The following is a 57330-nucleotide window of genomic DNA, read 5'->3' on the forward strand; positions in this document are numbered from 1 at the left end:
GGAAGAGTATTAGAAAACAGTATTTAAAACCGTATTTGTTTCTGGATTAAATAGTGATGACTGTACCATATACTAAAAATATACTAATATCATTGAATTGTACACTTTGTATTGTGTGAATCTTATGGCATGTGAAGTATATCTTAATAAAGCTATTATTTTAAAAATATGTTAAAATGAATCATTCAATGAAAGCATTATGATATTTAAATATTTTTTAATTAAGCTTTGAATTGAAACTACCATTTCAGTGGGATATGAGAATCATTTATTAAACCAATTTGTGAAATATAAAACTTTAATATCAATTCAGACGTTTTAACTTGTGACTATTCTGATATCCCCCTTGACGTTTGCTTCTATCTTATTATTATTCATTTCCAGATTCAGGTTTTGCATTACTTTGAAGAGCATTTTATCATCTTTTTTATCTCCTGAAGCAGCCCTTTTGTTGAGAGCTTCTTCTGTTACAATAAAAAACTGTTCCGTTGGTTGAAGAATGCTTACTCCATAGCCTTTGTTGCTATAAATATGATTATTTGTCATCTTCAATTTGGGTGCTGGAAGAACCTATTAAATTATTTGAGGAAATTAGTTTTTCAATAATTTTATTTAAAAAATGAAGTAATGAACATATAAAAATTAGCTTAGACTTTATTCTTGGATTAACAGATTTTTTAAAGCAACCAAGACTCTCAATTTTGAACAAGTGTTAAGTGCTATTTTCATGACACCAACTAACGTAATATTAACTACAAAAATATTTAATAAGAATTTTTTTGGCCGGGCGCGGTGACTCATGCCTGTAATCCCAGCACTTAGGGAGGCTGAGGTGGGCGGATCACAAGGTCAGGAGTTCAATACCAACCTGGCCAAGATGGTGAAACCCCGTCTCTACTGAAAATACAAAAAATTAGCCGGGCGTGGTGGTGGGCGCCTGCAATCTCAGCTAATCAGGAGGCTGAGGCTGAGAATTGTTTGAACCCAAGAGGCGGAGGTTGCAGTAAGCCGAGATCACGCCACTGCACTCCAGCCTGGGCAACAGAGTGAGACTCTGTCTCAAAAAAAAAAAAAATTTTATTTTTGAGCAACCTCTGTTCACTGCAACCTCTGCCTCCTGGTTCAAGTGATTCTCCTGCCTTAGCCTCTCAAGTAGCTGGGACTACAGGTGCGTGCCACCACACCTGGCTAATTTTTGTATTTTCAGTAGAGACAGGGTTTCAATATTGTGGCCAGGCTGGTCTCGAGCTCCTGACCTCATGATCCATCCGCCTTGGCCTCCCAAAGTGCTGGAATTACATGTGTGAGCCACCGCACCCAGCCAATAAGAAAATATTAAATGAGCCAGGTGTGGTGGCTCACGCCCTGTAATCCCAGCTCTTAAGGAGGCAGAGGCAGAAAGATAGCTGGAGCCCAGGAGTTCAAGACCTGCCTGGGCAATATAGCAAGACCCCATTTTCCACAAAAAGAAAAAGAAAAAAAAATAAGTGTAAGAAAATATTAAATGAAGTTTTCAATTTACTTTTATCAGTTATTGATAAAAACAACTAATTCTGTATGGGGATACAACCCGTGGAGCTGACCTCTCATAACATAATAAACATGAAAATAAATAATTTCAAATAATATGTGATTTGGAGAAAATAAGGTAATGGGCTAGCATGACTGGGTGGGGAGAGGTTACAACTTGAGTGTTCTTTACATTAAAGCCTTCTTTGAAGAGGGACAATCACATTCAGATAGTAATAAGAAAGTCTATAGAAAGAGTGCTTCAGGTCAGGTGTGGTGGCTCACCCCTGTAATCCCAGCACTTTGGGAGGCAGAGGCGGGCAAATCACCTGAGGTCAGTAGTTCGAGACCAGCCTGACCAACATGGAGAAACCCCGTCTCTATTAAAAATACAAAATTAGCTGGGCGTGGTGGCACATGCCTGTAATCCCAGTTACATAGGAAGCTGAGGCAGGAAAATCGCTTGAACCTGGGAGGCAGACGTTGCGGTGAGCCGAGATCGCACCATTGCACTCCAGCCTGGGCAACAAGAGCGAAAATTCATCTCAAACAAATAAACAAACAAACAAACAAACAAAGAGTGCTTCAGGTGAAGGTAACAGCCAGAACAAAGTTAATAATTTCTGGGAGCACAAACAAAGCCAGTGTGGCTCGAATATAATGTATAAGAGGAAGATTGGAAGGAGATTATAAGTTGGAGAAAGCAGAGGCCAGATCTTATCAGATTTTATAAACCATGCTTATCAAATTTTAACGTTACGTATATATCATTTGGGAGCTTGTTAAAGACCACATTTTGTTCAACTGGTCTGGCATGAGGCTCAAAATTCTCCACTTCTAACAAACTACCAGGTGATACCAATGCTGCTGGTCCATGGCTCACCCTTTGAGTATCAGGAATATGATTCTTAAAGTGTGAGTTCAACCAGCAGTACCAGCATCACCTAGGAACTTACTAAAACAAATTCTCTGGCTTTACCCTAGACCTGCTGAATCAGAAAGCAGAGTGGACCTCTGCAAGAATGATTCTGATGCATGCTAACATTCAAGGACCACTGAAAAACTGAAAAATATTTAAGAACAGAAAAAATGTTTTAAGATAAATCAAAGATTTTAAAACTGCTCCCATTTACCATTTGTACCTTCTTTTCTCTTTTATTTTTTTTTTTTGAGACAGTCTCGATCTGTCGCCTAGGCTGCAGTGCAGTGGTGCGCTCAGGGCTCACTGCAACCGTCTGCCTCCCGAGTTCAAGTGATTCTCCTGCCTCAGCCTCCCGAATAGCTGGGACTACAGGCATGTGCCAACACGGATGGTTATTTTTTTTTGTATTTTTAGTAGAGATGGGATTTCACTATGTTAGCCAGGATAGTCTCGATCTCTTGACCTCGTGATCTGCCCGCCTCGGCCTCCCAAAGTGCTGGGATTACAGGCATGAGCCACCGTGCCTGGCCTTGTACCTTATTTTCAACCAATTATCTGACTTAGGGTCCAGAATCATACAGGGAGTGGGAGGCTACTAGTAATATATAATACAATTCCTGCCCTTAGATAATTTATAATCTATTTGAGGAGACAAAATGTACGTTCATAAAACAAAGGGTTAGAATGTTCTAGAAAAAACTTCATTAACATAAAAGTTCATTAACTACACAAGCCTAGAGAGGGACTTAGAAAGACAGGATTTATAGAAGCAGAAAGGATGGAAGACAATTCACCTAGAAACTATTGCTGTTAATGTTTTAATTGGTTAGCTTAAATCATTTAACACAACTTTGAAAGTAAGACTTCAAATGCTTCTTAATATATTATTATTCTTAATTTGCTTTACTTTGTAATTTGAAATAAAAAATGTATTACAGATCTGATCAAAGAAAACTCTAAAATGTCTTTAAGAGAAAAATCTATCCCATTTCTCATGTTCAGAGTTATTTGCAAAGAGTTTAAGTACAAATTATTAAATTAGGTAAGGCTAAACTTATTTCCCATCAGCCATTATTTAACCATATTTTATTACTTGTACTACCTTTTAAGACTAAAACTGGTATTTTATTACTTATAATTACTTACAATTCTCATAACAATGCTACATCAAGAAATAAGATAATACCTTCATATTAACTCCACCTAAGGTGCTTTTTGAACTGTCACTGGTTCTGAGGTTATTACAGTGATGAATTTCATTTCTTTCCAGAATGGCTGTGCTTCCAGGATACAGTTCAACACCAGCACCCTGTAAATTAAAAGCAAATAAAACTATCTACAAAGTAGATACACAAATCTCTCTCCAAAATCTTCTTTAGATTTGAAAATTGTAATTCTGTATTACCAATATAAACATTGAGTTACATGAAAATACATGATCATACATGCAACTGTTAATTGTAAAGATAATATTTAAAAATATTGAAAATTTAAATATGTTAGAGAATCATTAGACTTAGAAGGTTGAGGTCATATAATCCATTACCTTATTCTTCCACCCAAATGATTCTCTAGAAAGGAGTCCAAAACCTTTTAAAGCAATTGTTTCAATAGTTATGAAAATTTATATCTACTGTAAATCCCATGTAATGCCACTAAAGTATATTTCCTCATTTTAGTGGAAATTTAAAAAGTTCTTTAAAAAGGTGCTCTTATTTTTCTACTTCCTTTAATCCTTTTTCTCATTCAATACTCCAGTCCTTCAATGATCTTTGTGATTGTTATCTAAAGACTCAAGCTCTTAATTTTTAATTATTTATTTATTTATTGTTAAAGACAAGGTCTTTCTGTGTTGCCCAGGCTGGTCTCAAACTTGGGCTCAAGTGATCCTCCCGCCTCAGCTCCCAAAGTGCTGGGATTACAGGAGTGAGCCACTGTACTTGGCCTCAAGTTTTTTATGTCCTGATTATTAAGAAGCTGTCAGAACTAATCACATCATCTAACAGCAACATCTGATAACTTACATGTCTTATTTCTTTAAAGATAAACTATCAAATGATTGACTCGTGATTTATGTTATAGCCACTGTTTTCCAGATTTTAAAAAGTCCCACTTATAAAACAAAGCTAAATATTCTTTACTTTGGACCTAGCATTTCATTTTTCCTAAACGTACTATGACACTCTAGTACTCATTTTGTTGATGTCTACCAGTTACTAAGTTTAATTAGAATTCCACTAAAAGATGAAAAAATTGCTACCCTTTATTTGTATATTAAGATCACTCAAAGCTGTTATCTATAGTCATATAAAGCCATACTTTTTAAAGAATGAAATACCTGGGCACCAGTTATTTCACTGTCTGTAATTGTCAAAGTAGCCCCTGTAAGAACACACACTCCTGTTCCTTCACATTTTAATATGCAGTTTTCTAGAGTCATGTGACCAGACTCCACCACCACGATACCATCAACCGTCCCTTGTTGTATCAGAGATAGATGCATTAGTTTCACATTGTCAGCTTTGGACACCACAAAACTGTCACGAGAAGGTTCAGAAGTAATCATAATTTCCTCTCTCTTTCCAACTCCTGATTCATAGGGATAAAAATACATTAAATCAGTAATCTCCCATTTTGAGGCCTTTTAGTCATTCAACAATACTGCTGTTACTAAAGTTTTTCAGTGTGTGCATGTGTGTGTATGTGTGTGTGTGTGCATTTTTAGAGACGGGTCTCGCTATGTTGCCCAGGCTAGTCTCGAACTCCTGGGCTCAAGTGATCCTCCTGCCTCACCTCCTGAGTAAGTTGGGACTACAGGTGCATAGCACAGTGCCCAGCTTCACATATTTTTTAACAAATAATATAGTAGATACATAACTATAGTGTAATCTTTTTCTTTTTTGAGACAGTCTTGCTCTTTTGCCCAGGCTGGAGTGCAGTGGCTTGATCATGGCTCATTGCAACCTGGGCTCACGTGATTGTCCCACCTCAGCCTCCCAAGTAACTGGGACTACAGGTGTGTGCCACCACATCCAGCTAACTTTTGAATTTTTTTGTAGAGATGGGGTTTCACTATGTTGCCTAGGCTGGTCTCAAACTCCAGGGCTCTAGCAATCCACCTGCCTCAGCCTCCCAAAGTGCTGGGATGTCCTTCTTTTGTTTTTGCTGTTGTTGTTGGTTAGAAAATGAGAATACTCTTACTTCAAAGTCAAAAAGAGAGAAAGTTTCTAAATATGTTCAGGACCTAAAAGAAATTTAGTAAATTCTACTTTTCTACTTCTGTTTTGGTGAGTTAGCATGTGATATTGGCCTTTTTGAGAAAATGATGAGCATATTTTAATATAGCATTACATCTGGGTTTTCTTAGTAAAGTGATATGAAAAGCAGTAAAGATAGATAAGAAAAAAGTGGTTTTGGTAAAAAATATAAATGGAGCTAATAGAAAATATGATGAACATGTCTTAATTGTAAAAGGAATATAAAGGATTTTTGTAAAATATAAATTCTATTGTAATTTCTAATGATTCCATTAAGCATGTTTAGAATACACAATTTGTCCAGTATACATTGCTGTAAAAAAACTACAAATGATGCCCTGCTAACCCTTTATAATGATGTCATCTGTCAACAAAGCAAGATTTGCAGCTTGATATTCTCCTGGAAAAATTATTACTGTATCTCCACTATAACAATTATCCAAAGCCAAATCCAAATCATCGTGCTGTTGGAGAAGTGTGTCTGAAGATAAATCCTTTATCTAAAAAGAAATAAAACACTTGCACTTTCAATAATAGGTTAAACTTAAACATGTCATTTTAATCAGTTACTTACTGGACAAGTGCTTTTCCCAAAAGACTTATCATTTATTAAAGATTAGCAAGTATTAAATGCTCAAAGTATCAGTTCATTGATTAATGTTGAAATGAAATTTTTCTTTACAATCATTCATCATTTTATAACTATTAAACACTGGGTATTAACTATGTGCCATATTTTGAACTTTACATATTACCTCCTTAAGCCTTGCAACAGTTCCTTGACATATTATTATTATTATTTTGAGATGGAGTTTCACTCTGTCGCCTAGGCTGGAGGACAATGGTGCGATCTCGGCTCACTGCAACCCCTGCCTCCCGGGTTCAAGTGATTCTCCTGCCTCAGCCTCCTGAGTAGCTGGGATTACAGGCGCCTGTCACTGCATCTGGCTAACTTTTTGTATTTTTAGTAGAGATGGGGTTTCTCCACGTTGGCCAGGCTGCTCTTGAACTCCTGACCTCAGGTAATCTGCCCACCTCAGCCTCCTAAACTGCTGGGATTGCAGGCATGAGCCACCGCGCCCGGCGATGTAAGTATTATTATACCTGCTATAAGGTTAAGGAAATTGAAGCTTGGCAAGATTAAATGAATTGTCAAAATTAGTAGTGATGCCAAGCTTTAGATATAGTTCAATATGACACCAGATTTCATGCTCTTCCCTATGCATCATTTTGTTTTCTTTAACTCAAAATGACCCTCCAATTTTAGTAAATGAGCAAAATTCTTTTTTTTTTTTTTTTTGAGACGGAATTTCACTCTTGTCACCCAGGCTAGTGTGCAATGGCGCGATCTCAGCTCACTGCAACCTCTGCCTCCCAGGTTCAACCAATTCTCCCACTGCAGCCTCCCGAGTAGTTGGAGTTACAGGCGTCTGCCACCACACCTGGCTAATCTTTGTATTTTTAGTAGAGACAGGGTTTCGCCATGTTAGCCAGGCTGGTCTTGAACTCCTGACCTCAGGTGATCCACCTGCCTCGGCCTCCCAAAGTGCTGGGATTACAGGTGTGAGCCACCATGCCCAGCCTCCAAATAAACAAAATTATACATATCAAAGATTCTAAAATACACATTGGGAGTAGAAAAGAGGAGATAACTTCATTATTAGTGTCGTGAAGACTGAAGGGCTTTATTTATTTATTTTGAGACAGGGTCTCATTCTGTTGCCCAAGCTGGAGTGCAGTGGCACAATCATGGCTCATGCAGCCTAAACCTCCCAGGTTCAAGTGATCCTCCCACCTCAGCCTCCTGAGTAGCTGGGACTACAGGCATACATGGCCACGCCTGGGTAATTTTTGTATTTTTTGTGGAGGTGGGGTTTCGCTATATTGCCCAGGCTGGTCTCAAACTCCTGAGGTCAAGCGATCGCCCACCTCAGCCTCCCAAAGTGCTGGGATTACAGGTGTGAGCCACCATGCCCAGCAATGTGAAGGACTTTTAATAGAAAATAGAAATCCAGGCTGGGCACAGTGGCTCACACCTGTAATCCCAGCACTTTGGGAAGCCAAGGCAGGTGGATCACTGGAGGTCAGGAGTTCAAGACCAGCCTGACCAACATGGTGAAACCCCGTCTCTACTAAAAATACAAAAATTAGCCAGGCTTGGTGGCACATGCCTATAATCCTAGCTACTCGGGACGTTGAGGCAGGAGAAACACTTGAACCCACGAAGCGGAGTTTGCAGTAAGCAGAGATGGTGCCATTGCACTCCAGCCTGGGCAGCAAGAGTGAAACTGTCTCAAAAAAAAAAAAAAAAAAAAAAGTAAATAAATAAATAATAAATCCAAATATAAAATTTGGAAATATATTCTGAAAAAATGCCTATTATTCTTTGATTCCAATGAGAATGTCATTATCATGCACATATCTTTCTTCTTCTTACTATTATTTTTTTTAGATGGAGTCTTGCTCTGTCGCTCAGGCTGGAGTGCAGTGGCACAATCTTGGCTCACTGCAACCTCCCGGGTTCAAGTGATTCTCCTGCCTCAGCCTCCCGAGTAGCTGGGACTATAGATGTATGCCACCGCACCCGGCTAATTTTTGTATTTTTAGTAGAGACGAGGTTTCAGCATGTTGGCCAGGCCGGTCTCGAACTCCTGATCTCAAGTGATCCACTCACCTTGGTCTCCCAAAGTGCTGGGATTATGGGCGTGAGCCACCGCACCCAGCCTTTTTTTTTTATTATTATAAAAGTGGTACTTGTTATAAAAACATGGAAAAGAAAGCATAACAAAAGTTGAAAAATTAACTTGTAAATTCTTAAAGAAAACCTTCATTTATATAGATATTTCCTTCCAGTATATTTTCCATGCATATATTCATTTATTCATATGCTAATCAATGCTACCATAGATTGTATATACTTTTGAATTCTGATTTTATCATTATACTGTATCACCGTCCCCATGTCTTTAAATAATTTTTCAAAGACTACTTTTTTTTTAATGATTATAATTTCAACTTATTTTAGACACAGGGGTGCATGTGCAGGATTTACTATGTTCGTTTATTGCACCCAGGTATTGAGCATAGTACCCAATAGGTAGTTTTTCAACAGACATCCCCTCCCTTCTTCCTTCAGCACCAGTAGTTAGCAGTGTCTCTTGTTCTCATGTTTGTGTCCATGTGTGCTCAATGTTTAGCTCCTGCTTGTAAGTGACAACATGTAGTATTTGGTTTTCTGTTCCTGCATTAATTCACTTAGGATAATGGCCTCCAGGTGCATTCACGCCACTGCAAAGGACATTATTTCATTCTTCTTATGGCTGCATAGTATTCCATTCCACGGTGTATATGTACCACATTTTCATTATTCAATCCACCATCAATGGGCACCTTGGTTGATTCCCTGTCTTTGCTATTATGAATAGCACATCAAAGCCTAATTTTTAACAATTACATACTAATGTATCAAACAGATATATTACCACTTATGTTATGAATTTCTCACTCTTATTTAGATGGTTTATGAGTTTTCAACATTATGAAAATACTACAACAGATCTTTATATATATGTATCTAGTTATTTCTTTAGGAAACATTACTAGACGGGAAATTGCTGAATCAAAAGGTATAAACATTTTAAGACTCTTGGATATACTTTGCCAAATTCCTCTCCAGAAGAGCTTAATCAATTAAAACTTGGGTTAAGAATGCTCATTTTGTTATAAACAAAACAACATGGGATTTTTTTTAAATGTGTAAAATATTTGCCATTTTAATGGACAAAACTCTTCCCACCTCATTTTCATTTCCATTTATTTGATAAGTGAGAGTGAACACTTTTTTCAGATATATGTAAAGTTCCTATAAGCCTTACTAAATCAGCAACCCACAAATTCATTTGTGCAGGTATTACATACATTGGAGGCAGATAGCACAAGACTACCTCTGTAAATAAATAATTTGTAAGAACTCTGAAACCCTCCTCACTCATATTTTTTTTTTATTCACTGAAATAAGAAATACAGGAGAGAGAAAAAAGTATGATAGAGGAAGACAATGAGTTTAATTTTGGTGCCAATAAATTTGAAGTGCCAGTGGAGTCACTCGATAGAAGTATCCAGCAGACTATGGATATAAGGGTCTAGAATATAGGACCTGACTAGACATAAGGTCATAGATTTATTTACTTATATGATAATTTGAGCACAAGAATGGATGAAATTAGCTACAAGAATGTGTAAAGAGGGAAAGATAGCAACCTAGAACAGAACGCTGAGGAATATTTAACAAACTGGCAGAAACGCAAGATCTCACAAAGAATACTGAGAAGTAGGCAAAGAGGTAGTAAGAAAATCAGGAGACTAGGATGTGATGAAAGGAGGAAGTACAGTCGACCCTTGAACAACATGGGTTTGAACTGCATAGACCCATTTATACACAGATTTTTTTCAACCAAACATGGATCAAAATACAGCATTTGCAGTATGAAAATCTGAGTATATGGAGAGCAGACTTTGACGTTTTTGTATATGTGGGTTCTGCAGGGCTGACAGCACGACTTGAATACACACGGATTTGGATACATGCCAAGTGTCCTCGGACTAATCCCTGTGTATACCGAGGGACAAATGTAATTGGTAGTGTCAAATGCTGCTCAAAGATTAACAAGATGGTAATCTCTGAGTCGTACCTACTGCAATTGGCCAGAGGGAGATTCTACATTACCACAACAGCATTTTCAGTGATATTCTGGAGACAGAAGCCAGATCACAGTGAGTAGAGGAATAAATATGAAAGAAATAGAAATAAATGCAGATAAATATTTCAAGTAGTTTTTCTCTGCAAGGTAAGAAACAGAGATGTAGCGTTTAGGGTAGATATTGTTTTGCTATTTAAAACAGAACAGAATTGAACATAACTCACTGTATTCAGGAAGGAGAGAGTAGAGAGGAGAGGTTAAAGACACAAGGAAGAGATGACAGCACAGAAATGGTGAAGTAATGGCTCTTCCACTGAAGCAAACATAAGTTGGCAAAAACTATGGAATCAACTTTTGGGAGCTCTAGAACCTAAATCAAACATCACAACAAAGGAAATACTTAATGAAGTGGCTGCTAAAATTCAGTAAACAAGTGTTGTGGCATTGTTTTTGCTTACTCACCTACCATCCCCAATCCCCTGCTCTGCAGCAGCAATGGAAATGGCCACCAGGTGGTAGGGTGCAATACAGGCCTTGTTCTCAAAATACTATGGTTGTATATTCTGACCTATCTGGTAGTTCTCTGATGGACTGGCAAAGAGGATAATGTTTTTTTCACCCCTCAGGCTAGAGTGGCTTTCCCTTTGCCCCAAAGATGCCCAGTGCAAAGAACACAGAAAGAGACAAGCAAAATTCCTCAAAGGAGAGGCTGAGGAGAAAGATTTTTGGAGGAATAAGGGCTTGAAAGGAATCAGGGCTTCCCATACACTAAGAAATCAGTAGTGAAATGCACATGCACTGCAGGGCTAGACGTATGCTCAGAAGATATCTGAGAAGAACCTAGGCTTGCACCTTTGGCTGCTCTTTGGGCCTTGTGCAAACAGGAAGCAAAAGCTAATACAAAGTTTTAGGCAGCCTGGCTTAGCTTTGAAGGAGTGTCTCAGCTCAGAGACAATCTGCAAACACTGGGAGAGTTTTTGTTTTTGTTTTTTTCTATTTATTTATCAATTTTTTTATTTTTATTTTTTTTTGAGACAGAGTCTGGCTCTGTCACCCAGACTGGAGTGCAGTGGCACGATCTTGGCTCACTGCAACCTCTGCCTCCCGGGTTCAAGCGATTTTCCTGCCTCAGCCTCCCAAGTAGCTGTAATTACAGGTGTGCACCACTACGCCCAGCTAATTTCTGTATTTTTAGTAGAGGTGGGGTTTCACCATGTTAGCCAGGCTAGTCTCAAACTCGTGGCCTCAAGTGACCTGCCTGTCTCAGCCTCCTGAAGTGCTGGGATTACAGGTGTGAGCCACTGCACCTGACCTTGTTTTTTTCTTTTTAGCTGAGCCATTTAAGGAAATCTCTGTTAGATTACTCACTATCTACTGAGATAACAACGAAGACTTCAAGTGCCACACAAAAAAGAAATACAGCCTTCACAGAAGTAGTTTAGAAAAGTCATTAAACAAACATACAGCTGCAGTCTTCAACAACCGAAACAAACCCTGAGGAGGGGTAGAATCCAGTTTCCAGAGTTACCATATTATAATATCCAAAAAGTCCAGTTTTCACAAAAAAATTGCAAGGCATACAAAAAAATAAGATACTGTGGCTCATTCACAGGAAAAATAAATTAACAGAAACTATCCCAGAGGAACTTTGGACTTACTAGACAAAGACTTAAACTCAACCGTTTTAAATGTGCACAAAGAGCTAAAGGAAACAATCAAGAACTAGAAGCAACCAGGAGAACAATGTCTGAACAAATAAAGAATATCGATAAAAATATAAACAAAATAGAAATTCTGTAGTTGAAAAGTGTAATAGCTGAAGTGAAAAAATTCACTAGAGGGGTTCAACAGCAGATTTGAGCAAGCAGAAAAAATAATCAGCAATCTTGATGAAAGCACAATAGAAATTATCCAGCCTGAGGACCAGAAGGAAAAGAAGTATGGAAAAAAATGAACAGCATCAAAGGGACCTGTGGGATACCATGAAGCATATAAATATACTTACTAGGAAGTGTCAGAAGAAGAGGAAAGAGAGAAAAGGGTATGGTGTTACTTTGTATGTATATATGGGTTTTCATTCACAGCTCGTGACTCATAACTTCCATAGTCCTTATTACAGTTTTTTGTTATAATGTTGGGCGCTTTAGGCCTCAGGAGCAGGCCTCAGGAAACAGAATCTCTCTAACCTTCTCTTGCTCTCCTTTCACCTGCCCCAGGGCAGGACTCTAATATTCTTGTGCTTTTCTGATTGCAGGTCATAAGACCCTCATTCCAAACCAGGTTCCGCCAGGTATGGTGGCTCACGCCTGTAATCCCAGCTCTTAGGGAGGCAGAGGTGGGAGTATAGCTTGAGCCCAGGAGTTTGAGACCTGCTTGGGCAATATAGCAAGACCCTGTTATCCACAAAAAAGAAAAAAAAGAGACAAAATAAAAATAAATAAACTGGGTTCCACCCCATACCTAGAGGCCAATCACGTTTTAACACAGTTGTCCAAAGAAACCCAAGAGGACGGGGTTCAGAGAGCCTTCAGAAAGCTGACCGCATAACATTTCCTGGAGGATGACATACCTGGAGGAGGGCACGGGAGCTCTGTGCACCTTTCCCTGATACTTTCCCCTACACATCTTTTCATCTCTATCCTTTGTAATATCGATTTTTTTTTTTTTTTTTTTTTGAGACGGAGTCTTACTCTGTCACCCAGGCTGGAGTGTAGTGGTGCAATCTCGGCTCACTGCAACCTCTGCCTCCCGGGTTCAAGTGATTCTCCTGCCTCAGCCTCCCAAGTAGCTGAGATTACAGGTGTGCGCCACCACGCCCAGCTAAATTTTGTATATTTAGTAGAGATGGGTTTTTGCCATGTTGGCCAGGCTGGTCTCAAACTCCTGACCTCAAGTGATCTGCCTGCCTCAGTCTCCCAAAGTGCTGGGATTACAGGCGTGAGCCACTGTGCTTGACTGTAATATCCTTTATAATAAACTGGTAAACATAGGCCGGGCATGGTGGCTCACACCTGTAATCCCAGCACTTTGGGAGGCTGAGGCGGGCGGATCACAGGGTCAGGAGTTCAAGACCGGACTGACCAATATGGTGAAACCCCATCTCTACTAAAAATACAAAAATTAGCTGGGTGTAGTAGTGTGCTTCTGTTATCCCAGCTACTCAGAAGGCTGAGGCAGGAGAATTGCTTGAACCTGGGAGGTAGAGGTTACAGTGAGCCAAGATCATGCCACTGCATTTCCAGCCTGGGTGACATAGCGAGACTCCATTTCAAAAAATTAATTAATTAAGTAAGTAAATTAACTGGTAAACATAAATGTTTCTCTGAGTTCTGTGCACTGCTGTAGCAAATTAATTAAACCTAAAAAAATGGGAGTTGTGAGAACCCCAACTTAAAGCCAGTCAGTCAGAAGTTCTGGAGGCCTACACTTGTGACTGGTATCTGAGGGACAGGGGCAGTTTTGGAGGCTGAATCTCCAACCTGTAGAGTGTGACACTGTCTACTGGTAGATATGTTGAAATAGAATTGTAGCACACCCAGTTGGGGTCTGCTGGAGAACTGATTACTTGCTGGCAGGGAGAAAGCCCCACATATTTTGGGGTCACAGAAGTCTTCTGTGTTGATAATTCTTGTTTTGTTGTGAAAACAGAAGGAAAATATGGTTTGAGTGTTTTCCTAACAAAGGCAGAAAAAATATTTGAAAACATAACAGCTGAAAACATCCCAAATTTCATTAAAGACATGAATCTACATATCCAAGAAGTGTAATGGACTTTAAGTAGGATAAACACAAAGAAACACATATTAACATACATTACAATCAAACAATTAAAATCCAAAGATAGGCAGGGGTATGGGTGGCTCACACTTGTAATACCAGCACTTTGGGAGGCCAAGGCGGCAGATCACCTGAGGTCAGGAGTTCCAGACCAGCTTGGCCAACACGGCAAAACCCCCTCTCTACTAAAAATACAAAAATTAACCAGATGTGGTGCCACATGCCTATGATACCAACTACTGGGGAGGTTGAGGTAGGAGAATCACTTGAACCCGGGAGGCAGAGGTTGCAGTGAGCTGAGATCATGCCATTGCACTCCAGCCTGGGCAACAAGAGCAAAACTCCATCTCAAAAAATAATAATGATAAAAACAATCCAAAGATAAAGAGAGAATCTTAGAAGCAGCAAGAGGGAAGCAACACATTAAGTATAAGAGATCCTTAATAAGATTAAGGCTGATTTCTCATCAGAAACCATGGAAGCCAGAAAGCAGTGAGATTTTAAAGTGCTGAAAGATAAACAGCCAAAAATTCTACATCTAGAAAAACTATCTTTTCAAAATGAAGAAGAAATTGACGTTTCTAGATAAACAAAAGTTGGGCCTATCCTAAAAGAAATGCTAAAGGAGTCCTTCAGACTGAAATGAAATAAACAACAGAAGTAACTCAAAGCCATATAAAGAAATAAAAAATTCCGGTAAAGGTAAAATCAAGGGTAAATATAAAGGCAGTATTACTGTATTTTTGGTTTGTGACTCCTCTTTTTGTTTCCTATATAATCTAGGATACCAATGACTAAAACAATACTTACAAATCCATGCTAATGGGGAAACAAGGTATAAAGATGTAATTTGTAATAATAACAACATAAAGGGAGGGATGGAGCTGTATGCTATCAAAGCAAAGTTGGTATCAATTCAAACTCAATCATTATAAATGTAGGATGTGAATTATAATTCCCTTGATAATCACCAAGAATATAACTAAGAAATACACACAAAAGGAAATGTGGAGTAAATCAAAATGGTACACTAAAAAAAATTCTTAATAAAACACAAAAGAAGACGGTCCTGAAAGCACTGCATAACAAAAAAAAAAAGATATTACATGTAGGAAAAACAGTAGCCAATGGGATAAAGAAAAATAATCCAACTATATGATGTTATATGAGTCTCATTTCAGTCTGGGCATGGTGGCTCATGCCTGTAATCCCAGCACTTTGGGAGGCCGAGGTGGGTGGATTACCTGAGGTCAGGAATTCGAGACCAGCCTGGCCAACATGGCAAAACGCCATCTCTACTAAAAACACAATAATTAGCCAGGCAACGTGCCTGTGATCCTAGCTACATGGGAGGCTGAGGCAGGAGAATCACTTGAACCCAGGAGGCAGAGATTGCAATGAGATGAGATCGTGCCACTGCACTCCAGCCTAGGTGACAGAGCAAGACTCAGTTCCAAAAAAAAAGAAATCCATTTCACGTGCAATGACACCCATAGGCTCAAAGCAAAAAGATGGAGAAAAATCTACCAAGCAAACGGAAAACCAAAAAAAGCAGGGGTTACTATTTTAATTTCAGAGAAAATAGACTCTAAACCAAGAATGATTTTAAAAAGACAAAGAATGGCATTACATAATGATAAAGGGTTTGATTCAACAAGAAGACTTAACTAACTTAAATATATATATAATCCCAACACTGGAGCATCCAGATTCATAAAACAAGTTCTTAGAAATCTGTGAAGAGACTTAGAAGACCACACAATAATGGTGCAAGACTTCAACACCCCACTGACAGTATTAGACAGATAATTGAGGCAGAAAATTAAGAAAGATGTTTGAGACCTGAACTCGACACTTGACCAAATGGACCTAACAGACACCTACAGATCACCTGAGGTCAGATCATCTGAGGTCAGATCACCTGAGGTCAGGAGTTTGAGACCAGCCTGACCAACATGGTAAAACCCCATCTCTGCTAAAAATACAAAAAATTAGCCAGGCATGGTGGTGAACGCCTGTAATCCTAGCTACTCAGGAGGCAAAGACAGGAGAATCGCTTGAATCTGGAAGGTGGAGGTTGCAATGAGCCAAGATGACGCCACTGCACTCCAACCTGGGTGACAGAGGAAGACTCCATCAAAAAAAAAAAAAAAAAAAATCAATACTAAAGAAGACCTCTCAAAACCATACAATTGCTTGGAAATTAAGCAATCTGCTCCTGAATGACTTTTGGGTAAACACTGAAATTAATGCAGAAATCAAAAAATCAAAAAATTCTTTGAAACTAACGAGAACAAGGATATAACATACCAGAAACTCTGAGACACAGCTAAAATAGTGTTAATAGGAAATTTTAAGGCCCGGCACGGTGGCTCAAGCCTCTAATCCCAGCACTTTGGAAGGCCGAGGTGGGCGTATCACGAAGTCAGGAGATCGAGATCATCCTGGTGAACACGGTGAAACCCTGTCTCTACTAAAAATAGAAAAACTTAGCTGGACGTGGTGGCGGGCGCCTGTAGTTCCAGCTACTTGGGAGGCTGAGGTGGGAGAATGGCATGAACCCGGGAGGCAGAGCTTACGGTGAGCCAAGATCATGCCACTGCACTCCAGCCTGGGCAACAGAGCGAGACTCCGTCTCAAAAAAAAAAAAAAAGAGGAAAGTTTATTCTGCTAATCGCTCACATCAAAAGGTTAGAAAGATCTCAAACTGACAACCTAACATCACACCTGGAGGAACTAGAAAAATAAGAGTAAACCAATCCCAAAACTAGAAGAAGAAAAATAACCAAAATTAGAGTTGAACTGAATGAATCTGAGATGTGAAAAACCATACAAAAGATCAACAAAACCAAAAGTTGTTTTTTGAAAGAATAAATAAAATAGACTGCTAGTTAGACTGAGAGAATATTCAAATAAACACAACCAGAAACAACAAAAAGGACATTACTACTGACACTGCAGAAATACAAAAAAAAAACCCTCACAGACTATTACAAACATCTCTATGCACAAAAGCTAGAAAACCTAAAGGAAATGGATGAATTGCTGCAAACATACAATCTCCCAAGATTGGACCAGGAAGAAACTGAAACTCTAAACAGACTAATAATGAGTTCCAAAACTAAATTAGTAATAAAGAGCCTACCTACCAATCAGAAAAAGTTCTGAACGAGACAAATTTACAGCTGAATTCTACCAGACTTATAAGAGTTGCTACCAATCCTACTGAAACTATTCCAAAACATTGAGGAGGAAGGACTCCTCCCTAACTCATTATTTGAGGCCAGCATGATTCTGATACCAAAACCTGGCAGACGCATCAAAAAAAAAGTAAACTTCAAGCTGATATCCCTAATGAACACAGATGCAAAAATCCTCAACAGAACATTAACAAACTGAATCTAGTGGCACATCAATGTCCTAAGTGGCCATTAATCAAAAAGCTAATCCACCATGATAACGTTAGCTTTATTCCTGGTATGCAAGGTTGGTTTAACATACAAACATCAATAAATGTGATTCAGCACATAAACAGAACTAAAAACAAAAACCACATGATCATCTCAACAGATGCTCAAAAGGCTTTCTATAAAATTCAACATCTATTCATCTTAAAAACTCTCAACAAGCTAGGCACTGAAGGAATATACCTCAAGATAATAAGAGCCATCTATGACAAACCCACAGCCAACATCATACTGAATGGACACAAGCTGGAAGCATTCCTCTTGAAAAACAGCAAGACAACAATACCCACTCTTACCACTTCTATTCAACACAGTACTGGAAGTCCTAGCCAGAGCAATCAGGCAAAAGACAGAAATAAAAGGCATCCAAATAGGAAGAGGGGAAGTCAAATTATCTCTTTAGAGACTATATTATTTTATACCTAGAAAACCCCATAGCCTCTACCCAAAAGCTTCTAGATCTGATAAACAACTTTAGCAAAGTTTCAGGATACAAAAATCAATGTACAAAAATCCATAGCATTTCTATACACCAACAATGTCCAAACTGAAGAACCAAATCAAGAACACAATTCCATTCACAATAGCCACACACACACAAAATAAAATACCTAGTAAAACAGCTAACAAGGGAAGTGAAAAAGCTCTACAACAAGAATTGTAAAACTACAAAATGCTGTTGAAAGAAATAAGAGACAGCACAAACAAATGGAAAAACATTCCATGCTCAAGAATAAGAAGAACCAATACTGGATTTTTTTTTTTTTTTTTTTAAACGGGAGTCTCGCTCTGTGGCCCAGGCTGGAGTGCAGTGGCGCGATCTCGGCTTATGGCAAGCTCCGCCTCCCGGGTTCACGCCATTCTCCTGCCTCAGCCTCCCGAGTAGCTGGGACTACAGGCGCCCGCCACAACGCGAGGCTAATTTTTTTTGTATTTTTAGTAGAGACGGGGTTTCACCGTCATGTTCGCCAGGATGGTCTCGATCTCCTGACCTCGTCATCCTCCCGCCTCGGCCTTCCAAAGTGCTGGGATTACAGGCGTGAGCCACAGCGCCCGCCAAAAGAATAAATGTTGTTAAAATGACCATGCTGCCCAAAGCAATGTACAGATTCAGTGCTATTCCGATCCAACTAGGAAAGAAAGGAGAGAAAGAAAGGAAGGAAAGAAAGAAAAGAAAGAGTAAGAAAGAGAGAGAGAAAGGGAGGAAGGAAGGAAAGGCAGAGAGAAGGAAGGAAGGTAGGAAGGAAGGAAGGAAGGAAGGAAGGAAGGAAGGAAGGAAGGAAGGAAGGAAGGAAGGAAGGGGAGAGAGAAGGAAGGAAGAAAAGGGAGAGAGAGAGAAGGAAGGAAAAGAAAGAAAGAAAAAGAAAGAAAGAGGAGAAAGGGGAGGAAGGGAAGGAAAGAAAGGAAAGGAAGGAAAGAAGGGAAGAAAGAAAGAAGGAGGGGGAGGAAGAGGGATCACCTACGAAATAGTGAATAAAGTTAACAGCAATGACAGTGATCACGGATACAGGCAATGCTCCTAGTATCCCCTAAGTGGCAGTAAAGAGCACAAAAGGGAGTGAAAAAGTCTAAGGAATGGGGGGTAAAAATCTGCAAAGCATATATCTAATAAGAGTCTAATATTCAGAATATACAAAGAACTCTTATAGTCAATAACAAGAAGACAAACAACTCAATTACAAAATGGGTATATGAATTTAATAGACGTTTCTCCAAGGAAGATACGCAAATGACCAACAAGTCCATGGAAATATGTTTGACATCTTCAACATCATTAGTCATTAGATAAATGAAAATCAAAACTACAACGAAATACTTCGCACTCACTAGGATGACTGTAATTTTAAAAATAAAAGAGAAAAAATAAATAAAAAACAACAAAAAAAGATAAAAGTGTTGTTGAGGACTGGAGAAATTGGAACCCTAATACTTTGCAGATGACAATGTGAAATGTTTCAGCCCCTGTGAAAAACAGTCTGGCAATTCCTCATAAAGTTGCACCTATGACTCAGTAATTCTCGTCTTAGGTATATACCCTAAAGAATGGAAAACAGGTAGTCAGACAAACTCTTGTACACAGATGTTCACAGCCCCTTTTCCCCAATAGTCAAAAGGCAGAAACAACTCAGATATCCACCAACTGATGAATGTATAAGCAGATTGTTGTATATACATACAATAGTATATTATTCAGCCAGAAAAATGAATGAAGTACTGATAAATGCTACAATAAAAGCCAGACATAAAGGTTGGATATTTTATGATTCCATTTATATGAAATATCCAGAATCATAAATCTACAGAGATAGCAGATTGTTGATTGTCAGGAACTGGGGGAAAGGGGAAATGGAGGTATGGGGTTCTGGTTTTGGGTAACGAAAATGGTTGGGAACCAGACACATGTACATAGCATTGTAACTCTACTAAATGTCACTGAATGTCACTTTAAAACAGTTAACTTTGCTACATAAATTTCACCTCAAGTTTTTTCAGAAAGGAAAAAAGATACAAAAAAATAAAGAATAACTGAGAACACACTGTCTTTGAGGAGGCAGGTGGCAACAGAATCAGTAGTACAGATGGAAGAAAACTGATGAAATTCTTCTTTGTACTTCGCATATTTTCAGACATGGTTATCACCTTTTGTAGCACTACAGGAAAAATCTGGCAAAAATGATGGCTATATTATTGGGATATGAACTGCAAAATAGTAATAATAATATCAGTTGACATTTATTTATGTGCTAGACATTTTGCTAAAAGATTTATAAAAAATATTTCACTTAAGCCTAACACTTTATGGGACAGACTTACTCTCTTTCACAGATGAGGAAATAAAAGAAACGATGTAATTTGTTTAATCTCATAGAAATATTAAGAAGCAAAACTGTAAACCAAATCCAGGTTTTTATGATCTTAAAGTCTATGTTCTCCAACATCACACTATACTGTCTCCAGATTGAAAGAAGGAACAGTCTGTGATCAACAAGAGGGTAGAGGCCTATGATACACAATGGGGATACCACTGTTTCTCCTAGATCTAGGAGAATGACTGATGTTTAACTTTAGTTCAGAAACTGAAACGAGGTAAACATTTATTAAGCACTTACTATGTGCTGAGCATTATTCTGAGCATATTACAAATGTAAACACTTAATCTTTACAACAACTTATAAATATGAAACATAGGATTATTATCACAACTTTACATATGAGAAACTAAAGTATAGATGGGTTAAATAATTTGTTGAAAATCACCTAACTAAAGTGGCAAAACCAGGAATCCAGGCAATTTGGCTTTAATGCCCATGCTCTTAACTGGCACAGTATATCTATATTTTTTATCTCTCTCTTTTTAAAGCATTCTACAAGTAAGGAAATTGAGGCTTAGAGGTTATGCACTTTGCCTAAGATTACTTATTAAGTGGTCTCAGATAGGGCATTTGAACACTGGGTATCTGACTACAAAGTCCATGCCTTTCCACTGCACTGCTTATAAAGATCACCAACATAAGATGATGGGCATGAATAAACTGCGTCTAAGGGGTGGGTATAGAGCAAGAATTCTCAGTCAAGCATCTTCAAAGATGAGGAAATTGTTAAAGGTTGTATGTACAGCTATACTACTATCAAACTATAATATTTCATGAACCTCAAAAGTAAATCTAAAATCCAAGGTCTAAGTAAAGTGGAAGCTGATGATACCTTCTCCTCACAGTAGTCTCCCTCTCATTATTCTGGCCTCCAAAGTTCAGGTATAACTTCACAAACGAAAACAGGTGCAAAGCAATGAGAAAAAAAAAATCATAGAAATTCTGTCATATAAGAAAGTGAATAAAGCCAGGACCTATTAAAAAGTGAAAAGGAGAAGCAAAAATAAAAATAAAATAAAACTGAGGATAAAAGCAAGATTTATACCTTTTTAAAAAGATGTTTTAAAGGGTATTTATAAAGATGTTGGAGAATAATCAACATGATTGAATAATATGCTTCAATAAGTAATTAAAAGGAAAATTAAATTTTATTGAAAAGAATACAAATTGGTAGAATAGCAGACAAGACTGTCTAATATGCCAGCTTTATCTTTCATCACTCTCTTAGATGTTAACCACCAGCCTTGGTGGCCTTCTTTCAGTTCCTTTTATGTACTAATCTCTCTTGTCACATACACTAATTTATTGATTCACCAAAAATTGCTGGGCACCTACCATGTACTAAGCATCATGCTAGGTGACTGGATGAGTGGTAAATACTCTTTGCTCTCAAGAAGCTCACATACTAGTGAAAGAGACAGACATTCAATAGATAGCCACAAAAGTATTAAATGTAGTCATGATAAAGGAAAGTGCCAATAAGGAAAAATACCAGGTACTATAATTGTATACAGCATTCTAATGTATTATGAAAGGTTGAGAAGACCTTTTCCTGTGGAAATATTTAAATCAAGACCTGAAGGATGAACAGTGACTCAGCAGGCAGAGGAAACACAGCTTATCCCAGGATGTGGGGTGAGTGAAGGAAAAAAGTGAGTGTGTATGAAAGTGAGGAGAAATATGAGGAAGATAACTCCCAGAAAATTGTTATTAGCAGTCAAGTAGATGATGGTACCATTTATTGAAACAAAGAACTCCAGAATAAAAGCAAGTCAATGGGATAAGATTATGAAATTAATTGCAGACAATTAATTGATGTACTGGTGAGGCAATTAAGTGGTAATAAGCAATAGGCAGTTGGACACATAGGTTTGGAGCTTAGAGAACAAAACTTTGGGCTATGCAAATACATTCTGGAAAAGTACCTATATATATAAGTGAAGTTATGGGGGAAGATTAGCTAAATCACTTTGGGATAATAGAATGCATAAAAAAGACAAGTACCAAGCACTTAGAGGACATGAGAATAAAAGTAACTAGAGAGAATGAAAACCAGGAAAGTATACTAACATAAAACAAGGAGAGAGATTATTTCAATGAGAGAGCTTTGAAATGCTACTGAGAGGTCAAGTGAAATGAAAATATTTGTTCTTTGTCTTAGAACATTTGTTTGTTCTTGAGCTGGATAAATTTATATTTATCCTTCACAATTCAGCTGAGTTATTTCTTTTATCCAGCATTTCTAGACTCCTAATTCTGTCTTATGTACCCATCCTACATGTACTCTGTACATACCCTTATCATAGCATTTATCATTCTGTGTTATAATTATAACTGCTTATATACTTGTGTCCATATTTCCACCATGCTTGAAATTTTCAAATGTGTGAAGAAGGAAGACTGTGGGTCTGGATCAACATTTTATGTCCCCTAAATGCAGTCTTTCTCACGTTTATGTCTCATCTTCACCATAGCAACTAACATAGTACCTGACAACAAGTACTCAGTAAATAGTTGTCACCATTTATTTATTCAGTATCTATGATATGGCAATAACTGAGCTGGAGGTAGTTGAGAAAATAAGGCATTAATGATTAGACAAGGACTCCACCCTCAGGGAGCTTCTTTTCCGATTATACACAGCTAATACTTAAATAACAAATAAGAATAGTTTATTTCTTACCATTTCAGTAGTCATCACTTTTGCTACAATATGTGTTATAGTTTTTCCAAATTCTCTTTTTCCTTTCCTACGCCTCAGAATTCTTGGAAAGAAAGGTCCATGAACTCTATAGTTGAAAATATTTAGTTGTAATTAAATTAACATGAAAAAGACTGACCTTGTCCTTATTCAGTAAATAAAAACTTGGTACTAAGCATCTTTGAGAAATAGTTTTCATTAATTATAAGTTCCTTGAGGGAAATGAGCAACATGAGAGCAAGGTAATGATTCAGATCTTTTAGATAACTGCATGTTTCAATCCTTAAACTCTAAAATATTTTCATTTTAATTGACAGTGCCTGGAAATCTGCATGCAACCCACTACAACCATTGCCTCAGCTACCTCAACCTTCCAATACAGTAGAAAAATTTCCTGGTTGTACTTTCATAATCCATTGAGTTGTAGACTCACACAAAGATGGGTTATGCCTGTCACAGTGAGGCATCAAAATGTTAAAATGTTTTCGAATATGGCTAATTTTAGATATTATGCTCAATTAGCATATCATTTTTTTTCAAAGGATATTATCTGCATAAAATAGTTGGCTGTTGTCCCCCCAGCAGAACTATTCCAGCTTCTCTCTTAGTTGTTTTTATATTGTTTGCTATTCAGCACTTCTAATTAGTTCCTTCTCTTCTTCCTGCTTTTCTTTATGTTTCCTGTTTCCTGTCTCTATCATTTAAGTGTCTCCAACAGAAAGTCAGAGAAAAAGTTTTAGTATAACTGTTGGCTTTTATCATTACTGTCAGCCAAAAGGGACACTCTTTTTCCAATAGACATGGATTTACCAGTAATCTCTTTAGTATAATCTTTTGCATTCTCTGCAGCACTTTGATTGTTGCTTTGTTGCTTTATGCTAACAGGATGTGGCTTTAGTGTATGTATGTATATATATATTTTTTTCTTTCTTTTTTTTTTTTTTTTAACTAAAGACAGGGTCTTGCCCTGGAGTGCAGTGGTGCAATTATGGCTTACTGCAGCCTTGACCTCCTGGGCTCAAGCAATCCTCCCACCTCAGCTTCCCAAGTAGCTAGGACTACAGGTATGTGCAACCTTACCTGGCTTTTTTTTTTTTTTTTTTTTTTTTTTTAAGAGGCAGGGTCTCATTACATTGCCCAAGCTGGTCTTGAATTCCTGGCCTCAAGCAATCCTCCCACCTTGGCCTCCCCAAGTGCTAGGATTACAGGCATGAACCTGGCCAGTACAATATTTTTGAACTGTATCTCAGTTATTATATATTTTTGTAAAACTTATGATTTCAGGAAACTTTCTAATAATTTTCTATGTAAGTTATTAAAAACTGAATTTAAACATATTAGCAGTATCCTCCAAAAGTTTCATTAAACATTTCAAAATCAATACCAATCAACATTTTTATATCTATTTAAGCAAGTGGTCTTGATCTTGAGAAACAGGGAACCATTCATACATTTTTTTTTTTTTTTTTTTTTGCTATTTACCAGTTAATTAGCTGCTCCAAAAGTAAGGCATCCTAAACATTCAGGAAACCACAGTAGTTTATCATGCTATCCTAGTTTTAAAATCAAAGGTATAGATAGGTATTTTTTAATCAAATTTATTAAGGTATAATTTACATAAAAGGTATTCATTTTAAGTGAACTATTCCATGAGATTTCACAAATGCACATATGCTTTTAACTCAATCACAGTAATAAAGACATTAAAAATTTCCATCACACTGATAAGTGTCCTCATGCATCTTTGCAGTCCTGAGCAAACACTGGTCTGCTTTCTGTCATTATGTATTTCCCTTTCTTTGAATTTTTTTTTCAACCCAGAGGTCTTTTATTTTGTTTTTAATACCTATTATGCCATGAATTCATAGGGAATAGGTTCCAGCAGCTCAGGCTCCTTCCCACTGGTTCTCACAAAGTGTGCTTCTCTGGGTGGAGCAGGCTGGCTCTTCAGTTGAACCCAGGTACCTTTCTCTTTGGCTTCTTTCTTTTTCTGATCATTTTTCTTCACGTGTTTCAGGAAGCTATCTCGGCTCTTAGAGTGCTTAATGTGCTCAATACACACATTAATTCTCTTGGCAAGAATCTTGCCCTTAACTTGTTTGTTTACAGCAGTGCCAACAGCATGCTGGGTAACATTGTAGACTCTTCCAGTTTTGCCATGGTAACACTTGTGTGGCATTCCTTTTTGAACAGTACCCATTCCCTTGATGTCTACAATATCACCTTTCTTATAGATTCACATATACTTGGCCAAAGGAACAATTCCATGTTTTCTAAAAGGCCTAGAAAACATATATCGGGTGCCTCTCCCCTTTCCCTTTGTGTTCGTCATTTTGGCGAATTACTGGAAGATGGCGGTTCCACCTGAAAGGAAAACTGAATTTTTCTTAATATGCTTTATTTTTCAGAGCAGTTTCAGATTTTCAGCAAAGTTGAGCAAAAGGAAGAGAGTTCCTGTGTATCCCTTGTTCGCCCCCGCACACACAACCTGCCCCACTATCAATATCTGGCACCAGAGTGGTACACTCGTTACAAACAGTGAACCTATATTAACACATCATTGTCACCCAAAGTCCATAGTTTACATCAGAGTTGACTCTTGGTGTTGTCCATTATAGGAGTTTGGACAAATGTATAATGACATGTAGCCGCCATTATAGTATAATACAGAAGAGTTTCAATGCCCTAAGAATTCTCTATGCTCTGCCTCTCCATTAATACTTGGGAACCACTGATTTTTTTTTTTCTGCCTCCACAATTTTGTCTTTCCAGAATGTCATACAGTTGGAGTCATACAGTATGTAGCCTTTTCAGATTGGTTTCTTTCACTTAGTAATATGCATTTAAGTTTCTTCCATGTCTTGTCATGGCTTCACAGGTCTTTTCTTTTTAGTGCTGAATAACATTGCATTGTCTGGGTGTACCACAATTTATATATTCACCTGCTGAAGGACATTTTGGTTGCTTCCAAGTTTTGGCAATTATGAATAAAGCTGCTATAAACAACCATGTGCAGGTTTTTGTGTGAACGTAAGTTTCCAACTCATGTGGGTAATTATCAAGGAACATGATTGCTGGATCATATGATAAGAGCATCTTTAGTTTCGTAAGGAACTTCTAAACTGTCTTCCAAAGTGACTATACTATTTTGCATTCCCACCAGCAATAAGTGAGAATTCCTGTTGTTCCACACCTTTCTAGGAATTTTTAATGGAATTTTATTGTTTATTTATTTATTTATTTTTGAGTTGGAGTCTCGCTCTGTTGCCAAGGCTGGAGTGTGGTGGCACGATCTCAGCTCACTGCAACCTCTGCCTCCCGGGTTCAAACGATTCTCTTGCCTCAGCCTCCCAAGTAGCTGAGACAACAGACCTGCACCACCATGCCTTGCTAATTTTTGTATTTTTAGTAGAGATGGGGTTTTGCCATATTGGCCAGGCTGGTCTTGAACACTTGACCTCAGGTGATCTGCCCACTTCAGCCTCCCAAAGTGCTAGGATTACAGGCGTGAGCCATCATGCTTGGCCTCTCAATGGAATTTTAAAGTGGAATAATATACTATGCATTATTTTGTGTCTGCTTTTTTCACTCAACCTATTTTTGAGATCCATCCATGTTACTGTTATTGTGTGTGTTAGCAATTTACTTCTTTTTTTTTTTTTTTGAAACAGAGTCTTGTTCTGTCACCCAGGCTGGAGTGCAGTGGCATGATCTCAGCTCACTGCAACCTCTGCCTCCCAGGTTCGAGCAATTCTCCTGCCTCAGCCTCCTGAGTAGCTGGGATTACAGGCACACGCCACCACGCCTGGCTAATTTTTGTATTTTTAGTAGAGATGGAGTTTCACCATGTTGGTCAGGTTTGTCTCCACCTCCTGACTTTGTGATCTGCCCACCTCGGCCTCCCAAAGTGCTGGGATTACAGGCATGAGCCACCTCGCCCGGCCAGCAATTTACTTCTTTATATTGCTGGGTAGTATTTCATTATAGGATTTTCTATATACAAGACTGTGCCATCTGTGAATAGAGATAATTTTACTTCTTCCTCTCCATTCTGTATGCTTTTTATTTCTTTTTCTTGTCTAATTGCTCTGGCTAGAACCTCCAGTACAATTTGAATAAAAGTGGCAAGAGTAAATACCCTTATCATGCTCCTGACTGTAGGGGGAGAAAGATCTATTCTTTCACCATAAAAAATGATGACTCTAGCTGTGAGTTTTTCATAGACAGCCTTAAACAGGTTGAGGAAAATTCCTTCTATTCCAGGTTTTTTTTAGAGTGTTTATCATGACAGGGTGTTAATTTGTCAAATGATTTTTCTGTGTCTATTGAGATGACTCTGTGTCTTGTTTTTTCATTCTATTAATATTATGTATTATACTGATAGATTTTTCATATTTTAAAACAACATTGGATTCCTGGGATAAATCTCACCTTGGTCATAGTGTCTGATCTTTTTATATGTTGCCGGACTCCATTTGTTAGTATTTTGTTGAGGATTTTGTATCTAAATTCATTAGTGATATTCGTCTAGGTTTTCTTTTCTTGTGATGTCTTTGCTTTTGGATTCAGAGTAATATATTGTCTCACAGAATGAGTTGGGAAATTGTTACCTTTTATTTTCTGGAAGAGTTTTTGAAGAATTAGTGTTGATTCTTCTTTAAACGTGTGTCACAATTCACCAGTGAAGACATCTAGTCCTTGACTTTCCTTTGTGAATAGTTTTTTATTTGCTAATTCAATCTACTTAACTTGTTATAGAGCCAGTCAGAATTTATGTTTCTGCTTGAATCATTTTTGGTAGATTGTGTCTTACTAGGCATCTGCTCATTTATTCTAGGTTATCTAATTTGTTGGGTTGAGTTATTTATACTATTCCTTTGTAATACTTTTTATTTCAGTGTAGGTTTTTATGTGGATGTAAGTTTTCAAATTAATTGGGTAAATACCAAGTAGGACTGCAACTGCTGAGTCCTATGGTTAAACTATGTTTTGCTTTGTAAGAAACTGCCAAACAGTGCTCTAAAGAGGCAGTACCATTTTGCATTCTAACCAGCAAAGAATGAGAGTTCCTTTGCTCAACATTCTCAGTAGCAATTAATATTATCAGCTTTTTTTTTTTTTTATTTAGCCATTTCTAATAGGTATGTAATGGCATCTCACTGCTGTTTTAATTTGCAATTTACTAATGACAAACGAGGTTGAGCATCTCTTTATATGCTTTTTTGCTGTCTGTGTATCTTCTTCGGTAAGGTGTCTATTCAGATCTTTGCCGATTTTTAATTGGGTTGTTTGTTATGTTTGAGTTTTATGAGCTCTTTGTATATTTTAGATACAAGTCTATCAGACATATATTTTGCAAATATTTTCTCCTAATCTGTGGCTAGTTTTTTCATTCTTAATAGTGTATTTTTCAGAGCAGTTTTCAATTTTAACAAAGTCCAACTTATGACTTTTTTCTCTCACAGAATATACAGTATTGTTGTGGCATCTAAAAACCCACTGCCAAACACAAGAGTATCTATAATTTCCTACAAGTCTTACAGTTTTGAGTTTTATGTTTAGGTTTATGGACCACTTTGAGTTAATTTTTGTGAAAGGTCTGTATCTAGGTTCACGTTTTTGGATATAGATATTCAATTATTCCAGCACCATTTGTTGAAGAGAATATCCTTTCTCTATTACATTTCTTTCGCCCTTTGTTAAGTCAGTCTACTCTATGTGTGGATCCTATGGACTCTCTAATCTGGACTATATAAGGACTCTATTTATGGACTCTATTTCTTTCCACTGATCTATATGTCTCTTCCATTAATCTATTCTTTCACCTATACCATACTCTTTTGATTACTACAGCTTCATAGTAAGTCTTAAAATCGAGTAGTAGTAGTCCTTCAACTTTTTGGCTATTCTAGGTTTCCTGCCTTTCCACATGAGTTTTAGAAAGTTTGTCAATCTCTACAAAATATTTTGCTATGAATTTTACTGGGATTGCACTGGATCTACAGATGAAGTTGGGAAGAACTGACATTTTTTAAATATTGGGTTTTCCAATCCAAGAACATAAGATATCTCTCCATTTATTGTCATAAGTGTATTGTAGCTTTCTGCATTATAGGTCCTATATTTTGTTAGGTATATACCTAAGTATTTCACATGTTTGGTTCTATTGTCAATAATTTCTAAAATTTAAAATAAATTGTTCATTGCTGGTTTATAAAAAAGCAGTTGATTTTTGAATATTAACCTTGCTTCCTGTAAACTTGCTATAATCATTTATCGGTTTCAGGAGTTTTGTTCCTTTTTTATTCTTTGGGATTTTCTACATAGACAATTATGTCATCTGCAAATATAGTTTTATTTCTTCTTTTCCAGTCTTCAGACCTTTTGTTTCTTTTTCTCATCTTATTGCATTATTTAGAACTTCTAGTATGAAGGTGAATAGGAGTGGTAAGAAATTGTTAATCTTCCTGGAGAACCAAACCCTTTATCATCATGAAATGTCCCTTTTTATCCCTGATAATTGTCCTAGTTCTTAAAGCTGCTTCATCTGAAATTAACATAGCCACACCAGCTTTTTATTAATTAGCATGAGCATGAAATATCTTTCTCCATCCCTTTACTTTGAACATATCTGAATCTTTATAAAGTGGGTTTCTTACAGATCACATATAGTTGGGTATTGTTTTCTTAAATCCATTTTCATAATCTCTGCTTTTTTTAATTTAGATTATTTACATTTGAAGTTATTTTGACATAATTAACATTTACTATATTGTAGCTGGTTTCTATTAATACACAGGTTGCACCTGTCCTTTGTTTCCTTTATCCCTCCTTTTCTGCCTCTTCTAGTGTTTTGGTTGCTTTTTGGGTTTTTTGTTTTGTTTTGTCTTTTTGTTTTTGTTTTTTGAGACACAGTCTTATTCTGTCACCCAGGCTGGAGTGCAGTGGCACTCCAGCTCACTGCAACCTCCACCTCACAGGTTCAAATGATTTTCGTGCCTCAGCCTCCTGAGTAGCTGGGATTACAGGCATGCACCGCCACACCTGGCTAATTTTTGTATTTTTAGTAGAGGTGGGGTTTTGCCATGTTGGTCAGGGTGGTCTGGACTCCTGACCTCAGGTGATCCGCCCACCTTGGCCTCCTAAAATGCTGGATTACAGGTATGAGCCACCACACCCAGCCCTGCCTCTTCTAGCTTTAATTTAGCATTTTATTTTGTTCCATTGTGTCTACTCTCTTAAATCAATTATACTTCCTTTTTAAAAAAATAATAATAATAATAATATTTGCCCGAGAGATTGCAACATATATTCTTAACTAATTTATGTCCACTTTCAAATAACACTAAACTACTTCACATGTCATGAAGATATCATATAACAGAGTATTCCAATTCTATCCTCCCATCTTCTGTGATATTGTTTCATTTATTTCAGTAATCCATAAGCTTTAATTACCTAATGAATCATTACTACTATTATGTTAAATAGCTATCTTTTAGATCAATCAACAATAAGAAAAATAGAGGCTGGACACAGTGGCTCACACCCGTAATCTCAGCACTTTGGAGGTCGAGGTGGGAGGATCACTTGAGTCCAGGAGTTTGAAATCAGCCAGGGCAATATAGTGAGACCCTGTCTCCACAAAAAGAAAAATAAAAAAATTAGCCAGGCATGGTGGCACACACCTGTGATTCCAGCTACTCAGGAGACTGAAATGAGAAGATCACTTGAGCCTGGGAAGTCAAGGCTGCAGTGAGCCATGATCACGTCAATGCACTCAAGCCTGGGTGACAGGGCAAGACCCTGTCTCAGAAAAATAAATAAATAAAATAATAATACAATAATTTATTTTACCTTTATTCCTTTTCCCACATTGTTCCTTACTATATGCAGACATGAGTTTTTGTCATTTTTCTTCTCCCTGAAGAACTTCCTTTAACCTTTCTTGCAGAACAGGCCTACTAATGATAAACTCTCAGTTTTGTTTGTTTTGTTTTGTCTGAGCAAGTATTTCTTGCTCACATTTGAAAAATAATTTCACTAGGTACAAAATTCTAGTTTGGTGGTTCTTTCAACATTTTGAATATTTCTCTCCACTCTCATCTTATTTTCATAGTTCCTTCTGAGAAATTCTTGTTCACTATAGTAGGTAATGTGGGTTATTTCCTTTGGCTTCCTTCAATATATTTTTTCTTTATTTGTAGCTTTATGCAGTTTAAATATGATATGCCTAGGTGTTGATTCTTTGATATTTATCCTGTTTGGTGTTCTCTGAGCTTTGTGGATCTGTGGTTTTGTGTCTGTATTTAATTTTGGAAAATTCTCATCATTATTAATTCAAGTATTTCTTCTGATCCATTTGCTCTTTTTCTTCTTCTTCTGGTATTTCAGTTACAAATATGTTAACACCTTTTGAAACTGTCCCACAGTTCTTGAATGTTCTCTTCAGTTTCTTTCATTCTTTTTTCTTTGCATTTCAGTTTGGGAAGTTTCTATTTGACGAATCTTTAAACTCATTAATTCTTTCTTCCCACAATAATAGATCACATATCCCAGTTATTGATGAATTTTAAATTCTCTGACTGATGAATTCCAAAATCATACCTGAGTCTCTTTGTGATACTTGCTTTGTTTCTCTGAACTGGTTTTTTCTTGTCTTTTAGCATGCTTTATAATTTCTGTTGAAAGCCAAACATGACAAGTCAGGTAACAGAACAGGTTAAAAGGCCTTTAGTGTGAGGTTTTATATCAATCTGGCCAGGCTGTATTTAATGTGTACTATAGCTGTAAGTGTCAGAAGCAAATTCCTCTAGTTTCCTTGTTTTTGTCCCTCATCTTGTCTTTGTGCTTTTTCTTCTTCTTTTTCTTTTTTTTTTTTTTGTGACGGAGTTTCGCTCTTGTTGCCCAGGGTGCAGTTCAATGGTGAGATCTCGGCTCACCGCAACCTCCGCCTCCCAGGTTCAAGCAATTCTCCTGCCTCAGCCTCCCAAGTAACTGGGATTACAGGCATGCACCACCACGCCCGGCTAATTTTGTATTTTTAGTAGCGACGGGGTTTTCCATGTTGAGGCTGGTCTCAAATTCCTGACCTCAGGTGATCCTCCCACCTCGGCCTCCCAGTGCTGGGATTACAGGCGTGAGCCACCACACCAGGCCTGTGCTGCTGCTGCTTCTTTTATTTTTTTCTTTTAAGAGACAGGGTCAAACAACAACAACAACAACAAAAACAAAGAGACAGGGTCTTCCTCTGTTGCCCAGGCTGGAATGCAGTAGCATGATCAATGCTTACTGCAGCCTCAAACTCTTTGGCTCAAGTGATCCTCTTGCCTCAGCCTCCCAAGTAGTTGAGACTACAGGCACATGCCACCACATTTCTAGCTAAATTTAAAAAATCTGTTTGTTTATTGTAAAGATGGGACCTCAATATGCCGCCCAAGGCTGGTCTCAAACTCTTGGCCTCAAGTGATCCTCCTACCTTGTCCTCCCAAAGTGCTGGGATTACAGGTGTGAGCCACCATGTCCAGCCTGTCTTTATGCTTCTTTTAAAAACTGTTCTGTAGACAGACTCTGTCTATGTCTTGCTACTCTTTTAGCTATAATCCACTTATCTTATTTGGTTCACATATTATATATAGAGGAGGTCTACCTCTTCCTTTCTTATGCTTTGGCCAAAATCAAAAGAGTTAAAATGAAAGATAAGGAAGGAAATGGATTAAAATGAGTTCTTTTGGTCAAAAAAACAATGATTTTAGTGAATTCAGCTAATACAAACATAATTTTCCAATACTGATAGTTGTACCTTGTGCTTACCTCATAAATTAGACATCTAATTTTATACTTCACTTTAATCAGAACATATACCACAAAATAAGTGCTATGATAAAATAACCATGTAAATTTTGCTTCTATTTGAAATAGAGTAAATTATTACCGGAGGCGTAAATCTTCCCACATTTTCAATAATCCACAGAGCATGACTATCTCATAGTATTTTTTCCAGCATTCAACAGCCTCTGCTGCAGATGGATCTTCTTTAATATTGCTCTGATACTCAATGAGTTCGACACGTTTGTTTTTATATTTCTCCAAAGTTTTTTTAAAACGTTGTGCAATAGGACCAGGTATTGTTCCGTCCTGTATATCACACCACCTGAAAATTATCAACATAATTACAATGTTTATTTTTTCTAATGTGTGGCATAAGTTTATAAACTATACTTACAAATTAATTCTTTCTTCAATAAGTGCAGTATAATTCTCACAACTTTCTTCATCATCCCAGTCTCTCCAAAGAAAGTCATAAAAAAACCTACGATAAACCAAATTAAGATGACAATAATCAAAAAGAGCCACTACTGATTTAGAGCTAAACAGATATTCTGATGTCAGAATTCTCTACCTCAATCTTAATTCTTAAGCAAAATATTTTAAAATGACCTTTGAGTCAACTAAAATAAAAGGTAAAACTTTAAAAATTAGATGACTTGCATTCTATTTTAGGTTATGGTAAATGAGATAATGAGTGGGACTGTAAAATTCCGTTTCTAAATTTTATAGATTTTGGCTATCATTTGCTCAAAAAATAAATAATATGTAAGATACTACCAAATGTGTATGGGAGGAAAACATTAGAAAAACAAAAACATGCCAAAAAAATATTCCATATTTTGTTTGTGGATAGCTTCCCTCAAATTGTATCAACTTATAAGAAGTAATCATAATGTGAATGATGATATCTAGTATTTGTAATGCCTTTAAATTTGAGAAATGAATGCTAATAAATTTAAGATGCTTAAATATGAATAGAAGTTAATGTTACTTATTTCAAGAATTCTTTTGAATTTTATTTTTATAAAATTTAAGATTAAAAAATTGCAAACTTTTCATTACCCATATATAATGTTCTGCAAGAAAATGTTTTTACTAAAAATTACAAATACAATATGTTAATTTAAAATGGACAAATTTAATCCAGCAGTGAATGAAAATTAAATCAGTAAATGCTTATAAAGTGATTATATGAGCAAAACTTTCACATTAACTTTTGGATATGATAAATTTAACTTTCAAAAGTAAAGGCCCTAATACCTGACAACTTCCAAGGCCAAAGCAATATCATGTATATCAGTATCTTGTCCCTCAACAGGATACACTTCCAAAAGAGGCACACTGTGTTCCAGTTCCTCCAAAATTTCATCAACCAAATCTCTTGGAATATTTGCAATGTTGGAAGAAAAGGGCTCAGCAACAGAAACAGTAACTTTGAAACGAGATGATGAGTCTTGGTATGGTTCACAAGTTACCTAAGATAAATGTCATAAGAGATGTAGTTACAAATACCAGTAAACCACAGGATTTCTTTCTCATATATGAACTCATTATAAAGTTTCTTCTTTTAAGTTTATGACTTCTTCAACAATCAACATATAGAATTATAGATCAATATTAAATATACTATCAATAGTTTTTCAAACCCTACTTCTTAAACACATTTTTTGCAGTTTCATGAAAGGAATTCTGTATCTCCTACATTATTTGTTTCTAAGATTGAGTTGCCAGACTTTGAGATTTCATAAAACAGTGTGTATGTGTATATATATATATATGGCAGGGTCTTACTGTGTTGCTCAGGCTAGCGTGCAGTGGCTATTCACAGGTGTAATCATTGCACACTCATCCTCGAAGTCCTCAGCTCAAGCCATCCTCTTACCTCAGCCTCCTGAGGACCTGGGACTACAGGAACATGCCACTGTGCCCAGCTAATATTATCGAAAAATGTTTGAACCATTTTGCCATAAAAGCATGTTAAATATAATAAATCATAATTATAAGCTTCCAATGGGCATCTAGCACATAGTAAGCACTGAATAAAGTATCAAAATAATAAAAATGACAATGATAATAACAAAAAAACAAATAAAATACCAAACAAATAAAGAGGATGCTAAAAAAAAAAAAAAAAAAAAAAAAAAAAAAAAAAAAAAAAAAGCCCTGCTATCTGTATTACACCATTGGTGGAAGAATGGCTATTCAAACATTTAAAAAAAAAAAAAAAAAGCAGAAAGGACATAAAGAGTAAAATTCTTTTTTTTTTTTTCAAAATTGAGATTTTATTGGTCGAGGATCAGTACAGACATTTCAATTTGTACACAATTCTTAACATACCTAATGAAAATCTAAAAAGCCACTTATTGTAATTCTTTTTAAAAGTTATTCCAGTGACTTTCCAGCTTAAAATTTGGAAGCAAATTTTCCTTAAGAGGCTATCAAGTACCAGTATCTTCACATGTTGGTCAGCTGTTACATACGGGCCACCAGTTCACAACTGAATAGCACCTACACTACATATTCAAATTTGTAGACTTTCACAGCACAGTAACAAAGTTATTAGGAAAACAGGACTAACAACCAAAGATGCTAGAGAGTGCACACAATTCTGACAGGGAGAGCCATGATCAAAGAGTGGTTTTCTTTAGGAAAAAATTCTACTAAACAACATGGGACTAGAAATAATTAAAAATGTTGAAGACAATAAATGCAGGACTGACTCCATATTGCCATTTAATATACTTCGTATTATAGGATATAAAAACTAACCTCCCACCTATGGAATGTTAAGCTGACACACGAGACAGTCAAAGTCTCCCATAATTCAATATCCCACACTACTTTCCGGTTGTACCAAAAAATAAACAACAAGTAAATGATTCCACCTCTTAAAAAAAAGCATTTACACTTAAAAAGTGGGATGAGGTGGGAATCCCTCCTTCTTAAAAATGTTTCTAGAGCTACTAAAAAATTGGCATTTACAAAATAGTTGATAAAAATATGCCTCTGGATTGCACAAGAAGGGAGACAGGGACCACTGGTAAGACATGTGTATGGTATTAATCAGACTTGGGCTTCTTTCTCTCCTGCTTCATGAGAGGCTGGACTCTCCTCAGTTTTCGTTTCCCCGTTTTCTGCAGGTAAATCTTCTTTAGTTTCTTGGTTAGCCACTTCGGCCTGTTTCCCTTTGCTCCCCTTTTCCATTTTGATTGCACGTTTTTTTTTTTGGTTTTTTTTTTTTTTTTTGAGACGGAGTCTCGCTGTGTCGCCCAGGCTGGAGTGCAGTGGCCGGATCTCAGCTCACTGCAAGCTCTGCCTCCCGGGTTTTTACGCCATTCTCCTGCCTCAGCCTCCCGAGTAGCCGGGACTACAGGCGCCCGCCACCTCGCCCGGCTAGTTTTTTGTATTTTTTAGTAGAGACGGGGTTTCACCGTGTTAGCCAGGATGGTCTCGAACTCTTGACCTCGTGATCCGCCCGTCTCGGCCTCCCAAAGTGCTGGGATTACAGGCTTGAGCCACCGCGCCCGGCCTTGATTGCACGTTTTTGTCTGAAGATTTATCCTTCGCTGCTGCCTTTTCGGCTTCACTTCCACTTTTGCAGGAGGTTTAGCAGACAACCGCGCCGATCTCCTCTTGGGCTCTTCTTTGGCGGCCCCTTCGGCGGAGCTGACCATCCTCTTGGGCATCCTGGCGGCAGGGAGGGCGCGTGCCGGGTGCCTGCGGGCTGCGGGGCGCCCAGAGCCTTCGCGAAACTGGGCTGCCTGGCCGCTGCCACTCCTCCTGCCTCCCGAGCTGCTGAGAGCCACCAAGAGTAAAATTCTTAAGTTGATTTAGCTTCATGAACAACATGCTATATTGTTTATTCATCTTATTTCACCATAGTATGGTGATACTTCCCTGTACTTGTCTGAAAATCAGTGCTTCAGAACCAAAGTTGATAGTTTTTAAAAAATTTAATAAATTATATATTAATACAAATTTCAAAATGTTGGCACAAAATTAGTGTTAACACAAATACTTCCAAAATCTGTTCTGAAAATTTTCAAGTACAGCCAATGAAATTCTCTATTTTTTGGTAGAGTTATGTCAAAAAAATATTTTAAGTATCAGCAAGTGTTACCTCATCAGGACCTAAAACAATAATCATTTAAATACAGGAAATATTTTCAAATCACTAACCAAACTTTGAAATACAAAGTTTATAATTAATTAAATATAAATTCTATTCTTCAAAGCAGTTATTGGACAGAAGAAAACTTAGAAAATAGAATAACAATTTAAAACTGGGTGTCTGAAGATAATAAATGATCTGCAATCCATATTTGTGACAAGACAAAAATATATTTCCAAAGAATCATTATGAAATATGATACTGAGCTTTATATTTTAATATTTTAGTTCTCTCTCTCTCTTTTTTTTTTTTTTTAAGAAACAGGGTTTTACTCTGTTGCCTAAGCTAAAGTGCATTGGCACGATCATAGCTCACTGCAGCCTCGAACTCCTGGGCTCAAGCAATCCTCTCCACTCAGCCTCCCAATTAGTTAGGACTACCTGTGCCACCACACTCGATTTTTTTTTTTCTTTTCTTTTTTTTTTTTTTTTTGTTACAGACAGGGTCTCACTACGCTGCCTAGGCTGGTCTTGAACTCCTGGCCTCCAGTGACCCTGCTGCCTCAGCCTCTCAAAGTGCTAGGATTACAGGAATGAGCCACCATGCCTGGCCTAGTGTGGTTTTTTTTTTTTTTTTTTTTTTTTTGGTTTTTTTGAGACAGGGTCTCACTCTGTTGCCCTAGCTGGAGTGCAGTGGCTCAATCTCAACTCACTGCAACCTCTGCCTCCCGGGTTCAAGTGATTCTCCAGCCTCAGCCTCCCAAGTAGCTGGGATTACAGGCATGTGCCACTACAGCCTGGCTAATTGTATTTTTAGTAGAGATGGAGTTTCACCATATTGGCCAGGCTGCTCTCAAAATCCCGACCTCAAGGTGATCCACCCGACTCGTCCTCCCAAAGTGCTGGGATTACAGGCGTGAGCCACTGCACCTGGCCTGGCCTAGTTTTGATTTTTTTTCAGTATTATACATGCATACGGTTTAGAATCAAATAGCTGTACCAAGTTTGTTATGAAAAATAGAATTCAGGCTGGGCACGGTGGCTCATGCCTGTAATCGCAGCACTTGGGGAGGCTGAGGTGGGTGGATCACCTGATGTCAGGAGTTCAAGACCAGCCTGGCCAACGTGGTGAAACCCCATCTTAACTAAAAAATACAAAAATTAGCCAGGCATGGTGGTGCATGCCTGTAATGCCAGCTACTCAGGAGGCTGAGGCAGGAGAATCACTTGAACCTGGGAGGCAGAGGTTGCAGTAAGCCGAGATCATACCACTGCACTGCAGCCTGGGCAACAGAGCAAGACTCCTTCTCAAATAAATAAAGAAATAAATAAAAGAGGCCAGGCAGAGTGGCTAACGCCTGTAATCTCAGCACTTCGGGTGGCTGAGGCAGGCAGATCACCCGAGGTCAGGAGTCTGAGACCAACTTGGCCAAGATGGTGAAACCCCGTCTCTACTAAAAATACAAAATTAGCTGGGCATGGTGGCATGAGCCTATAGTCCCAGCTATCCAGAAGGCTAAAACAGGAGAATCACTGGAACCCACGAGGCGGAGGTTGCAGTGAGCCAAGATCGCGCTATTGCACTCCAGCCTGGGCAACAGAGTGAGACTCCATCTCCCATCCAAGTACTAACCAGGCCCAACCCTGCTTAGCTTCCGAGATCAAACGAGATTGGGTGCCTTCAGGGTGGTATGGCCATAGATGATACTTCATCTCAAAAAAAAAAAAAGAAAGAAAAATATAATTCCTTGACAGTCTTCTATCACCCTCTAATTCTTGCTCCTCAGAGGCAACCATTTTTAACTCTTTTAGTTGATTATTTTTTGACATTTATATCTTTATATTTAAATAATATGCTCATATTGCTACTTAAAGTTTTGTTTCCAGTTTTTGGTATTGGATATTGACTTCTAACTCTGAAAGATAAGAATTCAGTTGTCTCTTTATTTTCCCTCATTTCCGTAATACACAACCACTCTTTTCTGGCCTTTCATTCACCAGTGTGGTTATATCTTAAGTATTCAGCATTTATCTTAATATGTTTGAAAAATGTGATTCACAGGTGAACCATATGATGTGAGCTGATTTTTCTTTCCTGCAAAAAATGTTGTTTTCCCAGCAGTCAATAATTGTATTGCTTTTCATTTGCTCATTTTCTTTTCTTTCTTTCTTTCTTTTTTTTTTTTTTTTTTTTTTTTTTTTGAGACGGAGTCTTGCTTTGTCACCCAGGCTAGAGTGCAGTGGTGTGATCTCGGGCTCACTGCAACTCCTCTGCCTCCTGGGTTCAAGTGATTCTCCTGCCTCAGCCTCCCATGTATCTGGAGCTACAGGCGTGCGCCACTACATCCGGCTGATTTTTGAATTTTTAGTAGAAATGGGGTTTCACCATGTTAGCCAGGCTGGTCTCAAACTCCCGACCTCAGGCAATCCGCCCACCTTGGCCTCCCCAAAGTGCTGGGATTACAGGTGTGAGCCACTGCACCCAGCCATTTGCTCATTTTCTACATGGCTTTCATTAATTTAGCCCCAAATTCCTTAAGTTGTAAAAATCTCTCTTCAATATGTTCAAAGCCAATAGATTGTGTTCGAAATAAAATACTGGTTTCATTTTATTTAAAGCACTCTTCCAGAGTTCTCTGACCAGTTCTAATCTGAACTGGCTCTCTAGGCCTGCTATGTACATAGCTGTTATCACTTTGCCATCATCCCAGGAATTCTCTTTGTTTTTCTCTTATGTTGTGGCATCTCTACATTTTGAATCTGATGTCTTCATATTTCTTGATTGTAGATGACATCCATTAACTTCCTAAGAAATGGTGCATTGGACATAACTTTTGAGACCTCACATATTTGAAAATGTCTTTTTTCTACTCTTCACTTATAGTGTGACCAGGCATAAAATTATACGGTAGGATATCACTTTAGCTAAAACTTTTGAAAATATATTTTCATAGCTTTTTAAAACTAAGAATTACTTTCAAAAAGTCTGGACTGGGTGAGGTGGCTCACATCTGTAATCCCAGCACTTTGGGAGGCCGAGGCGGGAGGATGTCTTGAGGCCGGGAGTTCCAGACCAGCCTGGTAAACATAGTGAAACCCCGTCTCTACCAAAAATACAAAATTAGCTGGGTATGGTGGCACATGGCTGAGGCATGAGGATTGCTTGAGCCTGGGAAGTGGAGGTTGCAGTGAGCCAAGACTGCACCACTGCACTCCAGCCTGGGCAACAGAGTAAGACTCCGTATTAAAAAGAAAAAAAAAGCTGGGTGCAGTGCCTCACACCTGTAATCCCAGCACTTTGGGAGGCTGAGGTGGGAGGATCACGAGGTCAGGAGATCGAGACCATCCTGGTTAACATGGTGAAACCCCGTCTCTACTAAAAATACAAAAAATTAGCCAGGCATTGTGGCAGGCGCCTGTAGTCCGGGACACTGAGGGAGGAGAATGGCGTGAACCCAGGAGGTGGAGCTTGCAGTGAGCAGAGATTGTGCCACTGCACTCCAGCCTGGGAGACAGAGTGAGACTCCTTCTCAAAAACAAAACAAAACAAAAAAGTAAAGATCTGATGTCTGATGCCATTCTACCTCTTGATTATTTATATAAACCTATCTTTTTTCTCTCCGGAATCTTACTGAACCTTCTCTTTGGCCCCAGTATTCCCAAACTTCACTATGTGCTGGACACTAAGTGGGCCCTTTCAGTCTACAAATGTATGTCCCTTGGTTCTGAGAAACTTTTACAATTTGACAATTTGCTTTCTTCTGTTCTTGCCGCTGACCTCTTCCCCCATCTCTCTTCTCTCTTCCTTTCTTCTCCTCCTCATCTCCTCTTCACTGGTTGATCCACCCAGTCTCTTTCTGTGGTCAGTCAGTATCATTAAGTCTTTTCTTTTTTTAACACATGATCATACAAAAATATTTCAAAACTTATTCCTGGAGGGATATGCCTTAGTTGCCTGTGTTCTAGAAGCACAGTTGGAGGGTAGAAGATAGAGGATCCCAACATTCAGTACCAGTAAATTTTAATGCAATTCCCTTCTTCCCAGTGGGAGTACTCCCACCCTTAACCATGCTTCTCAAGTTGGCTTCTTAAATTTGTAGGTTTATATCTTTTGCCAAATTTGGTAAATTTCTGCCATTCTTTGAATATTTTTTAGCCCTCCCTCTTTCTTCTCTCCTTCTGGAACTCTGAAGACATGAATGCTAGGTCTTTTGTTATAGTCCAACATGTCCCTGAGGTTCTGTCCTTTTAAATCTATTTTCTTTATGGTGTTAAGATTTGATAATTTCTATTTTTCTATCTTCAAGTACAATAATTTTCCTGTCTTCATTCTGCTTTTGGTTGTTGCTGTTTTACACATGTTGATGTTTCCAGGTTGTTAGCTCTTCTAGTACCCCATCTAGAATATATGATGCAAAGAAAAGCCCAAGTGGCTGGGCGCGGTGGCTCACGCCTGTAATTTCAACACTTTGGGAGGCTGAGGCGGGTGGATCACGTGAGGTCGAGAGTTTGAGACCAGCCTGGCCAACATGGTGAAACCTCATCTCTACTAAAAATACAAAAATTAGCCAGGTGTGGTGGCTCACGCCTATAATCCCAGCTACTTGGGAGGCTGAGGCAGGAGAATCACTTGAACCCGGGAGTTGGAGACTGCACTGAGCCGAGATCGTGCCACTGTGACACAGCGAGACTCAGACTCAAAAAAAAAAAAAAAAAAAAATCACCATGATCACCTTAACACCTAAATCCTTTTCTGCATTTCTACACTTGGATCTTAGGCAAAAGGCCAAGAAACAATGTTTCTCCACATTTCTGATTTTCATAGAAGAAATTTCCAGAAATAAAGTGCTAGTTTAAAGTTCTTGATATATTTTGCCAAACTGCTTTGTGCAGAAGTTATAAAAAATTTTCTTAATTTCTGGACCATTTTATAACCAAAATTAAGGATATGCTAGATTTCCTTCCAATCAAGTACAGTTGACCCCTGAACAACACATGTTCCAACTGGATTGGTCCACTTATATGCGTATTTTCTTCTGCCTCTGCTACTCTAGCAACAGCAGGACCAACTCCTCTTCTTCCTCTTCCTCCTTCACAGCCTATTCAGCATGAAGACAACAGAAATGAAGATCTTTATGATGATCTATTTCTATATAATGAATAGTAAATACATTTTTCTCTTTCTTATGATTTTTCTTTTATGAGACAGGGTCTTGCTCTCAAATTTCTGGGCTCAAGTGATCCTCTTGCCTCAGCCTCCCATGCAGATAGGACTATACGTGTGCACCACCACCCAGCTCATGTTAAAATTTTTAGTAGAGATGAGGTCTTGCTATGTTGCCCAGGTTGGTCTCAAAGTCCTGACTTCAAGCGATCATCCTGCCTTGAGCTCCCAAAATGCTGGGACTACAGGCATGGACCCCTGTGCCCTGCCTTTACAATTTTCTTAATAACATTTTCTTTTCTTTAGCTTACTTTATTGTAAGAATATAGTGTTTATCATATTTATGACATACAAAATATGTGTGAATCAACTGTGTATGATATCAGGAAGGCTTCCAGTCAACAGTAGGATATTAGTTAAGTATTTGGGAAGTCAAAAGTTATATACGGATTTTTGACTGTGCAGGGTCCTGCACTGTTCAGGAGTCAACACTATGTTTCTAAGTTTTTTATTTGTTGGTTGGTTATTGTTATGAATTCATGTTAGGCAGAATAATGGCCCCCAAAGACATCCATGCCCTAATCCTTGGAAATCTGTGAATATGTTAGTTACCTTACATGGCAAAATGGACTTCACAGAAGTGATTACAACTAAAGACATTGAGATGTGGAGGTCATCTTGGATTACCCAGTTGGGCCCATTCTAATCACGAGTCTGTTAAAAGGGGACTGCCTCTTTAGCCTGCAGTGAACCAGAAAGATGCAATGTGAGAAGGACATTGAAGATGGAGGAAGAGGGCCACAAGCCACAGAATGCAGGCTGCTTCTAGAGGTTAAAAAAGGCCAGGAAACAGATTCTCCCACACAGCCTCCATAAAGGTATGCAGCCTTGCATATACCTTGATTTTAGCTCAGTTAGGCCCATGTCAGACTTCTGACCTACAGAGTTGTAAGATAATAAATTTGTATTGTTTGAGCCACTGAGTGTGGTAATTTGCTGTGGCAGCAATAGAAAACTAATATAGCATCTAAAGAAAAAGCGATTGGGGGTCCATAGGAATAAATTATTGTGAAATCAGAACAAAGAGCATTATATAGCATTATTAATACTTCAACTGAAGTAAGACTAAAGAAGGAGAGTCAGATAAAACAACAATATTAATTGTGCAGCACTATTTTAAGATGTCCCAAGAGCTGCTCTCCCTTGTTTTTCTGCCACAAAAGAATTAGAATCTGCCAATATACTGCTCTTCTTTTACCTCTGTTCTCATGTTTCATCTTGTCTTCCTAACATTTAGAGGACATTACTAGACCCTCACAGATTCTCAAGCAAGGCAGAGACAGATTAAATAATCACTGTATTGCAGGTAAAACCTTAGAAATTGATAGAACTTACAGGTAACCTAATCCACTGAGTTTCCATGGAACTTTAGAGATCTTGAAAAGTTTTATGGAGTGTAGGGGCTGTCATGAGGTATTGAGAGAGATGCTAAGACACCATCATCTATTTCAATCAGAAATGTTCTGCTTTAATGTTAAGCTTCCACATAAAACCTGATTGAAAAAAACCCCACAAACTTATACTGCTAAAACAAACAAACAAACAAACAAAAAAACACAAAGCCAGATGAAAACCATTTTTATCCAAATGAAAAAAAATCCAGAGAAGTTGTGAAAGATCTAGGTAAAACTACTCAAAGTCTGAAGATGAGAAAACCTCTAAAAAACAGAGTACTACTGGCTGGGCATGGTGGCTATGCCTGTAATCCCAGCACTTTGGGAGACTGAGGTGGGTGGATCACTTGAGGTCAGGAGTTCAAGACCAACCTGGCCAACATAGTGAAATCTCGTTTTTACTAAAAATACAAAAATTAGCCAGGTGCAGTGGTGCACACCTGCAGTCATAGCTACTCAGGAGGCTGAGGTGGGAAGATTGCTTGGAACCAAGAGGAAGAGGTTGCAGTGAGCTGAGATGGCACCACTGCACTCCAGCCTGGGCAACAGAGTGAGACTTTATCTTAAAAAAAAAAAAAAAAAAAAGTAAAAGGAAAAGAAACAGTGTATTAGCCGGGCGCGGTGGCCAAAGCCTGTAATCCCAGCACTTTGGGAGGCTGAGACGGGCGGATCACAAGGTCAGGAGATCGAGACCATCCTGGCTAACACGGTGAAACCCCGTCTCTACTAAAAAATACAAAAAACTAGCCGGGCGAGGTGGCGGGCGCCTGTGGTCCCAGCTACTCCGGAGGCTGAGGCAGGAGAATGGCGTAAGCCCGGGAGGCGGAGCTTGCAGTGAGCTGAGATCCGGCCACTGCACTCCAGCCTGGGCGACAGAGCCACACTCAGTCTCAAAAAAAAAAAAAAAGAAACAGAGTATTAATGAAAAATTAACTAATAGAGTCTTATTGAAAAATTAACTAATCCCAAGAATCTTTTACATTCCTTTGTAATCTCTATGACTGAAAATATGGTATTCTTTTTTTTTTTTTTTTTTTTGAGATGGGGTCTCACTATGTCCCCCAGGCTCACTACAACCTCTGCCTCCCAGGCTCAAGTGATCCTCCCACCTCAGCCTCCTGGGTAGCTGGGACCACAGGTGTGTGCCTGTTTTCTTTGGTAGAGATGGGGGGGTTTCACCATGGTGCTCAGGCTGGTCTCAAACTCCTGACCTCAAGTGATTCACCTGCCTTGGCCTCCCAAAGTGCTGGGACTACAGGCATGAGCCACCACACCCAGATGCCATTCTTTATCTGTGAAACTGACACTGACTTTTCCATAGAACATATATTTTAAAATTGTTTTCAAGTAGTGTATAACATAATGAGTTACATAAGTTTTTCTTGTATCCAAAAATACAGATTTAAATTATCTATCTGGGGCAAGGGTACCATTTGTGATTATAAATATTAATTTCTATATAAGGATAATTGACCTTTAACAGAATCAAACATGCCACAATGTTTACCCTACAGGCCTAACAAAGAAAAATCTGATTAGGGCTGGGCGCAGTGCCTCATGCCTGTAATCCCAGCACTTTGGGAGGCTGAGTCAGGCAGATCACGAGGTCAGGAGTTCGAGACCAGCCTGGCCAACATGGTGAAACCCCTTCTCTACTAAAGATCACAAGGTCAGAAGTTCAAGACCAGCCTGGCCATCGTGGTGAAACCCCGTCTCTACCAAAGATACAAAAAATTAGCTGGGTGTGGTGGCATGTGCCTGTAATCCCAGCTATTCAGTTGGCTGGGGCAGGAGAATCGCTTGAACCCGGGAGGCGGAGGTTGCAGTGAGCCGAGATCACACCACTGCACTCCAGCCTGGGAGACAGGGCGAGACTCTGTTTCAAAAGAAAAAAAAAAAAAAGGCCGGCCGCGGTGGCTCACGCCTGTAATCCCAGCACTTTGGGAGGCCGAGACGGGCGGATCACGAGGTCAGGATATCGAGACCATCCTGGCTAACACAGTGAAATCCCGTCTCTATTAAAAATACAAAAAACTAGCCGGGCGAGGTGGCGGGTGCCTGTAGTCCCAGCTACTCGGGAGGCTGAGGTGGGAGAATGGCCTGAACCCGGGAGGCGGAGCTTGCAGTGAGCCGAGATCGTGCCACTGCGCTCCAGCCTGGGTGACAGAGCGAGACTCCGTCTCAAAAAAAAAAAAAAAAGAAAAAAGAAAAATCTTATCAGATAAAGGCTTGGAAGATATTATACTAAAAGGGTACTTTTCTTTTCTTTTTTTTTTTTTTCTGAGACGGAGTCTTGCTCTGTCGCCCAGGCTGCACAATCTGGGCTCACTGCAAGCTCCGCCTCCTGGGTTCACACCATTCTCCTGCCTCAGTCTCCCGAAAAAGGGTACTTTTCAAAGGAAAAAAATTTCAAATTTTGCCAATAGTTTTCTGATCCATTTCGTTTTCTTTCCTCATCTGAAGTAAACTTCATAATTCAGATAAATGAAGATTAAAGGAAAAAGACAGAAAAAGAAGTCCCAAGTTTGTTAAAGACTAAATTACTAATTTTATAAGAAATGCACTTTTGTTATTTTTACATTATTTGAGCAAAAACTAGGCTAATAAATATTGTCTGATACTACTAGATTCCATTTAATAATAATGGTTTGTAGGCACTAATATTCCCCTTACCTTCTTTTTACACTATTTTCTCAGAGACTTAAAACAGAAGTAAAATGTGTCAACTCTTGTGTATCAATCTCCAAATAATAGTCATATTTTAGTCTTTGAAAAAAACTGATTCAAAAAGAACAAAGATCAAATAAAATTTATTTACCTCAACCAGTATACCAACAAAAGGGATAGAAGCTTCTTCATATTTCACAAAGAATACGTTGGGATTAGTTTTCCAGACTCCAAGCCATTTGTCTTTCAACTTTAATTTTTCTGATAGGTATTTACCCATAACTTCATCAGCATCTTCTGCCTAATAAGAGAAAAAAATGTATCTATGTATAAATATATGAAATTATAGATTTTTACCTGTTTTTTTTTTTATTGATTTCTATTTTCAAATGGAACCAATATAGCCTTAAATAATGAACGACCTGGAAAGTTACAGATTTTAACTGAAACCACATCTAGTGGAAAACATGACCAACAAAAAATTAAACTTAAAAGAGATCTATTCACTGGAATAATTCATAGATAAGACAGCTAGTTATTGTTTAGTCTGAATTTTCAACTTTTTATAAATATCACCGCAATGAATATGCAGGTACACAAATTCTTCTGCTACAACTTAAAAGACTAGCTTAGAAACACGAAATATTTGCTCTATTCCGTTTTATCAGATACGTATTCTCTATATTAAAAAAATCATGCCACCAGGCACGGTGGCTCACGCCTGTAATCCCAACACTTTGGGAGGCCGAGGTGGGCGGATCACCTGGGGTCGGGAGTTCGAGTCTAGCCTGACCAACTGGAGAAACCCCGTCTGTACTTAAAAAAAAATACAAAATTAGCCGGGCGTGGTGGCGCGTGCCTGTAATCCCAGCTACTCGGGAGGCTGTGGCAGGAGAATCGCTTGCACCCGACCCGGGAGGCAGAGGTTGCGGTGAGCCAAGATTGCGCCACTGCACTCCAACCTGGGCAACAAGAATGAAACTCCGTCTCAAAAAAAAAAAATAATAATAATATATATATATACACACACACACATACACACACACACATATACACATATATACACACATATATATACACACACACATACATATATATATATATATCATGCCACCTCGTGGACTGCTGAGTGGGAAGTACTCTTAATTTCTAGCATTCTAGTGTAAAAGTCAAGGCTAAGTGATCTTGCTCATGTTTGGGCAGAAACTGTTAAATAAAGGTACCAAGATTCATGCCTGTGCAATGATAAGGCCAATATAGCTTCATTTTTTAGGAGCTCTCAGAAAATTCTCTTAGGGCTGTCCCGTTAACTGACGAATTTTGTCGGAAACTCGAACCTTAACTCCTCTAGGGCACGACGCGGGCACCTCTAACAAGGTGAACTTTCTACACAGGTTGACTCCATTTAATTTTTTGAAACGCAGGTTTTCGCTGTGCCCTGTGGACCCCCATCCGCCTCCGAGGGAAGCCCCAGATGCCTGCCCCCAGGCCCCGGCGAGCTTCTGACCGTCGTCTTCCTGTCCTGGATCCGCTCACCTTACAGTCCTGCAGCACTTGGTCGCAATACAGCGACACCTTCTCGTCCCGCCACATCCCCCTCATACGGGACAGGCAGACTGGGGGCAGGGGCTGAGCCTCCTCTTCATCCTCAGGCACTGACGGCAGGGGCTCCTCCTCCTCCTCCTCGGCCGCCTCTCCCGGGTCCTCGGCCTGAGCCGCGGGCAGGCGCTGGAGCCGCAGCCTGGCCGCCTCCCGGCCCGCTTTCCCCTTCACCTGGCGAGGGGAGGCCACCACCGACCGCACTGGGATCGCGGTGCCCTTCAGGGTGGTCGCGGCCGCCGTGTCCCCGGGGACAGCGGAGGCAGCCTTCTCGCCTCGCCTGCCCGGGCTGATGGTGCGGAATGAGTCCGCGGGCACGGAGGCCCTGGAGGCCGACGCCATCGACGCCATCTCCTCAGCAGCCCGAGGGCCTGCGCAGCCGTTGGCCACTTTTCCCGCCCTCGGCAGCTCTGGCCAGTAGGTGCGCTGCGCTTCAGGCCCGCAACGAGCGGCGGCTCGAGGGAGTCCGGTCCGGTGGGGTGTTGCGGCTCGGGGAGGGATGTGGGGCGCGGCCCAGGGCTAGGGGGCGCGGGGCCTGGGGGTAGAGCGCGGGGTCCTGCGGAGGCGGTCAGGGTGCTGGGGGCGCGCTGCTCAGAGCGGAGTGCCTGGGCTCAGAACAGGGGTGGGGGGCCCGGGCACTGTTGGCTGCGGCTCCGTGTGGAACCCCCACCAGGTGCCGCTCACACCAGAAGGTGCCAGTCGAGCCCCAACGCACTGGCTCTAACCCCAGCCCTTTCTGTCCCCCAGGGGAGGTTTCCTTAGGGTCCTCATACGTTTCAGGGTGATTACGAGTCACCCTCCAGGTCATCAGGACCTAAAAAAAGGCGCCACCTGCCACTCCACACACGTGTAATTGCACAAACGAAGCCTGAAAGAAAATTTATTTTCATACTGGGAGGTGACACTAACTGGAACCCTCTGGTTATTAGTAGAGGACACCCTAGTGACAAATCCAGCAACCTAGATTTCCCTCTCAGCCCCCACCTATTACAGGATTCACCAAATAAGATTTCCTTTACATTTTAAACAGGACTCTCACTTGTCGCCAAGATGTGGTAATACCAAGAAGTTAGTCTGTTTTCTTGTCTCTGTTGTGCTATTCAAAATTCTCACATAAAAGATTATATTATGTAACTGTTAAACTGGACAACAACTTCCAGCTGGGAGTGATACGTGCAAACTATGAACATTTTCACGATAAAAGTCTGTTCAAGATCCCACATTTTGGAGAACAACAGAGACCACTCACTTCTGGTATTTTACTGTTGAATGTATATTGAGCCAATTGGAATTAACGTTTGTTTACAGTCTAGCTGTGAAATAGTGCACTGAAGCTGACAGCTCCCAAGGAGAACAGCACTGGGAAAACACCTGCCTGCCTTCACACTCGTCTGGAAGAACACTATGTTAAATTCTGAGTTTATTTTGAGGGAAATATTAATATCATGTTACTGTAGTTTAGGGAATAATTACAACATGCCTCATGTTTCCACTCTGTTCTTACTTTATTCCTTTCGTTGAGTCCTGGACTTTGTTTATAACGATACTAACTCTGCATATTTCACTCACACACACACGAAAAAGTTTTACTCTAGTGTTTCTTCAAAAAAGTTTGTTTTGATAAATTATGGGTTTTTTAATTCTTAGGTTCTGTATAATAAAGACCCCCTGTCCTGGTCCAAAGTTTAAAAACAGCAACAGCTCCCTTTTCCTCCAAAAAGCAAATATTTGTTAGAAATCTGTTACATGCCACACAATTCATAGATGCCACAGTCACAGAGGTAAAAGACCAAATCCCTGCCCTCATAATCCTAATGAAAGATACAGGTGGGTCAGTAGATGATTGTGTTTGGTAAGGACCATGCTTTTAGTTATGTATATGTACATAAATAAACATATATATTTATTTATACATAATTTATATTTATGTATATATACATGAAAAAATATATATATAAAATATATATAGGAGAAAAGGACCTTTCTTCTCCGAAGAAGGGATACTTAAGTTGAGTTTTGAAAACAACTTTTTTTTCTTGTTTTTTGCCTCCCAAAGAAATTTAGCTTGTTTCTCCGACCTCCTTTCTTCTCCAGGATGCTTTGACAAATGGAATGCCATTGTCCCTTTTTCCTGCAATGACTCCCTTCTCCCTGGGTCCAACACAGAGCTCCCACCGTCCAGGCTCAAGATCAGCTTTCAGTTCCACCCATGGCCACTGCGTTTCTTGGTCATTCTTCAAGAGGTCTTTGTGTTCTCAACTTCTCCTGTATTCCCAAGTGGAAGCTCTGTTGGCTCGCCCTCTAGTCCTCTTCCTGCTGAGCCAGTCTTCAACCAGGAGTCACACCAGAGTCACCAGGACAAGGAAAGCTGGGCCCATCTGAAGGAGATTCTGGGCAGTGTGGTCTCAGAGGGCACAGTCTTTCTGGAGTCCCGTCTGCGTGGTTAAAAGGTAGGTGTCCCAAGAGCCAGAAGAGGTGGGGTCTGGGTGTTCTCAATGTCCCCTGTGACCAGGAGCTTCACCGGTTCACTGGGGAAAGACCACACATGGTTGTTATAGGAACCAAAACACCGGTATGTCCCTCTGTGGGCTGTGGTCACAGGGCCCACGGGGAACTCCACCTGGAGATTCCCATATCTGCGCTGTACGCGACTGGATCTTCCCTCCTGTTACCACCAGATCCAGAGAGTCACTGGCCCCTGACCAGAGCTCCCAGTCAGATAGAAACAGCTGTATAGCCCTGCCGTGCAGGAGGTCGTGACCAGGATGTGGAATTCAACTTTGTTAATCCGTTCAGGGGGTTTTGGTCTCTCCATGGCAGAAAGGCTTCCTTCAAAGCACAGCTGGTATTCAACAGCCCCAGAATTTCCCTGGTGACAGATGGTCACCGGCTTTGCCTTTGGAATCATGAAACTGGGTTCAGCCCAGATGATGGGTTTTGGGAGAGTCTGCTGCTGAGTACTGATCCTCTGACTCAGACACAGCCAGTGGCAGAGCAGGGCAGGGAGTGTAGAAGGCGTCACTCAGATTCTGCCAGGCGAGTGCCAAGCAGCGGGGTGGAGACTGAGCCCAGCAGGCCAGGAGATGCACAGGATCTGGTGGGTGAGGCCCAGCACCTATCACCACAGGGCAGCTTTCACTTTGACTTTTTTCACAAGAAGGTTCACATCTCCTCTCCACCTCTGACCATGAGCCTACAGAAAGGCCATGGTCCCTATGACACATCTGACCATAGCTGTGGTCTAGCCAGCTCCTCTGATAATTGTCTGCTCAGCCCGAAATGCATTTCTGGGTCAACTTGTCAATTCTGCAATGTGGAAGTCATGCCCAGGGCATGGGTCAGTATACAGACCCATGATACTGCCTGAGAATCATAAAAATATAGGGAATTTCACAATGAGATACCATCTCACACCAGTCAGAATAGCTATTACTAAAAAGTCAGAAATTAACAGATGCTGGTGAGATTGTGGAGCAAAGAAGAAGGTTTACACACTGTTGGTGGGAGTGTAAATTAGTTCAGCCACTGTGGAAAGCAGTTTGGAGATTTTTCGAAGAACTACAAATAGAATTACCATTCAGCCCGGTAATCCCATTCCTGGGTATATAGCCAAAGGAAAATAAGTAAGTCTACCAAAAAGACACATGCACTTATATGTTCATTGGAGCACTTCATAATAGCAAAGACATGGAATCAACCCAGGTGCCCAACAGTAGTGCATTGGATTAGGAAAATGTGGTACATATACATCATGGAATACTATACAGCCATTAAAAGGCACAAGATTTTTGCAACCACATGGATGGAGGTGGAGGCCAATATCCTAAGCAAATTAACACAGAAACAGAAAATCAAATACCACATGTTCTCACTTATAAGTGGGAGCTAAACATTGGGTACACATGAACACAAAGAAGGGAACAACAGTCACTGGGGACTCCAAAAAGGAGGAGGGAAGGAGGGGGGCAAGACTTGAAAAACTATGTATTTGATACTATGCTCACTAGTTGGGCGACTGGATCATTAAAAGTGCAAGCTTCAGCATTACACAATATACTCATATAAGAAACCTGCACATGTATCTGCTGAATCTAAAAAAAAATAAGTAAAAATAGGGACTTTTTAACCTTGGCTCTTCTGTGTACAGCATGCACATGCTTGGATAAGTTAATTGGTTTTGTCAGAATGGAATGATAACACTATCTTCTTCAATGATCAGTTATAATGTTTCAATAAAATAAAATAAAAATGAAAAGAAAAGCTTCCCACTTAAAGACTTAATAAGGGTTGGGCACGGTGACTCATGCCTATAATCCCAACACTTTGGGAGGCCAAGGCAGGTGGATCAAAAGGTCAGGAGTTCAACACCAGCCTGGCCAATATGGTGAAATGCCATCTCTACTAAAAATACAAAAATTAGCCAGGAGTGGTGGCAGGCACCTGTAGTCCCAGCTACTTGGGAGGCTTAGGCAGGAGAATCACTCAAACCCAGGAGACAGAGGTTGCAGTGAGCTGATATCACGCCACTGTACTCCAGCCTGAGAGACAGAATGAGACTCTGTCTCCAAAAAAGAAAAAAAAGAAAAAAAAAAGAAAAAATTCTCTACTAAGGTTGTGAAGATCTACGGTAAGAACAGATGTTCTATTTGTGAAATTGTTAAGAAGAAAAAAGTAATTGGTGCATATATAGGGTATGGTACTATGCACGGTTTCCGGCATCCACTGGGGCCTTGGAATGTATCCTAGTGGATACGGGGGACTGCAAAGAAATGTGCTAATTCAAAACAGTGAGCAACGTTGGAGAGTCTCCCTGCAGGTACAAGAGGATGGACTGAGTGAGAAGTAGATTTCCCATATACTCTTGGGAGATGAATAACAATAGCAACAATTAGAGTGATGAAAGCGCAATAGTAGAAAGGGATCCCTCTCTCTCTCTTTTTTTTTTCCAAGACAGAATCTTGCTCTGTCACCCAGGCTGGAGTACAGTGGTGTGATCTTGGCTCACTGCAATCTCCACCTCCCCAGTTCAAGTGATTCTCGTGCCTCAGCCACCCGAGTAACTGGGACCATAGGGATGCACCATCATGTCTGGGTAATTATTGTACTTTTAGTAGATACAGGGTTTCACCCTGTTGCCCAGGCTGGTCTCCAACTCCTGAACTCAAGTGATCCACCCACCTCGGCCTCCCAAAGTGCTGGGATTGCAGGAGTGAGCCACTGTGCCCAGGCTGATTTCTCTCTTTTGTCACCATCAAACTACTCTGTGCTATATGAGAAGAAAGGGGTGGAAGAGTTTTTCCCACTCTTCCACGTGTTCCTGAAAAGTGAAGCATGCACAGCCCCTGTCCCTCTTCTTGACAGAAAAGCCTTATCTCTTTCTCACTTCCCAAATTTGGCTTGACTCTCATGGTGTAGTCAACTTCTTGAAGTTTGCAGGATAAGATGTCAGGCAGGATGAGGGTTCAAGTACCAAGTCTCTTTTTTCAATGCCTTCAACTCTTAGCCCTAAATTCCAGAATGTTCTTCCTTCATCCAGCCAGTATCCATCCATTCTACTTGTCCAGATAGTCCCTAACCAAATGTCCTTATAACATTTTGAGGGATGGCATCATTCTCATTTGTCTATAACATCTTTCCTAGAACCATCAGTTTTATAGGCAGTACAGGAAGCATAATGCTGGCATCTGCTTGGCTTCTGGGGAAGCCTCAGAAAACTTTCAATCATGGCAGAAGGAAAAGAGGAAGCAGGCACATCTTACACGGCTGGAGCAGAAGCAAGAAATCTAAAATAACTTTTATAGCTTTTTTTTTAAACCTCTGAACTTTCTATTAGCCTCCTGCTCCCCAAAGAGTATCCTGCTTCTGTTGGCTTAATGTCTCAGAACTTTGGTGTCATTGGTCTCCAGACACCACTTTGCCATCCACTATCCAGCAGGTGGTGGTCTTTTGAATGGTTTGCATGGAGTTGCTGCTGTCCAGGGTATCGCCAAGATTGAAGTCCTCACCATCTTCTAGCAGGCCGTGGCAGGTGGTGATCTCAGCCTCCAGCTTGACTTTGATGTTCAGCAGGGCCTTGTACTCCTGGGCCTGGCACTGTCCCTCTACCCGGGTCTGTGCTAGCTCTGACTCCAAGTGCAGCAGGATCCCATTGAGCTGCTCCATCTGCAGGGCATAGTGGGCCTCTGCCTCCCTCAGGCTGTTCTCTAAGCTGGCCTTCAGATTTCTCATGGAGTCCAGGTTGATCTCCAAGGACTGGACTATACGTCTCAGCTCTGTGATCGTCATCTCAGCAACTCCAACCTGGGTGGATTGAGTGGTAACCACTGTGGTGCTCTCCTTAATCTACTGAGACCACTACTTGTCAAGCTCCTCTCGGTTCTTCCAAGCCAGCTTATCATATTGGGCCCAGATGTCTGCCATGATCTTGGCAAGGTCCTGAGATTTGGGGGCGTCTACCTCCAAGATCAACCCAGAGCTGACAGTCTGGGTTTGTAGGCCTTTTACTTCCTCTTCATGGTTCTTCTTCATGAAAAGCAGCTCCTCGTTGAGGGCCTCGATCTCTGTCTCCAGCTGCAGCCAAATGACACTGGTGTCATCAATGGCCTTCCAGAGCCCCTGGATGTCACTCTCCACAGCCTGTGCATGGCCAGCTCTGTCTCATACTTGACTCTAAAGTCATCAGCAGCAAGATGAGCGGGCATTGTCCACAGTATTTGCGAAGATCTGAGCCCTCAGGTCCTTAATGGTCTTGAAGTAATGGCTCCAGTCTCTGACCTGGGTCCCTTCTTCTCCAGGTGCTCCTGGATTTTGCTCTCCAGTTTCTGGTTCTCGGTCTCCAGGCTCCTCACTCTGTCCAGGTAGAAGGCCAGGCGGTGGTTCAGGCTTTGCATGGGCTCCTTTTCGTTCTGGATGCCTCCCATTCCTGCCAGACCCCCAGCCATCCCTGCGGCCAGGACCCCGACCCCATGCCACCCTGGAAGCTGGTGGAGCGGGACACGGAGGTTTGGGAACCAGAGCCCCAGACGTCTGCATAGATACTGTCTGTGCTGCTGACTGGCAGGGGGCCATAGCTGGGCGCCTAGACAGAACCCAGGGACTGGTAGTTGGTGGAGGTGGAGCGAGTGGTGAAGCTCATGCTGTCTGCAGAGGAGAGCAAGAGACAGGACTCAGGCTTTGCTGACGACCTACTTTATACTAATTATGAAAGCAATGCCTCTACCCTGAGCCAATTTGGACAATACAGGAAAGGATAAGAAAGAAGAAAACTTAAATGAGCTGTAATTCCAATGCCCAGCAATAGCTACTACTAGATTTTGGTATATTTTCTTTCAGTATTTTTTTTCTATAACATTATTACAAAGTTTAGATCATATTAAATTTTATAGTTTGTTTTTCTATTTAGATAAGGATTTTCATATCATTAAAAATTACTTAAACACATAATTTTCAAGAGTGCCGTGTAATTTCTTGGTATAAATATAATTTGTATAACATTATATTTTCAAGCATTTGGGCTACATTAATTTCTATAGCATCAAATATGCCATTTTGAATATCTTAGTGCATAAGCTTTTGCTTATATTTCAGATATTCCTCTAGGGGAAAGTGGGATTACTGAGTCAAGATGTAGAAACATTTTAATGTTCTCATTATTGCCAAACTGTTTCCCAAAAAGAATGTAATTAATTTCTACTTCTGTTAGCAGATAAAATTCCCAGGTTGGCTGAGTTATGAAAGAGAAGGAAACTGTAGGCACCTAAAGCAGGGACAGAATGTGGGGATGGAGTAAGGTAAATATTCTAAGCAGAGAGAGTAGTTAGTGGCTTTATTCAGGGGTAAAAGAACTTGGTCTAGGTAGCTGAATATAACAGGAGTAGAGAGGACAATTTGGGACAAAAACTCAGGCTGTAGAGATATGCATAAGCCATATTACAAAGAGTCACATATATTATGTTAAGAAGTTGAATTCTAGCCTTACTGATAAACTTACCCTTATTCAATTTTATGTCCCACCCCTGCTCCAGCACCCTCAGGATTCATTCCCATATAAATTATCCCAGCTCCTGCCAGAATATATTGACTAGCTCCTTCAGGGTATAGTTATTTTTCTCCCTTAGCCACTTTAGCAGTTCCCCAGCCAGTTATGTTGTGTCTTAACCCTATTTATTGGATTAGTGGCCAGGAGTAGATCCTCAAAGTGGTGGCTATCATCTTCAGAAGCAGAAGCCTATGCATCATCTTCAGGTACAGGAGACTCTACCCTTTTATGAGGAGATATGAGCCCAGAGGGTACAGGGGAATCCGAGGATTCAATATTTTCAAGTGCATCAACCAAGATCTTCCTGTAACATCTCAGCATCTTACTCCTTCCCAATCAGAACCTGATTTTGGTGTGTCATTCCTGCTCAGGCTAAGAACTCAACCTTCTCTACAACTCTATTACCCTCATAAAAACCTGGAACTCTTTTTTTTCCTCCCCCTCAGCAAGAAATGAAAGTCATTTTTGTGTGTTGCAGTAGAGGCCCTCTAGCTTCCACAGTTCACCTTAAATTCATGATTAATTGCCTCAGCCTTCCTTTCTCTTTTGCCAAAAAGTCAATATTACCCAGAAAGAGCCGTTTGATTACACTGTCTTTATAATCACTACTTCCACAAAACCTCTCAGACTCCTGAAAACAGTACACCAGCAGTGCATTCCCTTCCCTTTTGCTGACTAAAAGATTTTGGCAATTGCACCTGCATAGCACACTAGGAGCTATCAGTATTTAAACTATCAAAGACAGTGTCCTTATTGACAGCTGCCTGGCAGGTGGGCCAGCACCAAAATATCATCTTATAGTCTATCTTCCACTAACTCTTAAACTGGGTTTCCTGGGAAGCAGACTCTGAAGCAATGATTTTCAGAAAGAGAATACAGGGGAATGCTTTTGAGAATGACATCTGTAAGGGAATGAGGGAAGCAGAAATGGCCAGAGTTATTGAACTGTAAATCATTTGTAACAGAGTCTTCAGCAATTCCTACTGGAAGCTCTGAACTGGGATGGCCCTTCAAAACTGTCCTACATTAAGGCAAGGGAGTGGGCTTTGTATCTTTACATCTGCCAGTCATTGGATATGGACTGCCTGTAGAGAGGAGACATAACCTTGATTGTGGCAGCTCCCTTTAGCTGAAATGAATGCCCAGAGAGGGACTCACGTGTGAGTCTTCATCAGCCAACACTCCCAGCAGTTGGGAGAGTGAATGTCGTGATCCTAAAATGGAGATGGGGGCAGCATCCCACAGCATCCACTACATTCAG

General features: G+C 39.7%; 1 protein-coding gene and 3 pseudogenes across 1 annotated transcript; all 4 read right to left on the reverse strand.

Annotated features, from left to right (window-relative positions):
• Positions 1–256: 256 nt before the first annotated feature.
• On the reverse strand, positions 257–48839 carry SHCBP1L (SHC binding and spindle associated 1 like). Its single transcript, XM_077982142.1, is given in 14 exon segments — positions 257–570; positions 3618–3740; positions 4770–5020; positions 6035–6188; positions 23189–23294; positions 33141–33359; positions 33432–33518; positions 34298–34512; positions 46584–46733; positions 47969–48364; positions 48367–48462; positions 48464–48502; positions 48504–48587; positions 48702–48839. Coding segments are annotated over 14 exon segments (2310 nt in total). The 3' UTR covers positions 257–318.
• LOC144340705 (large ribosomal subunit protein eL21 pseudogene) lies at positions 23197–25578 on the reverse strand (annotated as a pseudogene).
• A 1290-nt stretch (positions 48840–50129) lies between the features above and the next one.
• LOC114677081 (natural cytotoxicity triggering receptor 1 pseudogene) lies at positions 50130–53439 on the reverse strand (annotated as a pseudogene).
• Positions 53440–53901: 462 nt separating this feature from the next.
• Positions 53902–55440, reverse strand: LOC715311 (keratin, type I cytoskeletal 18 pseudogene; annotated as a pseudogene).
• Positions 55441–57330: the final 1890 nt, after the last annotated feature.

This window comes from Macaca mulatta, chromosome 1 (assembly GCF_049350105.2).
Source record: "Macaca mulatta isolate MMU2019108-1 chromosome 1, T2T-MMU8v2.0, whole genome shotgun sequence".
NCBI classification, from domain to species: Eukaryota; Metazoa; Chordata; class Mammalia; order Primates; family Cercopithecidae; genus Macaca; species Macaca mulatta.